Consider the following 61,082-nt stretch of genomic DNA (forward strand, 5'->3'; position numbering starts at 1 on the left):
ATTAATTGTCACACACAACGAGTCTGTGTGGAAAATGTCAGCTCGATTGGATCACGGGAAGTGGGTTAAAAAACGAGCGAAAGATTTGCACGGTCCTAAGCAAGCAAGCGAACTTAATATAAAGGATTTAAAAAGATATTCGCCTGTGGAGGACGCGGGGATCGATCCCGCGACCTTTGGCATGGGAAGCGAGGGCACTACCAACTGCGCTACTCCGCCACGGCCTGTGGAGGGGTTACGCTCTGGGCTCCTATACTGTGACGTTCAGCCAAAGCCATGAATGAGTTATATTTGAATAAATGTAAAATAAAAAATTTTTGCCTAGAAAGTGTAAAATTTTGGGAATTTTTTTTTCACGAACATTAATTGTCTGGCACAACGAGTCTGTGTGGAAAATGTCAGCTCGATTGGATCACGGGAAGTGGGTTAAAAAACGACCGAAAGATTTGCACGGTCCTAAGCAAGCAAGCAAGCACGCAAGCAAGCAAGCAAGCACGCGAACTTAATATAAAGGATTTAAAAATAGAAAACATAATACAATGAAATAATTATTTTATTATTTTATTTTATTGTTTTTTTTATTTCCATTCTACGGGACTTTACCGAAAGAACCAAGAAGAAGAAAAATTATCTTTGTCTTGCGCTGATCGGCAACACCACGCCTGGCCGCCTTTGTCTCCCTGGTGCTGACGTTTCCACACAGCACCAGGTGCTGGTTTTGAGGCCGGGCCGACCTAGGGAACGGGCCCGTATAAAACTCAACGTTTAACCTACTCACGCCGGCTTGTGCCCGCCCTCACAGTCGGGCATACTTGCGGAATACACCACGCCGCCGTTGACCCTGGCCATTGACCGAGCAACCTAACGTTCCTACCAGCTCCCTCCGCAGCAGGAATGTGTTAGTTCCAAACTTTCACAGACTCGCGGGGCAGCTTTCCGTGAGCGGACAGGCACCTCGGACGGCCCGGCCACGGCGCGCGAGGGAGTGGAGTGGCCGGCACCGCGCTCGCGGTGCCCGGCGGTGTTCATCGGGCCGGTGACTCGCGTACAGAGCCGAGCTGGGGCGTAGCGCAGCCGTCAACGAGTGGGGGGGGGGGTGGTGGTTTGTGTGGTGGTGGTGGTGGTTTGTGTGGTGGTGGTTTGTGTGGAGGTGGTGGTGGTGGTTTGTGTGGTGGTGGTGGTGGATTGTGTGGTGGTGGTGGTGGTTTGTGTGGTGGTGGTGGTGGTGGTTGTGTGGTGGTGGTTTGTGTGGAGGTGGTGGTGGTGGTGGTGGTTTGTGTGGTGGTGGTGGTGGTGGTTTGTGTGGAGGTGGTGGTGGTGGTTTGTGTGGTGGTGGTGGTGGTGGTGGTTTGTGTGGTGGTGGTGGTGGTGGTTTGTGTGGGTGGTGGTGGTGGTGGTTTGTGTGGTGGTGGTGGTAGTTTGTGTGGAGGTGGTGGTGGTGGTTTGTGTGGAGGAGGTGGTGGTGGTGGTGGTGGTTTGTGTGGTGGTGGTGGTTTGTGTGGTGGTGGTGGTGGTGGTGGTTTGTGTGGTGGTGGTGGTTTGTGTGGTGGTGGTGGTGGTGGTTTGTGTGGTGGTGGTGGTGGTGGTGGTTTGTGTGGAGGAGGTGGTGGTGGTGGTGGTGGTGGTGGTGGTTTGTGTGGAGGTGGTGGTGGTGGTGGTTTGTGTGGTGGTGGTGGTGGTGGTTTGTGTGGTGGTGGTGGTTTGTGTGGAGGTGGTGGTGGTGGTGGTGGTGGTGGTTTGTGTGGTGGTGGTGGTGGTGGTTTGTGTGGTGGTGGTGGTTTGTGTGGAGGTGGTGGTGGTGGTGGTGGTGGTGGTTTGTGTGGTGGTGGTGGTTTGTGTGGATGTGGTGGTGGTGGTGGTGGAGGTGGTGGTGGTTTGTGTGGTGGTGGTGGTGGTTTGTGTGGAGGTGGTGGTGGTGGTTTGTATGGAGGGGGGGGCGGTATCATAGTCGCGATTATCGTTGCGCTGCGAACCCGGCCACCCGAGTTCGATTCCCGCTCGCGGTGCCGACAACACGGGCGACGATTATTCTGCACCAATCCTGGGCCTCCTCTAGGTCGACTCGGACCCAAACGAGTGCCTGGGCGCGGTGTTGTTCAACATCGCCACTGGGGGAGACAAAGGCGGCCGGGCGCGATGCTGGCCACCCACCCCCTCGTGTGCCGTTCCGGCTTTCGTAGGCGCTCACGAACAGCACTTGCCCCGACAGTCTTTGAAGGCTATACGGGGGATCTTTGTCTTTGTGATGTGGAGAGGCGGGGTGAGGGGTGGGGGGCGTGAGGGGTGGGGGGCTCTTGGTTGCTGTTCTCTCGACCTGGCGGGGTCGTGATTTAGGGGTGGTGGGGGTGTGGGTGGGGGGGGGGGATGGGGGTGGGGGCTACACCTGTTAGGTGGGGGGGCCCCCACCCAGCAGTCGCATGACAGACTGAGGCGTGACGAACGAGCGAGACGGGTCCAGGAGGCACGGCCGTAACCGCAACGCGCCCCACCACCACCACCACCCCTACCACCACCAAAGATAAAGATCCCCCGTATAGCCTGAACAGACTGTTAGGGCAAGTGCAGACAGCGAGTAACGCCTATGAAGGCCGAGGTGGTGGGTGGATGGGTGGTCACAAGCACCACGGCCTAGACGCCTTTGTCTCCCTCCACCAGGTAGACATTTGAGGCTGAGTCGACCTAGTGGAGTCCCGGGACCGGTTCAGATAATCGTCACCGTCGTCGGCGGCTCCGCGTGCGAGAATCGAACTGGGGTCGTGGCCGGGCTCGTAGCGCAGTGCGCAAACCGCTGCACCACCGCTCCTCCGCCCTTACCACAAACAAACAAAGATCCCCCGTATAGCCTTCAACAGACTGTAGGGGCAAGTGCTGTTAGCGAGCACCTATGAAGGCCGGATCGGTACACGAGGGGGGTGGGTGGCCAGCACCACGCCCGACCGCTTTTGTCTCCCCAGTGGCGATGTTTTACGCACCGCACCAGGTACTCATTTGAGGCTGAGTTGACCTAGGGGAGGCCCGGGACCGGTACAGATAATCGTCACTGGTGCCCTTACCACCACCACGACCACCACCCACATGGGGAAGTGTTAACAACAGGTGAGGAGTGTTTCAGCTCGGGGCTCGTGACAGCTGACGGCGGTTTAGGAGATGGGAGTGGTGGAAGGATGGGGAGGGGAGGAGGGCCTTCATCCAGCAGTGGATTGACCATGGCTGCTGACGATGATGACGCTGTTGACGTCTTGTGGCCCCTCGACTTTCGTCGATGCGGACGATGTCAGCCTCGCTGCGTCGGCCACGCGGCACTGGTTTGACCATACTTCACCACACCCCGAGTGAAGGCGCGAGAAAGATGTATTGCGGGAGCACAGAAACACAGTACAACTGTTGATGTTGCCGCCAGGAGCCTACAGCAACCATGCACGATCCAGGCTCAACCGTGCTTAGCTTTCAACATCCCAGCAGCGGTTCAGATATCGCGTGCCACTGATGTTTGCCGGGAATCTATTGCGTAACTCTGCATGGATCTCACAGCGCACGCAGCGCGATCACCACCGTGCCACCTCGCAAGGACTGTCCCAAGGACTCTCGCTTGGATCGCCCCAAAAAAACCGGCGCGCCCGCCCTGGGAATGTGGAATTTCCACTGCATCGCCAGTGTAGAAGCGCACTGACGTCGTCACGAACGTGCGTGGGAGTTGAGCGAGCGAGCGAGCGAGGAAGCGATGATAGAAGCGAGGTGTGGTGTTGCTTTCACTTCCCCCGTAGAAGTTGGGCTTCGGTTCCTACCCTGGCTCTACCACGACGCCCCCCCCCCCCCCCCAAACAAAGACAAAGATGCCCCATACAGAGTGAACAGACTGTTGGGGCAAGTGCTGTTAGCGAGCACCGTCTGTAGGCCGGCACGGCACACGACGGAGTGGGTGGCCAACACCACGCCCGGCCGTCTTTGTCTTCCCCAGTGGCGATGTTCACACACCGCTGCGCCAGGTATTCATTTGGGGCCGAGGCGACCTAGTGGAGCCCCAGGACCGGTTCATATAACCGCTATCAATGGTGATTTAAAGCTTAGTGACTGCAGGGATTCATCTTCTTGGTTCTTTCGGTAAAGTCACGTAGAAGGGAAGTAATAAAATAATAAAAATAAAACATAATAAAGCAATTCTCACGTTTTATTTTATTATTGTATTACTTCCCTTCTACGTGACTTTACCGAAAGAACCAAGAAGACGCTATCAATGGTGTTGGCCGTGAGCGGGAATCGAACTCGGGTCACCGCTACACCCCCCCCCCCCCCCCCCCTTCATACCTCCTTAACAGAGGCGACTCCTTAAAGTTCAACTCGAACAATAAGAATAACCAGTAAAAACAAAGTTTTTCACTATAAATCCTTTATATGCGTGGCGGCTAGAGTCCTCTCGTCCTCTGGCTTGAGATGGCTGCCACCTATGGGTCAGATGATTGTCTGCCACAATAAAGCAATTGGTAATTAAATATTTATTTATGTTTCCCTAAACAGTGTAACATTTTGGAAAAAAAATTTCATGAAAATTAATTGTCAAGCACAACGAGTCTGTGTGCAAAATGTCAGCTCGATTGGATCACGGGAAGTGGGTTAACAAACGACCGAAAGATTTGCACGGTCCTAAGCAAGCAAGCAAGCACGCAAGCAAGCAAGCACGCAAGCAAGCACGCAAGCAAGCAAGCACGCAAGCACGCAAGCGAACTTAATATAAAGGATTTAAAAAAGGCCGATTAACACCACGGCCCACACCGCACGGAACGACCTTTCGTGCGCGAGCTAAAGGCGCAGCCCTGCACGAGCTCGCTCGGGCCGCTGCCGGCGGATGATGGCGGGCTTGTGCACCACCGCTGACGGCGCAGTATCACGGTGTTTTTATTAAATCCTTTATATTAAGTTCACTTGCTTGCTTGCTTAGGACCGTGCAAATCTTTCGGTCGTTTTTTAACCCACTTCCCGTGATCCAATCGAGCTGACATTTTGCACACAGACTCGTTGTGCGTGACAATTAATTTTCGTGAAAATTTTTTTCCAAAACTTTACACTTTTTAGGACAAAAATATTATATTTAATTACCAATTGCTTAATGCTGCCATGCAATCATCTGACCCATAGGTGGCAGCCATCTCAAGCCAGAGGACGAGAGGACTCTAGCCGCCACGCATATAAAGGATTTATAGTGAAAAACTTTGTTTTTACGGGTTATACTTGTTACTTGCACAAGGTATTGTGTATAAGTGGCCGCATGCGGCTCGTGCATTTCTAAATAAATAAATAAACGTCTCTTCTTGATGCTTTTGGTTGGCGGCCCGTGAGCACGGAAGTCGTCCAGTTCACCACGAAAGTCGTCCAGTTCACCATGGAAGTCCACTTCACCATGGAAGTCCACTTCATCATGGAAGTCGTGCAGTTCACCATGGGAGTCGTCCAGTTCACCATGGAAGTCCAGTTCACCATGGAAGTCGTTCAGTTCACCACGGAAGTCCAGTTCACCATGGAAGTCGTCCAGTTCACCATGGGAGTCGTCCAGTTCACCATGGGAGTCGTCCAGTTCACCATGGGAGACGTCCAGTTCACCATGGGAGACGTCCAGTTCACCATGGGAGTCGTCCAGTTCACCATGGGAGACGTCCAGTTCACCATGGGAGACGTCCAGTTCACCATGTGAGTTTTCCAGTTCACCATGGAAGTCGTTCAATTCACCATGGAAGTCGTCCAGTTCACCATGGGAGTCGTCCAGTTTACCATGGGAGTCATCCAGTTCACCATGGAAGTCCACTTTACCATGGAAGTCGTCCAGTTCACCATGGAAGTCCACTTTACCATGGAAGTCGTCCAGTTCACCATGGAAGTCGTCCATGGGCAGGGATTTGACAACTTGCGGCTTCGGGCACTTTGAGGGCCGCTGCTTCGTGACGTCATTCAGTCAGGGACCGCCATCTCGAATTCACCACACAGCGGCATTGCGGCTCTTGAAATCTTGAGGTTGTTGTTTTTTAATAATAATAATACACACAGCAGGATAGACAAGCTCACGGCTATTCGTCTATCGGCTGGTCGCGTGCGGTGGGGTACAGTGTGGGTACTCCTACCGCCTCATCAGAGACGTACTGGCCAGCGTTTGGGGGGGGGGGGGGAAGAGTAGGCCAAATGACACCGAGAGGGCTCCCTCTCGAGCTCTCTCTCTCTCGGGTGGTGGAGGAAGATGTTGCAGAACCGCGCCTCTGTCTTGTGCCATGCAATAAACACACCGGTGGCCACTGATACACATCAAAGCAGAGCTTGCCGAAGCAATATTTAGCTTCTGTTATCATCTCTTGCGCCTTGACTTGTTTTTTTTTTAAATACCCTCCACTATGGCAAATAACGCAACATGATTTGGTTGGTTTTTTTTCACACTAACACAAATGCCGTCTTGTAATGCCAGCCTATTTTCCATTTGGGATCATAATTCCTACGTTTTTTTAAATTCAGTATCGGCTGACCTGAGAGGGTTGCCACCTCTAAGACAGAAAAGCCATGACATATCATCGGAATAACAAGAATATATTTCTCTAGCAGAAGAGGGACAAAACTACGAGGTAAAAATGCATCGTCTTCGGCAATACAATGTAATAATATTTTTTTTTCTCATTTGTCATTGTCTTGAGTGCTAGATTCGTAAAATAATTATGACGTGAAGACAGATTTCCCAAGATGTCCTATGTGTGCTATGCATAAGGATCACTCCCCAAAACATCGCCGATCATATATTTGGGGCACAGTGGTCGATAAATGTTAATTGCCTCGCCTGGTATACAGGAGGTCGTGGTTTCAATCCCCACCCTGACACCTGCTGTATATTTGGAGTTTGCGTGTCTCTTTCCCCGTGGTCGCGTGGATTTTTCTCCGGGTCCTTTGGTTTTTTCCACCACATTTAGAATCAACAGCACGCGTTTAGAGTATTTGGCTGCTATGAATTTCCACGTGATAAGCCACTTCGTTGAGCTATCATTTGTTGCCAATCCTCTTCTGAAAAAGAGCTGTATAGCTTAGTGGACCTTATCTGGTAAAATACAAATATTCGTAAAAGCAGTAGTTTCCTCTTATCGGGGCACAGTCTTATTGACAAACGTGTTAACGTTTTTTTACTGTTGGTTATTTATGCTTGGGCACTGACTCTCTCAATAAAAAAAACCCCACCACGGCCCTCAACCCTCTTTTCCACACAGCAGCATGACGATGATCCGACCCGTGGAAGAAGCCCAAAAAAAAATGCCAGGGCATTCGGCAACCTTAGCCGAGCTCCGACTCGCAATGATGTCATTCCGGGGTCCTTTTAAATCGCAGAGAGTTTACAATGAGGCCTGCCTCAGCTCCACTGAGAGGTTGAGAGAGCGAGACTTGCGGTAAACACGGGAGCTACAGAACCGGCTCTACCGCCTCCTCCTCCTCCTTCTAGCCCGCAGGTGATTAATGCCCGATATGACGTTATACATGTGTGACTGTTACCTGGGCTCCCGTGGCAAACTGCTGCTCGCGTTTTGTTTTTAATTCATCACAGTCATTGTTGTTGCCATCATAATTGTCATCTTTATTATCATTATGAAAAATTATTTTCATCATCATATTATTATTATATTTTATCACAAGTTTCTGAACGATGTTTCGACGTTTCCCTCCACGTTGGGCATTAAATATCCTGAAGAAGCACCCAGAATCACGACGCGCTTGCAATGATCCGCGCATGCTTATTAAAGAATTAAAACTTTTTGCTTATTTCGGTAAATAAAACAAATCACAAATTGTTTAATTTTATTTCTACCCACGTGACTTTACCGAAAGAACCAAAGATATATGGATTCCTGCAGTCACGAAAGCTTCAAATCAATCATTAATATTCAGCTATGATGCTAATTAAGTTTGAAGTTCATTTGATCGGGTGAGAGCTCAAGAGGGCGGGCATGAGTTTCGCGTGCAAGAGTGACTCTTTGCAATTGCTGCTTTCGCGACCAATGTTACGAGGTCACCCCCCATGGCAATGTCCTCTCAGATGCATTCCGCTCCTTGGCCGCAGCTCCGTAATTATTATGTGGCCATCGTCCCATCTCGCCTGGTCGGAACCCGCTGACTTGTTTAGTGGGATGATGACGACGATGACGATGTTGTCACGAACCTCCGAGTGTCTTCTAAATCTCCTCTATCTCCCACTCTCTCCCTCTCTCTCTCTCTCTGTCGTCTCGCAATATAAAACCCATGCGTGCGTTTCTCGACACTCATCCGACATGGAACAAAGACGGTCGGCGTCTTTGTTCCATGGTCAGCGCTTCTGCGGCCGTCTGGAACGCTCTTCCCTTCCGAATCTTCGGAAGCCGCTGCAGCTGTGCACTTTGAATCATCAGCTAGCTTGACAACCTCATTGCTTTAGAACTGCTTTTCGTGTTTAGATTGTTGTCAATTCCTCGCACCTGCGACGGGCGCGGTTGGCTAACGTACCGTGTGAAAGAAGTTCAACATGCACACACTTGCATACGTACGCGCTTCGTCACACGAATGTCCCCTTGTTTTCTGAACCACGTGTGGCACGCGGCCGTTATAGGGCGACACTCTCTTTCCCTCGACCACATTTAAGGCCATACCGTTCCCTTTCATTGTCGAGTTCAACTTCGCAAATAGCAGTCCCCAAAAGCCCCCCCCCTCCATCGTTGTCTCTTCCCCTCCGTGTCTCATTCGCCCACGTCAACAACACTTTTGTGCCCCGGCCACGCGCGTTCCTTCTGCTACGAAAATCGCGCGCTGTAGCAGTGGAAAGCGTCAAGACACTGAATCAGAGGCTGATCACAGAGGGAGACAGGGGTGGGTGGGGGCGGGAGGGACACTTTTTTTCAGGGCCAGTTTGAGACTACTTTGAGTTTACCCGAGTTGTTTGCTTGTTTGACGAATAATCCGTTCCAGGAAATTGTCGCAATGCGGCAACCGGCGGTGTCTGTGTGCGGTCTGGGTGTTCGCACTTAGTTATTATAGCTTGGGCATAGTAGGGGGCACAGGCGGTGCATCGGCCAGTCATCTCGGTCAGTCGACCCATGGCACCACCTGGGTCTGTCCCGTGACCTCCTACCGGCGGGCGTTCGACACTTCACGTGGCCTCGAAGTGCACGTAGCCTGGCACAAGCGCCGTGGTGAGGTCGCCGCCACTTCGTGGCGAATGGCTGTTGTTGTTGTTAGCACGCTCCGCTACGAACCCGGTCACTCGAGTTTGATTCACGTTCACTGCCAACACCGATGGCGAGTATGTTAAAAAAAGAAACCGGTCCTGAACTTCCCCCTCGTGTTGTTGAGTTTGAGTTCATTTGATTTGTTACACGGATGATGCCGTTTGGCCAGTTTTACCGCCTGCTTGGTGCGTTAGTACAGCGACAACGACAAAACGACGAAACAATCTTTAATATTGTCGAGAACGAGTACAGGTTCCTTAAGGGATATTGCAAAATAGACTTAAATGGTGCGGTGTGCAAACGTCAGCACTGGGAGAGACAAAGGCGGCCGGGCGTGGTTCTGCCCCCCCCCCCTCCCTTCCCAACCCTCTTCGTGTGCCATCCCAACCTTCATAGGTGTTCGCTAACAGCACTTGCCCCGACAGCTTGTTAGAGGCTATACGGGCCGTGACCTTTGCCTCATGTTGTTGTTGTTGTTGTGTACTTCCCGTGGAGCTGGCTGCACCGTAGGGCACACCGGCCCAGGTCCGACACAGCCTGCAGGCACGTGGACCACCTTGCACCACTCTCACAGATACCCCCTCCACACACCTCACCTCCTGAAAGGGCCGCGAAATCACAGGGGCGTTGTGCGTGCATCGAAGGGGGTGTCGGTGGAGCGGTGGCGTAGCGGTTAGCGCGCTGCGCTACGAACCCGGCGACCCGAGTTCGATTTGCCGCTCACGTGCCACCAATAATTAACCAGTGGGTTTGATGTTGAACCTGTTTCTCGCTGTCAAGTAGCCGACCCGGGGCTAAACGGAGATGCGGGGGAAGGACAACAAACTAAACACAAAGAGCCGTTCTAAAAAAATGAGTTTTCAATCTAGAACTGCTTTTGATGATTATCTGAACTTGTTCTGGGCCTCATCTAGGTCGGCTCAGCCTCAAATGAGTATCTGGTGCGGCGTTTACGCATCGCCACTTGGCAGTCCGTTGTATAGATGTGTTAAAATCAATGCCACAATTATATTTGCTTTGTTAGAATAAATATACTAAACCGATGTATCGTGGCTTTTGGTCCACCCAGTATTATTTTTTAAACAACATTCAGTGGAAATTTTCTGACATTGCAAGATGGCAGTTACGCGAGCGAGTGAGTGAAAACAAAAATGTTAGCATATTTTTTCGTCAAAGTGGATGATTTTAAACAACGAAAAATACAATACAATAGATTATTTAAAAATATCAAACTCTCTTGCGCAAGCACGGCTTTGATGTCCACATCAGGCCGCTGTTTTCACAGCGCCACGGCGAGGTGAGGGCGCAGCCCAGCAATTGCCTAGTTGACGCCCCTGCTGCCAGATGGACCTCCCAACCGCAAGAGGCTATCGAGAGCCCCTCAAGAGGGTACTTGGCCTACTCTTCTACACCGTTGGGAGAGCTGAGAGCACCGGCCACTTTGCCCCCACCTCCCCCATCTTCGCTACTGCCCTACCGATGGGATTGTGAACACTGCTGGTTGTGACAAAGAGGTCCATTTAAGAAACTTGCACAATAATGCAACTGCCCTGCTTGGAGATGGAATCGAACCGTGGCTTGCTGCTGATAATCTTCACCACCACCACCACGACCACCAGTGCGGAAGCAGCAGCCGCCCCCCCCCCCCCTGTCTTTGTGTGTGTGTGGGATGTGAGCGAAGTTTAAATGGTGCATCTGCTGCCCCGGGGTGTCTGCGTGACACGACAGCGACGCGATGAATAACACTGCCGAGTGGTTTGTGAAACCCGGGTAATGAATAGAACCGCCATCTCCATCACTCATCCGCTCTCTCTCTCTCTCGATCTCTCTCTTTTTTTTCTATCTCTTTTCTTCTTATGTTTTCTTATTTTTTTTTATACTTTTTTATTTTTCTTCTCTCATTTTTGTTCTCTTCATTTTATATTTCGCTTTCTCTCTCGCTCTCTCGCTCGCTCTTTCTCTCGCTCGCTCTTTCTCACACATATACTCGCGGTATAAATCACAACGGAGAAAGGCAGCAATTTGGACGATGCCTCCTTTGCCTTCGAGCTTTTGTCCCCAGATGTTCTTGGCTCCCGTCCTTATTTGTGTGTTTGTTTGTTTCAAGTGCCTGTCCCACTAAACACACGATGCTGGCCCAAAGTTGCATCTTCACCGGGTTTATGACCAGCAATTTCTGTCTTTTCCCCGCCACTAAACATGTCACATCGCACCAAGGTCACGACCATTTGGTTAACCCAACGTTGTTCCGACGTTGCCTGTTCACCGGGTTAACGGTTGGCAACGGCCAATCGTGGCGCAGTTTTGAGCCCCGATACGCACGGTGCATCGACCCGACGATTAGCAAGACGTCCAACATACTTGCATACATACATACACCCATGGTCAACCAATGGAAATATAAGAACGCTAGCTTCTGTGAAGATCGCCCGGCGCGGCAAGATTATTTTCGAAGGCAAATCATCGAAAACACAAATTGAACACGGACACGTCAGCTACAACTTACTGTGTTTCTGGCGAATTGCCCGATGATGCTGGATGCAATTACCAGCGAAACGTCGTACTCAAAAATTGTAAATGTTGTGGTTTCACGCTTCAACACACCGGTGGGCTAAAGCAGTGAACTATTTGTCTTTTGTCAACGTGACACTTTTTTACTGATTGGCCGTGTCGGGTGGTGGAGGGTTACGACACATTTATAAATAACGCGATCTAAACCCAAAAACGTTCATTATGATTACTGCGTTTCATCAAACCCCTGTGTGTATTTCTTAACATTGTAAAAAACAACATTTCTCAATTGAGACCCGAAGTGGTGCAAAGGCTGCGGTGAAGGTTTTCAACCACAGACGTCGACCTTCACGACCAATGTCACAGGCGACGCGTCGCGGTGCTCGGAGGAGACATGCCGTGGGTTTTACTCTCCAACACGCAACCCACGTGCGCTGAACTAGTAACGAATCGGCGCGTCGTGGTCACGTGACGCACCGTGCCGATTGCCTGCGTCGGGTGGTGGCGAGCTTAACGACACATCGAAATTATCACACGCGATCTAACCCCGACAACAACCTCGATTCTAAATCCTCGTTAGTCTACCGTCACGATGCTGCTGGCGCGCCCGCCTCCCCCACCCACTCACCCCCCGATGTGCACGAGGTCGCGACATCCCCTTTGACCTTTTTGATACAGAAAGAGGAACCCGTGGCCGTAGAGAACGCGCCCGTGCAGGTTACCGGACATCACTCAAGCGGTTTAAGAGAAGCCAGTGGGGGGGGGCGGGGGAGAGGGGGGGGGCGGGGGAGAGGGAGGGGGAGGGGAGGGGGTGGGGGCTTGAGCGAGGAGGCGTCATGCAAAGAAGGGACATCGAAAGATGGTTAAAGAGAGTTGCCCGAGTGGCACCCAAGGAACGCGACGCGTCTGAACTATGAACTTCACCGTTTGCATTTCACCAGGTAAGGCCCCACCGCCCCCCCACCCCACCCCAGAAAGGGCATCTGGCACCCCCCAGGGGGTACGTGCACCCCAGGTTAAGAAGAAGAACCACTGATCCACGTGTTAAAGAAGCGAGGATCAGTATCCTGACTCCCTAAGACAAGGTCATGCAAGACGGTTGGTTGTTCAGTTGGACGTCCGAAATAAAAAAAAAAACTATCAACTAAAGTTTGTTTTATTTTATTTTACCAGGTAAGGCCCCACTGAGCAACGCAACTCTTTTTTCAGAGGCCTAACTGGCTATCACAAATGGTGAGCTAAACTATGTGGCTTATCATCGTGTGGACAATTCTAGCAGACAAAATACTCCGAATGCGTGACGCTGATTGTAAATGTGGAGAACAATCCTCGCGAGGGAAACACGCAAAGTCGAAATATACAGCAGCAGGCGTCGTCAGGGTCGGGATCGAACCCACGACCTCCTGTTTACCAGGCGAGGGAGTTAACAACTCACCATGGGGAGAGAGAGACACGCAAACTACAAATAAACAGCAGACGTCGTCAAGGTCGGGATCGAACTCACGACCTCCTGTATACCAGGCGAGGTAGTTAACATCTCACCACGGGGAGAGAGACACACGCAAACTCCAAATACACAGCAGACGTCGTCAGGGTCGGCATCGAACCCACGACCTCCTGTATACCAGGCGAGGTAGTTAACATCTCATAGTCCCCGTGGCGTCCATGGAACGTCACTCTAGGAGACGGAGCGATCAAATAAGCGCGTGGCGCAGATGCTGGGACGGCTTAATACAATAATCATCGCAGGGTCGCGAGTGACGGTCGCGTCTCTGGAGAGGCCTTCATCCAGCAGTGAATCCATCAGCTTGCTCATCTCTGCAAGGAGCGTCCACCATCAGATGAACTTCAGTTATCCACGCAGCTGCGTTTGGCTGCTGCCATCGAACAAAGGCGGGGGTCACCGCACCGCGCACTTTCAGATGCGCTTTTGCGGCCGTCTGGAACGCTCTTCCTTCCGATATTAGGAAGCCACTGGAGTTATGCACTTTGAAATCACCATCTAAGTTTAAAACTCAATTATCTGAAACGGATTTGTGTGTTTAGATGGTTGTCTTACCCACCCCCCCTCCCCCCCCCCCCGGGCAACTCGGAATGGCACGGTTTGGCTACGTACGGTGCGAAAGAAGTTCAACGTTCATACGGTACATACACCACGGCTGATGATGACGACGATGGCGATCACGAAACGCCTGCGGAGAACGTGGTTCTGCCATTCTGTGAATCATCCCCCCCTCGCCCGCCCCCCTCCCCCCGCTCGTCCGTTTGAGGGCGATAAATCTTCGGCTGACAATTTCACCAGGGCGTTATGTGGACCCGTCATCGTGGGCGTGGGCTCTTAGAGACACGCGTGATGAATCAAGGAGCACATCAAATACGTCCACTCCGTGCGCTGTTGTTGCTGTTAGCGTTAAAGCGGTGAAATCCCTTAAGCCGCACAGAGACGCGGGCGCGTGCGCGTCTCTGTGTCTCTCCAATCTTAGCTCTCGGTAAACGGGTTTCAGGCCCGGCTCGACAATTGTATCGTCGTCGTCGGCGTCACTCGCTATCTTACTTCATCATCGGTGGTGCGCATTGTCCGGATTATGAGGCGCACATCATTTCTGTTGTTTCTAATTATGTTCTGTCAAAATTTTGGGGAGGTAAGGAGGGGGTTGTGAGAGGGCGGGGGGGGGGGGGGTCTGAGGTGAGTCTTATAATCAATCAGCTGTAATACGCAGCTATTCCTTGTATTTTACCAATCCCCGCTGGGCTAAAAAGCTCTTTTTCAGAAGCGGCCTGGCCATCGAATGATAGCTCAACGAAGTGTATAGTGGCGGGCAAATACTCTAAACGCGTGTTCATTCTAAATGTGGAAGCAGAAAAAACACACAGAGAGAGAACATACAAACTCCAAATACATAGCTGGCGTCAGAGTCGGGATCGAACGCACGACCTCCTGTATACCAGGCGAGGTAGTTAACGTCTCTCCACCATGCAAACTCCAAATACACAGCAGGCTTCAGAGTCGAGATCGAACGCACGACCTCCTGTACACCAGGCGAGGTAGTTAACATCTCTCCACCATGCAAACTCCAAATACACAGCAGGCGTCAGAGTCTGGATCGAACCCACGACCTCCTGTATACCAGGCGAGGGAGTTAACATCTCGTCACCTGCAACTGTGGTCACAAACCAAAAGCGAGCCATGGAACCCATAACAACGACGACACAATCATCGATTCACAAATACGAAATGCAGGAGGCATCATCATCATCACAGTGCCGAGTCATCACTCCGCCACGTATCCGAATGCAGTCATCCGGCTCATGCCACCGCTTCGATGTAACACCCGCGGTCCATTGATCGCTCGACATCAACATCAACAGCCATGGGGAGAAGAAGACTCCGGGACTGGGATAGCGGCGAGGATGAGCGGTCCCAGCGTCGCGCTGCGTTTGGCAAAAAAATGAAAAACGCGCGTTCAATGTTTGGTTGCTGCGTGCCCACTGGGACCCACCATGCCCGATTCTCACAGTGTCTGGTGCGCTTTGCCCGTGTCGTATTTTACCCCTGTGTGTGTGTGTCGATATGTGGGGAGCGGTTAGTGCGCTGGGCTACAAAGCCAGCGGCCCAAGTTCGATTCCCGCTCACGACCAACACCAGTGACGATTATGTGAACCGGTCCTGGGCCTCCCCTAAGTCGACTCAGCCACTGGAGAGACAAGGGCAGCCGGGCGTGGTGCTGGTCACCCACCTCCTTGTGTGACGTTCCGGCCTTCATAGGTGCTCGCTAAATCGCACTTGTCCCAGCCGTATGTGGAGGCTATACGGGGGACCATTGTCTTTGTTCTGTTTATATGTTTCCAGAAATAATAATTAAATTGACCATTTGTTTGGGGCGAATGTCTTACTGTTCCGGTACGTAATATAATACGGAGAATGTGGAATGGATGCAGAATGATATTTATTATACAGCTGAAAGCCCCAGCTATTGTAGATCGTAAGAAAGATTTGAGTGAAAAGCTAATTTGGTTTCGCCTCCTCCTCCTCCCATTGTCCTCGATTCGTCTGTCTGTTTATCTAAAACCTGATATTTCTGTGTGTTTGTGCGAGCGCCCCACACTGTGCTTCCCTATTGTCAATTGTGAACTTAAATTGCTGGCCCCATCTCGGTTCACTCTCTCGGGACCCCTCTTCGGATTTCAGTGCCATTTATAAGCGAAACGCATCTCGCCCGTTAATATTGACTGAATGACTAAACATAAATATATACTTGAATGAATTTAAGAAATAATCATTCGGGCATGAAAGTAGAGACGGAGTGGTTTTGACAAACCTGAGTTCGATTCCCGGCCCATGGCTACAGCATCAGTGGTGGGTGATGGCTGTACTGGTACTGGACATTCTCTCCGTTTATCGGACCCCCCATGCCCAGTGTGATGAAGAATGATCAAACTAGCCACATCATCACCATTGGTTGAATTGAGAATGACTGAAGTTGTATTACCTTCTTCTTGGTTCTTTCGGTAAAGTCACGTGACTTTACCGAAAGAACCAAGAACCAAGAAGAAGAATCCCTGCAGTCACGAAAGCTTTAAATCGAAATTTGTATTACCTTATTCTCCATATTATAAGATGCACTTCCCCCCCTTCACCCCCACCCCCCCCCCCCCCCCCCCCCATGTATTTTAAAGCAAAATTTTGTAACATTTCTGAGCGTCTTATAATCCACATAACACGGTATCATTACTCCGCATATTAATAGCCGTATACTTCGTGATATTTTTTCCCGTGGTGACCGCTACTTCTGCTGAGCCGCCCGAAAGTGGCAATCGTTATCATCGTCATCATCGCCATCAGGCAGCAGCAGTGCGACTGACGCTTCTGGGAGGTGCGTCTTACTTTCCGGGAGCGTCTTGCAATCACGGCGAATGCGCAATTGCCGCAACTGCCGCAATGACCGCTATGTTATTGAGCCTCCCAAATAGCCACCACCATCATCACCATCATCATCAGCAGCAGCCGCAGTGGCAGCACCGATGTGGCTACGTTTGAACGTGGCCAACGGAGTCTTAAACCGGAGTAAAAAAAACACGCCCTTGAGTAATGACACGGGCGCGGTAATTAAGGGGACCCGCACGCCATCATTGTGTTCTGTGTGGTTTGCAGTGAGCACACAGGCTGCAGCGGTCGCCCGGTGAATAGAGCGATCTGTCAGTCCCAATACCCAGGGGGTGTGGGTGTTGGTGCCAGGGTAGCTGGGGGTGTGGGAGTGGTGGGGGGTGGAGAGAGAGTTGGGTGACTCGGGAGGAAGCGATGGTCGGGCAGCTATCATCCTGGACGGACAGTCGCCTTCCCATTCGTTCAGGACCACAAATTTACGTCCCCGTCGTCATTGCCTGAAGTCACGCGAGTTGCCGTTTGGACCCGACGAGACTCAGACAATTTTTGACTTTTAAAGAACTTGTAGCTGAGCGGAGTTCAAGAGAACTCGAAAACAAACACCGCCCAACTAAATTTCGATGTAAAGCTTTCGTGACTGCAGGGATTCATCTTCTTGGTTCTTTCGGTAAAGTCATCACGTAGAAGAGAAATAATAAAAGAATAAAAATACAACATAATAAAAAATCAAACATAAAAAATAATATATTATTTTATTATGTTTTATTTTTATTATGTTATTATTTCACTTCTACGAGTACGGATTCCTGCAGTCACGAAAGCTTCAAATCAAGATTGAACCGCCTCTACGGTGAGGGTTTCCACACAACAGTTAGATCATTTAACAGACTGCGAGACAAGAAAGCTCAGCTGATCGAGGACATTTCCTCTCGCCTCAGCAGTTCGCCTGCTGCAATGTTCCACCTGAGGACGATGGCTTGTGTTGTTATCGAAACGTCGTGATCTGTTGTTGTTGTTTTTTCTACCTACGTGACTTTACCGAAAGACCCACAGAGTATAAACACCGCCTTGTTGTGAAAGACCCAACTCAGCAAGATCCCTCTGGTTTCGATCTTCCACGTATAGCTCACGGTCCACTCCGAAAAACCGCATCCACGACACAGACCGTGGCAGCATTAGATGCTGGATACCTGATGCACAAATGGGAACTTTTGAAAATAACTCTCCAGTCGTACTCTTATTTTTTTTCGGTAAAGTCACGTAGGTAAAACAATCAATAAAATAAAATAAATGAAAACAACTCAATTAAATCACGACGTTTCGGAGGCAACACAAGCTTCCTATCTATGCGACTGAACCAAACAAAAACAAAGAGTATGAATCCTTGCATTCACGAAAGCTTCAACTCTAGAATCTCTCCGGTCGTGTGCGACTGTTGGGTCACCCAGAACGACGTGGGACGAGGGAATGCCACGATCCACAAATGCGAAAGAGACATCACAGCGATGAACTAACTCCGCTGTTCCTACTGACGCGTTTATCTGCTGGCTTCACCACCCTGAATGTGAAATTTCGATCGTTGTCTCTGCATCGACATCAACAGCCGTGGGACGGGAATAAGAGACGCTAGACGAACATTTACAGTTTCTAGATTTGAAGCTTTCGTCACTGCAAGGATTCATATTCTTAGGTTTTTTTCGGTAAAGTCACGTAGGTGAAAAAATGTAAATAAAAATTAATAAAAGTAAAATAAAAGTAAAATAAAAAATCACGACGTTTCGGAGGCAACACAAGCTTCCGTCTTCAGGTGGAACCGTCACAGCACGATTGCTGTATCAGGTACATGTTTTACCTACGTGATTTTTTACCTACGTGACTTTACCGAAAATAACTAAGAATATGAACATTTACAGGCTCGTCATCTTTAATTAGACTGCTACGAATCTCTTTTTGACAGATGTCCAGCATAGGGCGGCTCATCAAGTTACAACAATAGCAAACAATGCAAACAAAGAACCAATACTAGTGCACAGAAGAGAGAGTGGTGAGCAAGTCACGAAGAGGAAATATATTACACCAGCCCACAGGGGATTCTTGTGTCCGTCCGTCCGTCGTGCATCCAAAAATGGGAGGGGTGGGGCCGGGTGGAGAGGGGAGGGTGAGGAGGGGCTGGGTGGGGAGGGTGGGGCTGGGTGGGGGGTGGGAGAGGTGGGGCTGGGTGGGGAGGGGCTGGTCACCCCGTGGTGCCCTTATAAAACTCAACGTTTAACCTACTCACGCCGGCCATATTTGCGGAATACACCACGCCGCCGTTGACCCTGGCCATTGACCGAGCAACCCAACGTTCCTACCAGCTCCCTCCGCAGGAATGTGTAACACGTGCATTATATAAGTCCGATTTATCAAGATTGGACGAGGCAGTACCAACACCTCTGTCCAGTAACAAACAACAAAACAGTCCCAGACCACACCAATTGCGATGATGAACGCAAGTTTTGTTGTTCTCGTTGTTGTGAAATTTCAATGAGCTGCTGGAGCAAAGGGAATTTGCTGCACAGCGACAGACGAACACCGATTTCTGTGCGCTCCATTCGAGCAGCAATCCATTGATGAGTTCAAGGTCATTCAAGGTCAAGCTTCAAATCTAAAATCAAGGTCATTTTGTTTCACCAGGTGGGTGATGGGGAGGGGGGGTTGGAAACCCTGGGGACCAGGGTAGAGTCGCTTGTTTGCATTGGGATTTGCTGATGAAATGCGCTTGATAATGTGGATACATTAAAGTCTCGGTTTGAAAAAAAACATTTTCTTAAGTCAGTTTATTCTATTTAGCTTCTGCTTCTCTCTTGGACTCATCCTTATCAGTAAAAGGCGCCTTATAAAATAATTGTAAATTCTTATTCTTGTGTTTATAAAGAGTGACCCGGACCAATAACATTACACCAGCAAAACAAACCACGCGAAATAAAGTACACAAATGAAGCAAGCAAATAGAGAGAAACAAACACCTCTATCCATAATAATAATAAAAAACAATTGTTTGGAGGGGGTAAGATCGCGTCAATATAAATGTCCCTTTAAACCCGCCACCAATCCGACACAGCCAATTAAGTAAGGTTCGTCACTCTTTGGTTCTGTCGCTAAAGTCACGTAGGTATAAAATAACATAAATTACGACGTTTCGGGCGCAACACAAGCGTCCATAATCAGGAGGGAAAGCCTCAGCAGCAGACCATGCTTTCTCACCTGATGACGGACGCTTGTGTTGCGCCCGAAACGTCGTAATTTATTTTATTTTCTACCCACGTGACTTTACCGAAAGAACCAAAGAGTATGGATGCCTGCACGCCCTGCAATCACGAAAGCTTCAAATCAAGATTGAACCGGTGTGTATGTTGGAGAGTAAAATCCACAACATTTACAATCCCCCCTCGATCCTACAAGAATATGTTTCACCCTTTCTGGCAATAACACGGTTGTGTTAAGATGCTAAAACACCAAACTGAAACCTTTGGAATCATGTCTGCATTAACCGCATGTGATTGTGGTAAATATACAACAACAAAAAACATGCTCTGGTTGTATGTGATGCATTTGTCTTTGAAACTGATTGGTCCACACCAGAGACAGCTTTATTTAGAGCCTAGTCTCAAGCAAAGAGTTAAATCAGAGGACGCCAAAAGGCGGACAGCGCAAAGACAATGCCACTATCCAGGACATTGAGAATTCGGGGTGAACAGCTACATCATGGGACTTCCATTGCCAGTGTCAAAATATAACAGTAGGTGTTACCCTTTTCTGGCGACAAAACAGTTGTGTTAATCTGTTAAAACACCAAACTGAAATCTTTTGCAAAGGAATCGTGTCTGGATTGACCAAATATGCTTGTGGTGAACATGCAAACAAAAACATGCTCTGGTTGTATGTGATGCATTTGTCTTTGAAACTGATTGGTCCACACCAGAGACAGCTTTCTTTAGAGCCTCGTCTCGCTACCGGTGTTCGCCCAGAGGACGCCAAAAGGCAAAATGTTCCAGCTTGGTGTTTAAACATCTTAACACGAACCCTGTTTCATTGCCAGAAAGGGTAAAACCCATTCTTATATTTTGATACTGGCAACCCACAGCAGACATTCCTCGGAGAAATGAAATACATATTGGGCTGGCTGAACGCAGTGCAGATTACATGTTTTGTTTTTCCTCTTAATACTGCTCCATTAGGTATTCAGACTGACGGTGATGGTCACACTGGACAGTACTTTTATGATAGTTGTGATTATCTAAACTTTTGTTTCTGGGTTTTGTTTTTTAAAATATATACCGGTGTTGTTTGTAGGTTATTGGTTTCACGATGTTTGCGTTCATACCTCTTGCAGTAGCTAAAATAAATATCAAACACCAAAAATAAAAGAGAGATATCACGATGTCCCTCGATACTGTCACGTGTGAGAGAGAGAGAGGGCAGAGGTCGTAACCGGGTACCCGATGCCCGTACCCTACCCGATACCCCGCTACCCGTACCCGGCCAGGTACGGGTACGGGTAGCCGTTTGCGACCCTGGTGCGGCCGGGTACGGGTACGGGTAGGCCGTGAGTCACTGGTGAGTCACCGTTTGTCACTCATTTCGGGTAGGGTACGGGTAGCGTACGGGTACCCGTACGGGTACGGGTACCCGTTTGCGACCCTGGTGCGGCCGGGTACGGGTAAGAGTAAGGAATCAAAACCCGTTTGCGACCTCTGAGAGAGGGGGGGGGAGGACACGTGCCAAGGATCGTGCGTTACAATCACATTGATGGGTGGATGTGGCGGCGGAGGGGGGGGGGGCAGGGAGGGGAGGGGAGGGGTAGTGGGGTGTGGGGGTCACCCCCCCCCCACCTGCCACAACACTCGCACGCCTCCCTCGAGCGATGTGGCAGCAAACGAGCGGTGCCTCGCGTCGCAGATACAGTTACACGTGGGGGGGGGGGCAGGGGGGGGGTCAGCCCTTGATTGTGTGCGGGAAACAAAGCGCGGCAGGTGTGTGTGTGTGTACACGTGTGTGTACTAGTATGTGTGTACACGTGTGTGTGTGTGCCTGGTGCGGTGTGTAAACATCGCTACTGGGGGAGACAAAGGCGGCCGGGCGTGGTCTTGGCCACGCAAGCCATCGCGTGCCGTGCCGGCCTTATAAGGTGCTGCTCGCTAACTGCACTTGGCCCAACAGTATGTCACGGCAATGTGTGGGAATCTTTACCTTTGCACGTGTGTTCGCACACATGCGCACACACGCACACACACACACGCACACACACACGCGCACACACGCACACACACACGCGCACACACACACGCGCGCACACGCACACACACGCACGCACACACGCGCACACACACACGCGCGCACACGCACACACACGCGCACATACACACGCACACGCACGCGCACGCGCACACACGCGCACACACGCACACACGCGCACATACACACACGCGCACGCACGCGCACGCGCACACACGCGCACACACGCACACACACGCACGCACGCGCACGCACGCGCACGCGCACACACGCGCACACACGCACACACACGCACACACGCACACGCGCTATTGAGAATGTATCCGCCACCGGTTGTATCTCTGCTCCGGTGGGCAAGGCTTGGGGCCGTTTGCAGAGTGAGTTCGGGTCCATGGTGCACACAAACAAAACAAAGATCCCCTGTATCAGACTGTTGGCGCTGTTAGTGAGCACCTATAAAGGCCGGCACGGCACACGAAGGGGTGGGGGGCCAGGACCACGCCCGGCCGCCTTTGTCTCCCTAAGTTGCGATTTTTAAACACCGCACCAGGCACTCATTTGAGGTTGAGTCGACCTAGGGAAGGGCCCATAACCGGTTCAGACAATCGTCACCGGTGTTGGCCGTGAGCGGGAATCGAACTCGGGGCGCCGGGTTCGTAGCGCAGCGTAGCGCTAACCGCTACACCACTGCTCAGACTCGGGGATGGATCCCGATCATGATGAGCTTGATCGCGGTGTTCGAGGTCTTTTTAAATCCTTTATATTAAGTTCACTTGCTTGCTTGCGCGCTTACGACCATGCAAATCTTTCGGTCGTTTTTGAACCCACTTCCCGTGATCCAATCGAGCTGACATTTTGCACACAGACTCGTTGTGCGTGACAATTTATTTTCGTGAAACAAATTTTTTCCAAAATTTTCCACTTTTTAGGAAAATAAAGAATTTCATATTTAATTTAAAATACCAATGTGATAAAAATGAAACTCTTACTCAAGAAAAACACAAATGAATAATAAAATAAAACCGATGCCACGCATATAAAGGATTTATAGTGAAAAACTTTGTTTTTACGGGTTAATTTTTTGGGGTCCGGGCACCCCTAAACTGCTCTGGCCGTATCGCTCACGAGGTTTACACAGCAGCGGGTACAGCAGCAGTAGCAGCAGTGGGCCATGAGCCTCGGATCGTAGTCGGAGTGAATTGGGGCGTTGTTGAAGCTGCTCCGCACTTATCGGCGAGATAGGACGAGCAGCTTGACGGGGACTCTTGAAGACGAGTAAAAATTAATTTGTGCGCAATCTTGCGTTTAAACACTGGTGAACACACTTTTTTCTGGCATAAGGTATTCCAACGGTTTTAAGGTAATTTTGGGGTGCTGATTCCAAATCTGGCATCAGTTTTTTGCATTAGCATTTTTTGTTGCAAAAATGATCGATTTGAAGTTTTCGTGACTGCAAGGATCCATACTCTTTGGTTCTTTCGGTAAAGTCACGTAGATGAAAATAAAATGTAATAAAAATTTAATAAAAAATAAATAAACGTAAATTAAATCACGACGTTTCGATTGCAACACAAGCAATCATCATCAGGTGTGAAAATCACAGCTAGAATGTTTTTACTAAAGTGACTTTCATAAATAAAAATTCTAGCTGTGATTTTTAATTTACGTTTATTTCTTTTCATTCAATTTTTATTTCATTTTATTTTCATCTACGTGACTTTACCGAAAGAACTAAAGAGTATGGATTACACTGGTCAACACACTTTTTCTGGCATAAGGTATTCCAATGGGTTTAAAGTAATTTTGGGGTGCTGATTCCAAATCTGGCATCAGTTTTTGTCTATCACATCAGGTTTTTGAGATATCAAATATTGCATTTTCAATAAAAACTGCAGAAGAAAAATATTAAATAAATGTGGATATCTACATAAAATGATATTATAAACACACTATCCTAAAAATACAGCACCATATTTTAACACTAAAGCAGTCACTGACTCGCAACAACTTGCAATCATAAGTGGCAGAGTTAATTTCTGGTAAAATCAATGAAAATGGGGTATGCCGATAGCATAAAAATGAGATGTGATAGAGCAAATCTGAGATTAGATTTGGAATCAGCACCCTGAAATTAGTCTAAAACAGCTGCAAAAGTCCAGGCCAGAAATTTTTTTTTTGACCAGTGTAATTAGCCATCATAGGACCTCCTTTGTCAGTACCAAAATATGATAATAGGTTTTTCCCCTTTTATCTGGCAACAAAACAGCTGTGTTAAGTTGTTAAAACACCAAAATGAAACCTTTTACAAGGAATCACGTCTGCATTAACCACAATTTGTGGTCGAAATGCAAACAAAAACACACTGATAATACACCGTTTGAGACGAGTTTCAAAAGAAAGCGGTCTCTCGTGTGGGCCAATCAGTTTGAAGGGACAATGCAAATATTATCAGAGTGTGTTTTTTGTTGGCATTTTGACCACAAGCATTGTGGTTAATGCAGACGTGATTCCTTGTAAAAGGTTTCAGTTTGGTGTCTTAACAACGTAACACCTTTTTTGTTTCCAGATAAAAGGGGAAACGCATATTCTCATAATAGGTAGCCAGTGCAGCTCATCGTGTTTCGAACGCAAATGATGGGCGACGTTTCAGGCAATGGCCCTTCTTGACATATCCTTGAAGAGCCCTCCACTTCAATTGTCGATTGAGTTCCTTGGCTTGGGTCTTGCACGACCACCACACCACCATGCCCCATGATACCACCACACACTCACTTGTCACCCACACTCGCTTATTTCAGTTGCAGCTTTTTTGTTTTGTTTGACGTGATGTACAAACGCGCCTTAAAGCCCTCACTCGGTGGCTGTGTGTTTTACTTGGAGTAGGGATTATACGGGCGGTAAGGCACTAATTATCACTGGAGTATAAAACGGTACGCCCCGCGCGTAATAATGTTATATGGTTGTACCCACAATAGTCTCGCAATCACGCGGGGAAGAATCAACGCGTCGTGAGGTCCAAGAAAACGCTAGCTGGTGGCTCTGCTCCACAGATGAAAGTAAACCCTGCCCGGTAACTATCAAAGCCGTGGGGGTGGGGGGGGCAACGTTGAACCAACGTCGGTCCAACGGCTATAACCGCATGCCAACGTTGACCCAATGTTGTCTCAAAGTTGGCCCGTTTTACCGTGCATATTACGAATCGTAAAGCTATACATTGAAGTCGAAAGCGAACGCAATAAAAAATAGAATGTTATTCCTTCGATGTTGGCCAAGGCGATACAGAGCGGGGAATTCTCCGGCTTTTGTTTACCAAATGGGCGCGCGGCTCGATGATTTTTTTACGAGAGAGCTTCAGTCGGCGTAGGGCGTGCGGATAAACTGATTTTCTCTCCCCACTCCCCATCATCTTCGTGACGGCTGTTAGGGGACATCCATTTAGTAAGTACGCATGGAGGGGGGGGAGTGGAGGGTTAACCCAAACGTGTACGCTTGCGTATGGGGGGTCTACTGACAATGTGCATACGCATAGGAAACGGAGGGGGGGGGGTGTGAAGCCTCGATAATAATTTGTCTACATTGGGCTTCAACTGAGTTAGATAGTCCGGCGGTGGACTATCCGTTTGCTTAAACACGTTAATGTTATTCATCCTTGATCGTTGCTGCGTGGATTAAATATCGGCCGTTCTACAACATTCGGGGGGGTGGGGGGTGCGTCAAGCGTACGTACGCAGGTGACGGGGGGTGTAAAAAGTCCGCGTGAGTACAGGGATGGGGAGAGGGGTCACGTTTTGACAGATTTTCGCGTACGTGCTCAATGGATGGTCCCTTACTGCTGTTCAGCGCTTATGATCGTCTCCTCTTGTTGATTTTCGCGGCGCTTTGGGCCATTTGCTTTGGCGTGAAAGGGATGCTGCGTTCAATTACATTTGTCAATAACTCCGCGGTCTTAAAAAAATAGATATACGTATGTTATTGTTATAGGCGACGTTTCGAGCAATGGCCCTTCTTCATAGCACATGCGTAGGGAGCCCAGATGGGTAGTGCGGATCGTAAGAGTTTGAGACCGCACTTTACAACGTGGCCTTTGGAATGATGTGCTATGAAGAAGGGCAATTGTCCGAAACGTCACCTATTTATGTTTTGTTTTCTTTACAGTGTTATTTTTCGACGTATGTGTTGAGTTTTTTTGTTTGTTTGTGAATTGTGCTTGTGCATCACTGCTAATGCGACATCAACAGCACCAAATAATTCTAGATTTGAAGTTTTCATGACTGCAAGGATACATACTCTTTAATTCTTTCGGTAAAGTCACGTAGGTAGAAAAAAATAATAATAATAAAAATGTAAATAAAAATAAAAATAACTAAATTAAATCACGACGTTTCGGGCGCAACACAAGCGTCCGTCACCAAATAGTTTCTGTTGCATTAAAAACGAAACTACTGTTATTTCAACCAGGTAAGGCACCACTGAACTAAATAGCTCAATGAAGTGCCTCATCATCATCATCGTGTGTAAATGTACAGCAGGAGCCAAACACTCTAAACGCGTGACGTTGATTTCAAATGTTGCAGAGAAAAAGCCGGGCCCGAAAAAAATAATCCACGCGACCACGGCGAGAGAGAGAGAGAGACCAAATGCAAACACCTCCGATTACACACTTTTTGTGGCATAAGGTATTCCAACAGATTTAAGGTAATTTTGGGGTGCTGATTCCATCAGGTTTTTGAGATATCAAATATTGCATTTTCAATAAAAACTGCAGAAGAAAATTATTAAATAAAGGTGGATATCTACATAAAATGATATTATAAACACACTATCCTAAAAATACAGCACCATAGTTTAACTCTAAAGCAGTCACTGACTCGCAACAACTTGCAATCATAAGTGACAGAGTTAATTTCTGGTAAAATCAATGAAAATGGGGTATGCCGATAGCATAAAAATGAGATGTGATAGAGCAAATCTGAGATCAGATTTGGAATCAGCACCCTGAAATTAGTCTTAAACAGCTGCAAAAGTCCAGGCCAGAAAAAAAAAATGTTGTTGTTGACCAGTGTAATCATGGTGGGCTAACGTGACGTTCACCATACACACAGCAGGCTGAGCGCCCCCCCACCCTCCCTTCTAAATTTTCACTGTCAATTCAAAACCCGTTTGGTACAAAAACCGAGGAAGTACGATTAAGGAGCGATATGTTAGCTGTCCCAGCCCTTGTCCACACACACAGACAGAGGTGGTGAGAGAGAGAGAGACAGCCCAGAGCAGAATTCGCGATAGACACCAGCCGATCATTATCGCTCGCTGCCCATTGTTTAGTGTTCGCCATTTGTTTAGAGTTTGTTCCACATTGACCGCGTGGCAGTCCCTCCTGCCCCAGCTCTCAGCTGTTCCATGCGGCTGGCCCCTTTAAAATGGGGGTCACGCTCAAGCAGCAGCGGTGATTATTATCACTGGCGAGCCCACTTCCTTCTCCCGGTCGGTCTGTCTGTCGAGGAGAGATTTAAACGAACATAATTGTAATCATCATCAGCAGCAGCAGCCATTGTCAATCCACTGCTGGATGAAAACCTCCCCAGGCCGCAGCCTCCACACAACAAGAATGCGCACCAGCCGTCAATAGCAACACACCGTGGGTGCGTGGTCTTACAGCTGGGGAGAGGGGTAATACAGCAGATGACGTTTCGGCCGATGGCCCTTCTCCATAGGCCAGTAGAGAGACAGAGTTGACAATAAAAGTTGGAGAGTTGGAGACCGCACTGGTGTATCCCATTGGGGGCCTGATGAGGATGACATAATGACATTTTAAAAGAGTTATTTTTATTACTAGTTTTTATGTAAATCCATATATGAGCATTTACTTAGCAGTAACGCTATTGTGTAACAGACAACCTTTTGACGATTCGAACAATCACAAAGTATTTCTACTCAACAATAATAAACTCAATATGGGACCTTTCGAGATGTCACAACACCAAACAGAATCATGTTTCATTGCCAGAAAGGGTAAACCCTATTGTACTGGTAGGAACCTCCTGGTTACACCAGCCCACAGGGGATTATTGTGTCCGTTCATCGTGCAGGGAGGGGCTGGGTGGGGAGGGAGGGGCTGGGTGGGGAGGGAGGGGCTGGGTGGGGAGGGTGGGGCTGGGTGGGGAGGGGCTGGGTGGGGAGGGTTGGGCTGGGTGGGGGGTGGGACGGGTGGGGCTGGGTGGGGACTCCCCAGCCCCTCCCCACTGGGGAGGGGCTGGTCACCCCGTGGTGCCCTTATAAAACTCAACGTTCAACCTATTCACGCCGGCTTGTGCCCGCCCTCACAGTCGGCCATATTTGCAGAATACACCACGCCACCGTTGACCCTGGCCATTGACCGAGCAACCCAACTTTCCTACCAGCTCCCTCCGCAGGAATGTGTTTATATTTTAACACTTGTAAGAAAGGTCCCATGATGTAGCTGCTCACCCCAAGCTATAAATGCCCTGATAGTGGCATTGTCTTTGTGCTGTTCGCCTTTTGGCGTCCTCTGGTCTAACACCGTTTGAGACTTGCCTTAAAAGAAAGCTGTCTCTGGTGTGGACCAATCAGTTTCAAAGTCAGTGCCAATATATTATCAGAGCATACTCTTTGGTTCTTTCGGTAAAAGTCACGTAGGTAGAAAAATAAAACAAAAAAATATAATATTATCAGAGCATGTTTTTTATTTGCGTGTTCACCACACATACGTGTAGTTAATGCAGACAGGATTCCTTGAACAAAGATTCTGATTGGTGTTTTAACATCTTGACACAACTGTTTTATTGCCAGAAAGGATCAAACCTGTTGTTAAGTAATATACTCGTTTATATAAACAAATAAATTGTTGCTAGAACGTCGCATTTTAACCACTCAACATAAGCGGCATTCATCAGAATCCGAAAATATATTTGTACTGGAGGAATCCGATGAGTTAGAAAGCTCCGTTTTTCACAGAAACGTCCGAGTAGCGGCTGCTAAGAACGTTACAAACAACAAACAAAACAACAACAACAACAACCCCCACGGTGGTAGTGGTGCAACGTACGGGGGGAGGCAAACAAACGCAGAGCGCGCAACACGTGGGATGGCTCGCGCGTGCGTGCGCGTGCACGTGATTGTTTACATTTCTGCGCAACAAGCCCCGGGTGTTGTTTTCATGCCACTGCTGCCGCTGCTGCCACTGCTACTGCTGCTGGGGGAGGAGGAGGTTTGAACAACAACAAGCAATCAGCAGCCACAATCGCGAAGACTCGCTGCGATGCTCTTGAAAAGGGGTCGCAAGTAAAACAGCAACAGCCAAGCGGTCGAAGCGGAAATCATAAACGTAGATTCTCGGGATTTTTCGGATTGCCTTCAAATACCTGCATCTCAGAGAGGCAAACTAAAAGAATGTTTTTTTTTCGTTCACAAACAACAACAAAATTACGATAAGCGATGCCAGAGGCTGGCTGGCATCGCGTTCTCGACAGTTGGCTATTATTACTTTTATTAATTTTTATTTTATTTTTTACCTACGTGACTTTACCGAAAACATCTAAGAGTATGAATCCTTGCAGTCACGAAAGCTTCAAATCTATAATTAATACCCTTTACGGGGAGGAATTTACACCTGAAGACGGAAGCTTGTGTTGCCTCCAAAACGTCGTGATTCATAATTTTATTTTATTTCTATAATTACTTTTATTAATTTTTATTTTATTTTTTACCTACGTGACTTTACCGAAAACACCTAAGAGTGTGAATCCTTGCAGTCACGAAAGCTTCAAATCTATAATTGCTGTGAAGAGTTCGCGACCGACCGATCATCTGCCCACCCCTCGTCTCTCGTCCGTCTATCGTCATCTGATCTACACTCCCACTCTCACAAAGTTTAGGGCATTCACGCGCACCTGTTATAACTGCGGCGACGGCGGACGATGGCAAATTGTGAGTTCCGAGTAACAGAATGTCACGGATTCGATGAGCCGTGTCACTCCGATAATACATAAAAAGCGGGGGCGGTGGTGGTGGTGGTGGCGGTGGGGGAGTTTTACATTCCAGCTCTTCCTAAAATAGCCCGGCCTCACCTCGCGCTGCGAGGCACTCTACCTGGGGTTTTTTTTTAATAATAGCTGCAATACCTGGCCCCAACGTCAACACCAAAACCGCAGGAATTCCGTCTATATAAAGGGATGCGTCGCCACGTCCTTTTGCGCTATTTTTGGGAGGTTTTTTTCGTCGCGCAAGTAGTTTAGTTATTTATTTGCTTATTTATTCATATAATCGCGGAGGCATTCGCCGAGTTGTCTTTTAATAAATGTGTTCGTAAGCGCTGTCGTCTTCCTCTGTGACGCCCGTGTTCTGGGTTCTTGAATAAAATATTTTTTTTAAATCCGTATATTTTTTTTAGTAAAAAAAAAATGTTTTCATCCATCCTACGATTTTATTCCGATTGTGCCCTTGTACGTGGTCAGGTCAACGAGGTGACTGGTAGCCGTCAGTGCTCGGATCTCCCGGGAGAGCGGCGCACGGATGCGGATGTCTCAGAGCTACCACTGAGACTCCTCCGAGCGACGCTCAGTTGCTTTGTGTTTCGTAGCCGGCACAGCGAGCAGTGAAATCGGCCAGATTTACGTAACGCCAAACCACAACGATAACCGGCAAAATAACCAAAAAACACTGAGAGATTTTGTTAACATTGCCGCTTGGACGTGAGCAAACTCCCACACTCGGGCCGTCTTATGGAAAGACTGGCTCCTGCCGTGGGAATGTGGAATATCCACGTGAGCATCACCACACAGCTCCGTACACTCTGGCTTGAGTCTTGTACAGGAAGTGGGTGCGGCGGAGTGGTGGCAGAGTGGTTATCTCACTCGGCAAGAATGAACCCAATCACTCGATTTCAGTTCCCTGGCACGGCTAACGTCAGTGGTGAGTGACGGACGAAGCGCTGCTGGGCACCCCACCCACCACCCCTTTTAGCAAACGGCGGTGGGCAGTAGTGGTGAAGTATGGCCGTCATCCAGCAGTGGATTGGCAGCCGCTGCGAAACGAACTCGTCGCTGCCGTACAGAGCACGCGTGAATTCCAATCTGAAATTTCATTTCGGCAATCCGAACCGGGAAAACTACGGTGGGAAAAAAAATAAGTTAAAGGTGCAGACCCTGCAATTGCTTGCTCACGAGACCGCTGGCGGATGAGCCTCTGCTGGTGGAAGCTCTAGAGAGGCCCCTCGAGTGAATATTTGCCCACCTCCTCCTCCTCCTCCACAATGATGGCCAGGCGTGGTGAACGAGAGTCGCGCGGTACTGCGATTAAAACCAAAGTAACGTCTGTTCTCCTATAACACAGTGATGGTTGCGTTCCTAAAGAACACCGCGTTATGGACTTTCGTAAAAAAAAATTCTAGCTGTGATTTTCACACCTGATGATGATTGCTTGTGTTGCAATGGAAACGTCGTGATTTAATTTACGTTTATTTATTTTTTATTACATTTATATTACATTTTATTTTCATCTACGTGACTTTACCGAAAGAACCAAAGAGTATGGATTACACTGGTCATCACACTTTTTCTGGCATAAGGTATTCCAACGGTCTTAAGGTAATTTTGGCTGATTCCAAATCTGGCATCAGTTTTTGTCTATCACATCAGGTTTTTGAGATATCAAAAATTGCATTTTCAATAAAAACTGCAGAAGAAAAATATTAAATAAATGTGGATATCTACATAAAATTATATTATAAACACACTATCCTAAAAATACAGCACCATATTTTAACACTAAAGCAGTCACTGACTCGCAACAACTTGCAATCATAAGTGACAGTTAATTTCGGGTAAAATCAATGAAAATGGGGTATGCCGATAGTATAAAAATGAGATGTGATAGAGCAAATCTGAGATCAGATTTGGAATCAGCACCCTGAAATTAGTCTAAAACGGCTGCAAAGGTCCGGGCCAGAAAAAAATGTTTTTTTTTGTTGACCGAAAAACATTCCGTGCTCCACTTTCTCTTGACATGAAAATGAACGAAAGCAAAATCGATGCACGTGCCACTACGTTTGACTTCCGCTCACGGCCAACACCAGTGACGATTATCTGAAGCGGTCCTGGGCCTCCTCTAGGTCGACTCAGCCTCAAATGAGTACCTGGTGCGGTGTGTAAACATCGCCACTGGGGAGACAAAGGCGGCCGGGCGTGGTGGTTGGCCACCCACCCCCTCGTGTGCCGTGACGGTCTTCATAGGCGCTATACGGGGGATCTTTGCATTTGTCTTTGTCAGCCAGCAGTGGATCAATAAGGGACTCTACGTCATTACTCCTACGACGTTTGTTTTCCCGGTAGAGCCTCACTGAGTCGCAAGGCTCCCTTTCAGGATTGTCCCGCCGTGTGATCTACAGTAGCGGTTATTGCGATGCTGTTGTCCATTATCCCCCCCAACCCAAAAATAAACATCAGTGTGTAATTCCAAATAATTAGCCGATTTATTTTTGGTTTCACCACTGCGATATTTTGCCGAATGCCAGTTCAATTGCGTGGCTATTTCTTTGTTTTTGTATCAACTGTGCGAGGAAACCAAAGAAAACACCTGCATGACGAGATAGGGAACATTCAAGTTCAAGTTCATCTATTAGGTATAGCCCTGTGAGCCATTCGACTCTTGAATCGGGTGCAACCGCAACAAACAAAAAACAAAAACATGAACAAGAAAACATCTTAAAGTGAATATGTGACTAAGTTCAAACAGGAAATCCAAGAAAAGACAGCAAAATATTGCAGACAAATCACCGTACACCAACGCTGTGTGCAAAAATCCCAGTAGGATGCAAGTCAAACAACAACAACAACAACAACCATGAGACAACTTAGATTAAGGCCATCAGTCTAATTCTGTACTACAACAAACAAACATGGCTAAACCAATACACTTTTCGAAATCACCAAAATAAAGCCATGAAAGCAATGAAAAAGCAATCATAGGAACTGACGGAATTTTCACAATAAATGGCATAAACAACATGTACTACCAAAACCCTGCAGCCATAGCTGGCTGCATGAGCCACTCCACAACAGCAGGAGCATACAGACTCCATGCAGAAAGTTGCCCGGTTCGGGGATTGAACTTGAACCTAGGTGGCTCTTCTTGCTCCGAGGCCATCGTGCTCATGTCCCGATGCACGTCCACAACCAACAGCGAGCCCTATCATCTACCCTTCAGCAAGACGGGGCCATTGCCCTTCAACGTTATTCTGGCGAAATTACAGAGCGTGGGTGTAAAATGTTACTAGGCGTGCATCATGGGTAGGCTATCGTGGATGGTCACGTGGAGGGATTTAGCTGGGGCCTGGCGCAGAACCCGGACGTCACTCCACGGATTGGATTTGTGCAAAAATTGGATGGAGCAAGCCGGGAATGAATCTGAATGGTTTTGGACCGCACAAAAAAAATGAAAACGTTCGAATGAGAGATTTGCTGGTTTCAAATCGTGTGTAGTTTGAACGCGACCGAATATTATTCATGAGGCACCCACATCCCTCGTGCGCGGGGCAAACGAAAGTGCCTGGCACGAGGTGGCTGCAGCGAGGATGTCCTCGCGACGCATCCCTCTGCCGATTTGATTGATGAGACCCATTGTCCGAGGGGCTTTTCTCTCTCTCTCTCTGTCTCTCTCCAGTTTATCCGGATTCCTGTCGCTCCAGTCACCAAAGAATGCTCGATTGTCCGGTACAGCCGCGGAAAGAGCGAGAGAGAGAGACCTACACCTAAGTGGCGTATGTCTCTCCCGAAAAAAACTAGATAAGACACGGGCGTGCTTGAGAGTGAATGAGGGCTATGCTGGGTGGGGCGGTGGAGGAATAGGACGACTTTTTTTGTAACCACCACAAGAGGCGAGCATGGCCACACGTTTTGATAGCTGATCGAATGGGGGGGGGGTGGGTTTATATCATCATCATCATCACCACCGCACGTGGACATTTATAGTAGCGCATACTGTTAGGTTTTTTTCGGTAAAGTCACGTGGGTAGAAAATAAAATTAAAAGTTAATCAAAGTAATAATGGAAATAAAATAAAATAATAAATCACAACGTTTCGGAGGCAACACAAGTTTCCGTCATCAGGTGGGACCGTCACAACTAAAATTACTGCATCAAGCTGTGACGGTCCCACCTAATGACGGAGACTTGTGTTGCCTCCGAAACGTCGTGATTTATTATTTTATTTTATTTCCATTATTACTTTTATTAACTTTTAATTTTAATTTTTTACCTACGTGACTTTACCGAAAAAACCCTAAGAGTATTAATCCTTGCAGTCACGAAAGCTTCAAATCTAGAATTTATAGTAGCGGCCAATTGTTTTTAAATGCGGAGGGGAGAAGGGGGGGGGACAATCCACGTGACCCACCATGGGGAGAGAGAGAGGACACGCAGACTCCACCACAAATACAACAGCAGGCATCGTCAGGGTGCAGGGTCGAACCTACGAACTTCCGAGTACGCATCTTGATTTGAAGCTTTCGTGACTGCAGGAATCCCATACTCTTTGGTACTTTCGGTAAAGTCACGTAGGTAGAAATGAAATAAATTTAAACAAATCACGACGGCTTCAGCATTTTCTTGCCGTGGTTGTCTCACCTGATGAAGTTCGCTTGTGTTGCGATCGAAACGTCGCGAGTACGAGGCGAGGAATGAGTGCACAGTTCGATGAGTGCCTCGGGTAACACCGAAGACAAAGATCTCCCGTGTAGCCTTAACGGACTGTAGGAGCAAGTGCTGTTAGCGAGTCGCACCTAGGAAGGTCGGCACGGTACACGAGAGGGTGGGTGACCAGCACCACGCCCGAGCGCCTTTGTCTCCCCAGTGACGATGTTTACTACACACCGCAGCAGGTACTCACCTAATAGACAACTTTCTAAAAAATCGATTTAGAAAAAAAACGGATTGTCCTAACAAATTTTAGATTTGCAAGTTTTCGTGACTGCAAGGATTCATACTCTTTGGTTTTTTCGGGAAAGTCACGTAGGTAAAACATTTAATGAACAAACAACTGAATTAAATCACGACTTTTCTGAGACAACACAAGCTTCCGTCTTCAGGTGTAACCGTCACAGCAAAATTACTGAATCAAGTGATACAGTAATTGTCACTTGAACCGTCACTTGATACAGTAATTTTGCTGTGACGGTTCCACCTGAAGACGGAAGCTTGTGTTGCCTCCGAAACGTCGTGATTTAATTTAGTTGTTTTTTTCATTTAATTTTTTACCTACGTGACTTTACCGAAAAAACCAAAGAGTATGTCCCAACAAAATCAACGGTAAAATATTTAACAAAAAAACAGCGCTAGAAAGCAGAGGGCGCGATGTCTACAGTTTTTGTTGCTAATAAAATGAAATGCTTCCGAGGACAAAACGCGTATTTGTAAAGTTCCTACAACATTATTTTAGTTATTTGATGATAATAATACAACTCATGGTTAAATCGTAAATAATTGAAGAGGGCGGTGGGGGGGGGGGCATTTTAACACGAACACTGGGTTGACCTGTGGACAGAGCGGTTCCCGGCCATGATAATGTGGAATTTACACACTGGATGCATTACACCCAAAGACAAAAATTCCCCAGTATAGCCATAGCAGACTGTTGGGGCAAGTGCTGTTAGCGAGCACCTATGAAGGCCGGTACGGCACACGAGGGTGTGAATGGGCCAGCACCACGCCCGGTCGCCTTTGTCTCCCTAGTGTTTGATGTTTACACACCGCACCAGTTATGACTTTTAGGCTGAGTCGACCTAGGAGAGGCCCAGGACCGGTTCAGATAATCGTCACTGGTGTTGGCCGTGAGCGGAAATCGAACTTAATGGGATGTGCATCGATTTTGCTTTCGTTCATTTTCATGTCAGGAGAAAGTGGAGCACGGCATGTTTTTCGGTTCGTGGGCTCGATAATTCTTGCAACAAAAACATAAAAAAAATCAGTTTTGCTCTCCGTTGGTGTGTGCTGTTGAAAAGAGGTCAAAGAATGCAGTCCAGGCAAGACAAGTTAACACTTTTGTTTTTAGTGAAAAAAAAGTACAGGCTTCACGCTGTCTGGAAAGAATACTACACTACCGCTACCCACGCAGCATCACACCCTACACCCACACGAGATGTAGGATGCATCTAAGAGGACCACCGTGGCGGAGATGGAGCGATTGAGCATCTGGTAACGTCCAGGAAAAGGAGCGCATTTCCTGAGCCGTACAATCTCGTTCAGTAACTTGAGTCTAGCGGGGCCTTTAGTGCATCGGTCAGTCGATTTAAAATCGAATTATGTTGCTATCATTAAGCTCACGATGCACTCATTCAATCTCGCGCGCGTGTGTAGGAATCAATTGGTATGGAATGAATCCAGGTGGATGTACCGTTTGTTAAATTTCTTTCACACCGTACGCAGCCAAACGTGCCAATCAGCGATGCAGGTGACCCCTACGGCCGCTAGAGGCCGGTATATTCACCACGTTGTTCAAATAACATACACAAGGTGTTTGAAAAATATAGACCCGATTTGAAATCGCTATATCTCTGCAACCATGAACGGACCATGAATGCAACTTTTACCACTTGAAATAGCGGGGCATATAGTTCCAAATGATTACCGCAAGATGCCTCTCCCAGCGCAGAAACAGCCCCTAGCCTCAGTCATTCGCAAGGCACACTGCCTCAACGTTGGATAGGTCGCACGGGAACCCAAGACTTGGCGCTACACTCTTGGCCCCCAAGGTCCCCAGACATCACCGTTTTTGTGCCACCGTTAGCGACGAATCTGGATGACCTCAAAAACAGAATCACGGCAGCGGTGACTTCAGTGGAAGAATACACTTTGAGAGGCGCTTGGGGCGAATTCAACTATCGTCACGATGTTGTCCGTACAGCAGGTGGAGGGCACATAGAGCATTTATAAAATGGTTAGTAAAACTTGATAACTCATTAAACCGTTTGTAACTTTTTGTGTAATTGTAACATGTTGCCATCGTGAAATATACTGATTTGAAATTGGGTCCAATTTTTTCAACCATCCTGTATATAGAAAAGAGTAATATCCCGGTTCACAGATTTCACAGACAGATTTGGCTGTTACCTGATGAAGCCAGTTGTAATTACTGGCGAAACGTCGTACTCAGATTGTAAATGTCGTGGCTTGGCTCTCCAACACACCGGTGTTGCTGTACTAGTATACTACACTATACACGACACTATACACTACACTATACACTACACTATACACTACACTACACACTACACTATACACTACACTACTATACACTACACTACTATACACTACACTACTACACACTACACTACTACACACTACACTATACACTGCACTACTATACACTACACTATACACTACACTATACACTACACTACTATACACTACACTACTACAAACTACACTACTACACACTACACTATACACTGCACTACTATACACTACACTACTATACACTACACTACTATACACTACTACACTATACACTACACTACTATACACTACTACACTATACACTACACTACTATACACTACACTACTATACACTACACTAGGCACTACACTACTATACACTACACTATACACTACACTATACACTACACTATATACTACACTATACACTACACTACTATACACTAGTGCTGTACTAGTGACGAATTGGCCACATTCTGTTTACGTGACAAACCTTATAAGTTGGCTGTGTCGGGTGGTGGCGGGTTTAACGACACATTTATATTATTAACGCGATCTAACCCTAAAAAAAAAAACCCGTATCACGGATCCCGGTTAACGTCGCGATCCTGAAAGGTGCGTCGACGAATATCGAGACGACGTTCAAACGAAGCGATCGTCAGGGTCGTCGTGGCTGCTGGAGGCCAAGGCTAAGAGGCGACGGATAACGAAAATGGATTCAAGTTCAAGTTCATGTATTAGGTATAGAGCCCTGTGAGCCATTCGGCTCTTGAATCGGGTGCAACCGCAACAAACAAAAAACAAAAACATGAACAAGAAAACATCTTAAAGTGAATATGTGACTAAGTTCAAACAGGAAATCCAAGAAAAGACAGCAAAATATTGCAGACAAATCACCGTACACCAACGCTGTGTGCAAAAATCCCAGTAGGATGCAAGTCAAACAACAACAACAACAACCACAAGACAACTTAGATTAAGGCCATCAGTCTAACTCTGTACTACAACAAACAAACATGGCTAAACCAATACACTTTTCGAAATCACCAAAATAAAGCCATGAAAGCAATGAAACAGTGCAGGTCATAGTAACTGTGACGGAATTTTCACAATAAACAACGTAAACAACATGTACGCCAACGACGCTGTCAGCGACGTTAAGTGTGGGGTTGGTGGGGGGGGGTTGGTGGGGGGGTTGGTGGGGGGGTTGGTGGGGGGGTGGGGGGGGGTTGGTGGGGGGGTGGGGTTGGTGGGGGGGTTGGTGGGGGGGTGGGGGGGTTGGTGGGGGGGGGGGTTGGTGGGGGGGTTGGTGGGGGGGTTGGTGGGGAGGGTTGGTGGGGGGGTTGGTTGGGGGAGTCGAGGCGACGCAAATCAGCTGGCGGTGGTGTTCACAAAGTGACGACGTATTGGCGAAACGACGCATAAGGGGGAGACGTAAGGCCGTATGTGTGTGTGTGTGTGATAAGTGTTGGCGGAGCGGTGGCGCAGTAGTAAGCGCACTGCGCTACGAACCCCAGCAACCAAAGTTGTATTCCCGCTCACGGCTAACGTCAGTGGCGAGTGATACCCGAACGGCTCCCACTTCATTGACCCGCACTGACCATAAGTGGTGAAGTATGGTCAAACAATCCGCTTCACCGACACGGCGTGAAGATATCTAAATCAGTCCTGGTCGGCCCTCCGCTAGGTCGACTCAGCCTTTAAATTAGTATCTGGTGTAGTGTATAATATAAAAAAAAACTAATTTCTCCCCCCTAAAAAATCTGCACCGGAGTAGCTTTTGCGTGGTCTGGTTTTCTTGTTCTTCAGCACTGGGGGAGACAAAGGCGGCTTTGTGCGTGGTCTCGTTTCCATGCCCACACCACACGTGGCCTTCAATAGGTGCTCGCCAACAGCACTTCCAAGCGGTGTTGCAGGAGGCGTAACTGGTCAGAATAACCTACTGTACCGTGATGGATGAGTCCGTGCGGTGCGAACGCAGAGAGCCCTGCGGGTGTTCTGCGTCGGTGCGTGAGCGTGTGAGCAAATTAAAAGCTGTACAGGTGAGAGAGGTGGTGGTGGGGGGGGGTTAGGATGAGGTTAGAGGGAACAGGTGAGGTGAGAGTGACGGACGGTGAGAGTGAGTGCAGGGGCATGCAAGGCGTAGTGGTGAGGGGTGGAGTGAGTGAGGCAGGTGAGTTTGGGTTCGGGGAATTGGGCGGTGATGGGTCAGCGATATCGGTGCGGTGAATGAGACGGGCGCATTCGGGGCGACAGGTGAGATTGGTGTGAGAAAGGTGAGTTTGGGATTGTGTGATTAGCCAGGTGAGCGTGTGTTGAACCAGGTAAGTTGTGGTAAGCTTGCGGTGAGACAGGTGATGTTTATAGCGAGCCCAGGTGAGTTCGGCGCGGCATGAGTCTGAACCAGGTGAGTTGTGGTGAGCCAGGTGAAGTTTATAGCGAGCCCAGGTGAGTTCGGAACGGCATGAGTCTGAGCCAGGTGAGTTGTGGTGAGCCAGGCGAGTTCGGCACGACATGAGTCTGAACCAGGTGAGTTGTGGTGAGTCAGGTGACGTTCATAGCGAGCCCAGGTGAGTTCGGCACGGCGTGAGTCTGAACCAGGTGAGTAGTGGTGAGCCAGGTGACGTTCATAGCGAGCCCAGGTGAGTTCGGAACGGCGTGAGTCTGAACCAGGTGAATTGTGGTGAGCCAGACGAGTTCGGCACGACATGAATCTGAACCAGGTGAGTTGTGGTGAGGCAGGTGACGTTCATAGCGAGCCCAGGTGAGTTCGACACGGCATAAGTCTGAACCAGGTGAGTTGTGTGAGCCAGGCGAGTTCGGCACGACATAAGTCTGAACCAGGTGAGTTGTGGTGAGTCAGGTGACGTTCATAGCGAGTCCAGGTGAGTTCGGCGCGGCATGAGTCTGAGCCGCCAGGTGAGTTGTGGTGAGTCAGGTGACGTTCATAGCGAGCCCAGGTGAGTTCGGCGCGGCATGAGTCTGAGCCGCCAGGTGAGTTGTGGTGAGTCAGGTGACGTTCATAGCGAGCCCAGGTGAGTTCGGCACGGCATAAGTCTGAACCAGGTGAGTGAGTTCGGGGTGGGGACCCCACGGGAGGGTGCGGTTGCGCCCGATCAGCTGACGCGATCCGGTCGGACAGGTGTCACCGTTATCCCATCGACTGCGCGTGCGCCTGGCGCGCACAGGTGAGAGGGGTGCGCGCGCGCGCGCGTGCGTTGCAGGTATATATAGCGACACGGGTTTGAACACGAGCTCCCTAACGGAATGGTCGCGAGCAAACCAGCACAGCCAGCTCGACGATAACAGGCTGTGTGGAGCAGAGCAAGAAGACTGTTAGACCAGAGACTGTTATGAACACACCGACTGAGATACGCAGAGAGACGGCCGTTCGTACGCTCAGACACGCGTAGACAGAGAAGACGCACACACACGCACGCACGCACGCGCGCGCGTTACAATCGATTGAACGTCAGCGTGTTTTAGTTTGAGTGCAGTTCTTGTATTTTTCTTCTTCTTCTTTCAATCTACGGCGTTGGAGGTGACAGAGAGAGGTCAGTCATGCCCAGAGCTTTCCTCGTCAAGAAACGCTGCCCCAGCCAGGGCAGCCGACAAGCTTGGAGTCAGCTACGGGACGATGAGCGAGCAGATCACTACATCCCAGGTAACTCACCCGGCTCACTCGCCAGGCTCACTGTGTCTCCTGGTATAACTACACGCACAGGTACGGACCTCACCTGCCCCCCCTTACCTGTCTCACCTGCTTCACCCGCCTCAACTATTTGCGTCAAAAGTAACTCAGCTGTCTCACTCCACCTGTCTCGGCACAGGTAAAGTTACCGGCATCACTCACCTGTTGCACTGGCATACGCTACACCCCAGGTGTACTCAGCTGCCTCGCTCCAATCATCTCACCTGCCTTACCTGGCTCAGTGATTTTTTGGCAGCAATAGCAGTCACCCCTATTACATTAGTAGGGCACGTCATCTGCGTTAATGTGGGACCGTTTTAATTCGCCGCGACATTTGTGAACGTAAATCGTGTTTAAATGTTGTCGATAATTATAACTAATCAAGGGTATTTGTCGCGATGGATTTACGGAGCACTGACTGACGATTTCGAATCGGTAAATTAATGCGAGCGATCGCGTTTTACTACCAGTGGGCCACGCATCCAGACGGTCGCGGATTCGCCTGTCAATGCGCGCTTCCTCCGAGTGATCCACAACACGGAATGTGCACCGTGTGCTCTCGTGCGGGCATCTGTTCCGTGCCCGTTCATCTCACCGCATCGATGCCCAGCTGCTGCTGCTGTTGCTGTTGGTGTTGTATGACACGTACGGTGATTCTCACCATTGCTCTCGAGTATATATTCCGAGGAAGCGCAATCGGCAATGGTCTCGTGACGAAGACAAATAATCCATTCGGAAATCTCGCAACACCGCGAATGCAAGCCCTCGTGTCGAACACTACTTCCGCGTAATTCAGCGAGACATCGCCTGTATTGTCGCGAGATGTCTCTTTATTTATTCGTGTTGCAGTCATTGGTGAACTGAGCTCTCTCTCTCTCTACTCCTCAAAACTCGGTTTAATCACGGCGCGACTGAAAGCTGAATTCGAACCCAGCCGCTCAGCGGTCTCGCATCTGAGCCAACGTGGCCACTGGCACTATAAAGCTTCGAGTCATTTACTCGTCGCCTTTGCCCAGTCGACATCGGCCTCAATAATTGCTGGACAGCAGGAAAAAAACAACGCGATCGGTGTCCGCGGGGTGTCCAGGAGATGGCAGCACCGCTACGGATCCTTGAATCTATCCGTGCGGCGCTTGCAGTGTCGCTCCCCTCGTGTGCGTGGTGGGTTTTCTCCGAGGCTTCCCGGTTTTTACTTCCACACGGAGCCAACCTGGTGGTCATTCGTGGAATTGGACAAACTCCCCAATGTGGCAGGGCCCTCCTGGCAATACAAAAAATGCCTTGAGACTCGGGAATACGCTAATGGGTAAATAAAGGTCTTTTTGGTTATTTCGGTAAAGTCACGTGACTTTACCGAAAGAACCAAGAAGATGAATCCCTGCAGTCACGAAAGCTTTAAATCGAAATTTAAATAAAGGTCGTTATGAACATTACAACAGCACCAGATTATTCTGCACGGCGTGCGCTGCAGCATTGCATCGGCCAGATCAGTGCAAGGTTAAATACATCGCACAGCCTCATGAATGATTTCGAAGTCCTCTTCTTCATAGCGAAACAGCAAAAACAAAAAAACCGCTCTCCCATCTTAAACGGCAGAGGGCGGTAGATTCCGAGCCATCGCTGTCTTCGCCTCGCGAGCTCGAGGAAGTTTGTCCGCAGGGCACGGCGCCGTGACTTTGCGGGGGTCTGTCAGTGGCGTGGCGTTTTACTGAAACGAGGTAACACAAGCGCAACAAAAAACTAAACAAAAAAGAGAGAGCATTTTTTTGGTTTATCTCGATAAAGTCTCGACTCTAAAGAGATTCGTGATTTCTCCCCCCCCCCCCACCCAAAAAAAAAATGCCGCACCTCCGATTAGCACGGTTAGCTACGTACGGTGCGAAAGAAGTTCAACTTACAATAATTGTTAATGGAGGAGGGGGTTAGAGGGATATAATTATATTGTACAGTTATATTCCAGCCGTTGTCAATCTACTAAGTGATCCTAAATCCACGTCGGTCATGGGTGGGGAGGTGTGCGGAGGTGGGCGCGCGGGGGGGGGGGGGTTGACCATACTTCATCGTTTTGGTCAGCGCAGGTTGCTAAATGTGGTGGCGCGGTGTAAAGTTCGGTTCTGATGTTAGTGGCGCTAACCACTGCGCCACCGCTCCTCCACTCATTCATCCCCCCCCCCCCCCCCCCCCACAACGCCCACTCTGGAACAAATGATTCCATCACTGACCGGAGCGACGTTGGGAATTGCAATCCTCAACCGCATGCAAATCAGCTGATTTTCAAGCGCACATTCATCACGACTCTCGCCTCTTTTAACGTCACGGATTAGACGCCGCCGACACGCAACGATGAGCGTCGCCGATTACGAAACACATTCCCGGCTGGGAGAGACGGCAGGACACGTTGGTGGCGACACTTTCGTCGCTGTGACTCGCTGCGACGTGGCAGCACGCAGTTGCCACATTTGGGTGACGTCTCCCTGTCTCTCTCTCTCGCTCTCTCTAAATATAAATGCCGCGCTGTGGATGGGCACTCCGTAAACCACGCAAGACCGAAAACAGCACGACTTCTTGAACAATTCTGGCAAATCGCCCGATGAAGCTGGTGGTTGTTGTTGTTTTAATCAGCAGGACTAAAAAAAAATTCGATTTAAAGCTTTCGTGACTGCAGGGATTCATCTTCTTGGTTCTTTCGGTAAAGTCACGTAGAAGGGAAATAATAAAATAATAAAAATTAAACATAATAAAATAATTCTGACGACGTTTCGGCCACAACGCAAGCAGCCGTCCTCAGGTGGAGAATGAGGACGGCTGCTTGCGTTGTGGCCGAAACGTCGTGAGAATTATTTTATTATGTTTTATTTGTATTATTTTATTATTTCCCTTCTACGTGACTTTACCGAAAGAACCAAGAAGATAAAAAAAAATGTTGTGGGTTTTACCCTCCAACACTCCGGGTCTGCTGCAGTCTTAGCCAATTGCCACTTTTTATTTTCGTGACAAACTTTACTAATTGGCTGTGTCGGGTGGCAGTGGGTTAACAACACATTTATATCCACGCGATCTAACCCAAAATAATCTTTATTGTGGACGCAAGAGGCAGTGGAAACCCTCGTGGAATATATCCCTTAACCGTGCCACACACATACACACATTCAGAAAAGGTCAAGTAAAACATAAAAAAGCGCAGCCCTGAAATGTCCTGCCCACGCCACCGCTGGCAGAAGCGCCTTCTGCTCTTGGAAAGTTTTACCTCTCGCAGAGAGTACTTTGGCCTACTCTTCCACACTGGCCGGACGTCGTGGAGGAGATTACCCACACTGCACCCCCACCACACGTGACCTGCTGAACGACTGTTGGACAGAGGCAGGGAGTGGTGTTAGTTGCGGTGGTGGTTGTGGTGGGGCGTGGAAGTTCAGAAACGTGCACCCTTTGCTTCGGTGCGGTAATTGGGCTAAGGAGTGGAGCCAACGCTGAAGCCGCGTGCGGTTAACGTTTCTGCTGCGGGTCAAGTTCAGACACTGTGGGGAGGAGGGAGGGGGGAGGTCACCCAACCGGTAACTCACAATGACAAAGATCCCCCGTACAGCCTGTAACAGACTGTTGGGGGAAATGCTGTTAGCAAGCACCTATGAAGGCCAGCACCACGCCCGACCGCCTTTGTCTCCCCAGCGACGATGATTTTACAGCACCGCACCAGGTACTCGTTTGAGTCTGAGTCGACCTAGGGGAGGCCCAGAACCGGTTCGGGTAATCGTCGTCGCTGGTGTTGGCGGCCGTGAGCATGAAATCGAACCCGGGGCGGCCGGGGGGTTGGTATGGCAGCGCGCTAACCGCTGCACCACCGCTCCCCCGCGGCTACCTCGTTCACAACGAACACTCCCTTCGATCTTCGCGCTGTGCGGAACGACACGTGCCTCGATGGTTGTTGACACAGCGAAAGCGGGAGAGGGAGAAAGAGAAAATAGGCGAAAGAGAAAATAGGCAAAAGTGATCTCCTGCTCAGATGAGCATTTTGATCCTGATAATTGGTTCTTTACCCTTCTATCTGGCAACAAAACTGACACCTTTTTTACAAGGAGTCATTTTGCATAGACCACAATACCTGCAGACATAATACAAACAAAAACACATAACTCTGGTCATGTATGCACTGTCCTTGAAGTTGATTGGCCCACACCCGAGACAGCTTTCCTTAAAGCCTAGTCTCACATGGTGTTGGACCAGATGACGCCAAAAGGCTTGCAACAAGAACAACAACGACGGAGGAGTGTTCAAAATCAATCGAAAGATTTCGAAGGTTCATAGTTAGTGATTTGACCTTGTAGCGATACGATCGAACCGAAAAGGAAGCCGATTACGAAGCGAATTGCGATCATCTTCAGCTAATTGTATTATGTTCAGACCGATTAGTGAGTTAGTCAGTCATCCATTTCCACCCCCCCCCCCCCGCACCGTCGATGAGGTCGGTGGGCTACGTACGGTGCGAAAAAAGTTACATATATATTTATATTTAAAGCTTTCGTGACTGCAGGGATTCATCTTCTTGGTTCTTTCGGTAAAGTCACATAGAATGGAAATAATAAAATAATAAAAATAAAACATAATAAAATAATTCTCACGACGTTCCGGCCACAACGCAAGCAGCCGTCCTCAGGTGAAGAACAGGTCTGTCGAGAAGACAGAGTCTGACAGACCTGTTCTTCACCTGAGGACGGCTGCTTGCGTCTGTCCATAGTAGGACAACGGCTGTTCTAAAGTGGTACTCACTTAATCGACCTTGTGGGCGGGGAGACGATGATGGGCCCAATGTGGTGTGTCAGAGGTGAACAGCCGTCGATTTGCATATTTGGATTGAAAAGGGGAACGAAAATAAAACAAAAAGCGTTTGGAATGGGGCGGCGGAGGGGCGGGGTGAAGGGGGACGGGGTGTGGGGGCGGAGGGGGCGGGGTGGAAGGGGATGTTCTTGGTGTCCGTTTTTTGTTTATTCTAAATAAATATTTGAGATGTTTTCCGCGATCAACCTCAAACATTTTTTTTATTTCTGAGTCAAACAAAACAAAATCAACTTGCTCGAAGTGCCAGCCACCCGGGCCATTGCACACCTCCTATTAGCAAGGTTGGCAACGTACGGTGCGAAAGAAGTTCAACAAACACACACGCGTTTACAGAAAGAGTAAGCAGCATCAGTAGCAGCTGCAGCGGCAACGGCAGCTTTAACGGGCGGAGCGATACGCGGGTTTGCAACGGCAGCGAAAGGTTGAGAGGGGAGCCATGCGTAAGTGTGGCATGCGCTGGATAACGTAAACAGCCACGCACCCCAAACAATAAAGACAACGTTGCGCTGAGTTAGACAAACTTTGAACTTCACGCTGAAGGTCGGGTTGGTGGTCAACGAGTCCTGCGCCTCCGCTAGGTCGACTCAGACTCAATTGAGTACCTGGTGCGGTGTGTAAACTTCGCCACTGGGAAGACAAAGGCGGCCGGGCGTGGTGCTGGCCACCCACCAAATCCCTTGTGTGCCGTGCCGGCCTTCGCTAAACAGCACTTGCCCCAACAGTCTGTTTAAAAGCCCACCCCCCGGGGGATCTTTGCGCGTCGGTGTGCGTGTCTCTGTGTGTGCGTGTTTCTGTGTGTGCGTGTCTCTGTGTGTGTGCGTGTCTGTGTGTGTGTGTGCGTGTGTGGGGAGCGATAGTGCAGCGGTTAGCGCGCTGCGCTATGAACCCGGCGACACGAGTTCGATTCCCGCTCACGGCCAACACCAGTGACGATTATCTGAACCGGTCCCAGCCTCAAATGAGTACCTGGTGCGGTGTGTAAACATTGCTAATAGGGAGACAAAGGCAGTCGGGCATGGTGCTGGCCACCCACACCCTCGTGTACCGTTCCGGCCTTCATAGGTGCTCGCTAACAGCACTTGCCCCAACAGTATGTTAAAGGCTATACGGGGGTTCTTTGTTCTTTGTGTGCGTGTCTCTGTGTGTGTGTGTGTGCGCGCGTGTGTCACGGCACGTGGCTCGCGTGCGCGCGCCCGTCGCCACGGTGGAGCGCGCGCGTGCGTGCGTGCCGTGTCAGCGACATCCCAACCCACCCCCCTCCCTCCCAGGGCTGCCCGCCCTTTCCAGGAAACTCCTCTTTCCTTTGTCCCACACGCACACGGCGCGTGTGACGGCTGTGATGTTGAAGCACCCCCCACCACCACCACCCACTCCCCCTATGTGCGCTTCTTATATAACGCGCGCGAATCCGCCGTTCGGACCCGTATCTCGCACTCATGTTGGCAACCCAACGCTCTTTATCTGCCCACTCACTCACTCCGCTCTCCTATCTGTACCCTCATACCTGCCCGGTTTAATCTGGTGCATCGCCCGCTCCACTCCCAGGATATACACGAATAATGCTGTTGAGGCATTATCTGTCTCTCTGGGAGAGGCTTAATAGAGTTTCATACTGGTTTGGGACGGCTCTGTGCGTGCGCGCGTGGTACATAAAAAAAATTCCACGATTGTTGTCAGTTACATTTGCAACTCGATATATTTGAACAATTTCTGAACGAATTAAATTGATGGATGTTTTTGTCGTTGCTTATATTCAGAGCTGTCTTATTATTTTCCCCAGCAGTGAAAGGCGGCATTTTAATTGACAATGGGTGTTTTTTTTTCTTTCTGAAACACATTGTTGACCCACAAAGGATATCATTTGTTTTCACCCAGCAGTATGCATGGGTAACACCCAGAGGTGTGGACTCGAGTCATGTGACTTGGACTCGAGTCAGACTCGAGTCATGAATTTGATGACTTGAGACTCGACTTGGACTTGCATAACAATGACTTTGTCCCACCTCTGAGGTGTAGACTCGAGTCATGTGACTTGGACTCGAGTCAGACTCGAGTCATGAATTTGATGACTTGAGACTCGACTTGGACTTGCATAACAATGACTTTGTCCCACCTCTGGTAACACCCACGCTCAGTCGATTGGCACGCTAGCGTGCGGTGTGGTAAACTATGAGTAGTCCCACCTCTTCGGAGACGCAAATGGCCAGCGTTGACAATTAGGCCAAATACCACGAAGAAAATTTGACTTTTAAACAATTTTTATTGCCGCCAGCAACAACAGCACTGGAGGCGATTTCGATATGAAACACACAAAGTCACCAGCAACACAAATGAAAATAAACGCTACAAATCCACGCGCTGTGGCGCTAAAAGCACCGCGCACAACACGAAAGAAAAGTAACATGGTGGTGGTGGTGGTGGTTGTGGTGGTGGTCACCGCGCACGCCACGGTGACGAGCGAACACTTCAGAAGGTGAACACGAGGGTGCCGTCCACGCTGGTACAGAGGGAGAGAGAGTACTCCCTCGAGTGAAGGCCATTCCGCCAGCAGTGTCACGTGTAAAGCAAATTGCAGGGCCGCGCCTTCAGCTACCGAAAAGGAATTAAACCCCGACTGTTGGCTCAGAGTAAAAAAAAAAACCCTAAACTTTATTACCGCTAAAAGAGTTACGTTCCAACGCTGGTTATCTTCAACTAGAAACACATCATCACAGAGCGCAGATAGCATCACTTCCCGCACTGTGTGTTTTTGTTGTTTACGCAACCCCCCTCTAGGACCGTGTGTCACACCGCTAAACGCTGTCATGAAGAGCAGCCGGAGGTTGTTAACACATACCGTGGATATGATGTGGAAAACCCGAAGTGCCGTTGAAGTTATTGAACTTGGGTCGGGGGGGGGTCACTGCCTCGATGCTCATCCCAGCGGGAAATCACTTTGACTTTGATTTTCCATGCAAAAATTGGAGAGGGGTTATAATATTTCAACAAAAGTTGTATTGTTAGATTACCTTTTAAAATCAGCACGCCGTGAATGGGTTTTTAGATCGGCTGCCCACCACCTACATCGGAGTAGAGTTGCAGATGCAAGGATTCTCGGATGTTTAAAGATAACTTGGGATTGTTTTCGGATTTGACATATTATTTCCCGGTCGCGAAGATGATGCAACGTTTGTAAACGCTTCTTCTTGCCAACAAAAGTGACGTCACCGGATGCAAACTTGGTGGCCAATTTGTCGGCAAGATGCACGGACGTGGCCTCTAGATTTGAAGTTTTCGTGACTGCAAGGATCCATACTCTTTGGTTCTTTCGGTAAAGTCACGTAGGTGAAAAAAAATGGAAATAACTTAAAAAAATATATTTTTAAAAAATATTTTTTTTTCTTTTTATTTTCACCTACGTGACTTTACCGAAAGAACCAAAGAGTATACGAGTCGTGGCCTCATATCTTCCAGGATCATTCCCCAAAAATCCCACGACGACAAACATTCGGTCCGTGCCGACATTTCGAATCCGTTCAGTTGTACATGCAGTTACACAATTGTGTTTGGTGTTAATCCGAAGAACGGGGACAGTCCACACGGTTGTCCCCAACGGAGGAAAATAGTTGCGAGAATCCCAAGCGTGTTGCGTGGAAATTTAGTGGGATTTACCTCTTAAGATAAAACGTTTACAACGTCTAATTTTTTGTGTGTGATTTTTTTTGTACCTTTCCTATACTTTGCAGTCCTGTCGTGTTGTTTGAATTGTTCGTTGTTGCGACGTTCTGAACTGCCCCGACTGGACACAAAAAAAATCTTCATAGCTCATCGGATTCCTCCAGCATAAATTAATATTCAGGCGGTGACGTCACCACGACGTTTGTGCCAGGCCATGTGCACCTTGAGGCCACGTGTAGTGTTCGAACGCCCGCTGGCAGGAGCTCACGGGGCAGACCCAGCAGGTGCCACGGGTAGACCAACCGAGATGACCGAGATGACTGGCTGATGCACCACCTGTGCCAACTTACTGCGCTTTCATTTTATTGGTTCTTTCGGTAGTCACGTAGAAGAGAAGTAATACAATAATAAATATAAAACATAATAAAATGTGTTTTATTTTTATTATTTTATTAAAAATAAAACATAATAAAATATGTTTTATTTTTATAATTGTATTATTTCCCTTCTACGTGACTTTACCGAAAGAACCAAGAAGATGAATCCCTGCAGTCACGAAAGCTTTAGATCGAAATTTACTGCGCTTTATCCACACGGCGCTCCGCCCGTTCTTGTGAGCTCAACCTCGAAGTTCAACACGCTCAACGCACTCACTAACTAGGACCTTTCCTTCCCCGGCAGAGGCGATGGTGACGAGCGTGCCGACGCCCCTGGCGTGGGGCACTCCGATCGGTGGGTCTCCGTCGCACGCTGGCGAGCACGAGGCACCGCCCGTGGAGAGGCCCGTGGGCTCGCAGACGGCCGAGACGGCGCTGCCGATGCACTACAGCAGCAACAGCGGCAGCGGCGGCGGCGGCTGCGGCAGCGTGGACGTCTGCAGCGGCAGCAGCAGCAGCTGCGGAGGCAGCGGTGGCGCTGCGTCACCGATGAGCGACATCACCAAGGTGCGGTGCGAGTAACCAGCGCGCGTGGGAGCGGTGGCGCTGCGGTTAGCGCGCTGTGCGACGAACCCGGCGGGTTTGAGTTCGATTCTCGTTCACGGCCGACGCATGGTGACGATTTGTCTGAACCGGGCATGGGCCTCCCCTAGGTCGACTTGGACTCAAATAAGTACCCTGGTGCGGTGCTGTAAAATCATAGTCACTGGGAAGACAAAGGCGGTTGGGCGTGGTGCTGGCCACCTCGTGTAAAGTGGCTTGCAAACAGCGCTTGCCCCAACAGTCTGTTCAGGCAATACGGGGGAACTTTGTCTTTGTGTGTGCAATTGTAAACAAAACAAATGTATGTTGGACTTCATTCGCACCGTACGTCGCCAACCGTGCTAAGCGGAGCTGCGGTGGCGGTTGGTGATGGAGGTGGTGATTTAACCCAGGAAGTGTTGAGAACGTTAGGTTCAACGTTGGCGTGTATTGCTGCTGGGTCTTAGGCCAGCGATGCTCTCTCCCCTGTAAATATGTGAAGTAACCGTTTGACCAACGTTGGCCCGACGTTGAAACGTGGTTGAAATTTCGATTTAAAGCTTTCGTGACTGCAGGGATTCATCTTCTTGGTTTTTTCGGTAAAGTCACGTAGAATGGAAATAATAAAATAATAAAAATAAAACACAATAAAATATTATTATTTGTGTTTTATTTTTATTATTTTATTATTTCCATTCTACGTGACTTTACCGAAAGAACCAAGAAGGTGGTTGGAACCGTTGAAACAACGTTAATCCAACGTTGACAAGTGATTGGGACCGTTAGACTAACGTTAGACCAACGTTCGACCAATGTTGGCATGTGGTTGGAAACATTTGGCCAGCGTTGGTGCAACGTTACCGGGGTAATTATAAGAAGGGTACACACCAATAGTGCCTTCATGCAACTTCACATATATTCCTAAAACCTTTCATTTGGTGATGCTCCATTGACAGTGGTGCACAGGTACAATTAACAACACAACACATCGTATAAATTATATAATAGGCGACGTTTCGGGGCAGTGGCCATTCACAAGACAATGGTCATTGACCGAAACGTCGCCTATTTATCTTCTTCTGTCGTTTTTAGGGCCGCAGTAATTATTGTTGACGAATGAGTTTAGTTGTTTTTTTTTATTATATTTTGGTTGTTAATGTGAAATAGCATTCTCGGCTGTTCGAGGATCTGAAGGGTAAAGCCTCTGATTTGACAGTTGCTGCGTCATGACCTTGAGCAAACACGCGCAGGAATGGAACACGGAAACCCGCAATGTTATTTGTTTATTTATATATATATATAAGTTTTTTAAACATTTTTATATATGTCTAAAAAAATATATTTTCTTCACCTCTAAACATGTTCCTCTTTTCGTGTAGTATTTTTATTTAAATGTATGTTTCATGTTCTACGCTACATACATTTATTTTTTTCTCCACATTTTAGATTCGCACGGCTTTTAAAGTCTGTTTAAATTCTGTTTCTGTGAAATCCCAACGTACACTTATTATTGTTATTTAACAGATTTTACTTTGTAATTATTTCTGCTCATTACGCACTTTCTGCTTTCCACTATTTAAAACTCGTTTTTCAATACTTTCAAAAATGCATTCTCGTGTATAAGAGAAACTGTTTCTTACAGTTCGACTGTATAATCAGAGCGAAGTCAAAACCAGAAAGTCAACATTTTTTAAACATCCATAAATTTTGCACACGCAAACAGGTTTTTATTATACAGACAGTGCTATAAAAACGAAGTGCTATTCATAAATTGGCATGCTCAAATTATAATAATCTGGACAGCTGTTCGTAAATCCTCCTGCTGGGTGGCCCGACCACAAAACTACGGGGATTGTTTGACCATACTTCACCACGCTGGTCAATGCGGTTTGGATATCACACAAGCGTCTGATTTTAGCCTTGGCCGGGACTTGAACTCCCATTGCCGGGGTGGACGGTCAAGCAACCGTCCACGATTCAGGCGACATTGGAAGGCCTCCATCCAGCAGTGGGTTTATCAAGAAAGGGATGTTGGATAAGTTGTTTTGAATAACTCTATTATCTTACGTAAAGACGACAGAATGTGCTGTAATCTCAATGTGCAATCATTTACAGCTCGTCGGATTCCTCCAGTATAAATAAATATTCTGATTTTGATTTGTCTACATAAAGGGAATTGATTTGAAAGTCAAATTCCTCCTTGGGGCAATATGAGCAAAAAGAGTCGCGCGTAGCTCGATGAGAGATTAAAACTTCACACAAATGACGTTGCTGCTGATGCTGCTGCTGCTGCGTTGGCCGTGGTGCACAAGCACAGTTAAGAAGCGAACAAGAAGCCTCGACACATTCGTCAATAACGCTGCGGCCTTGAAAGGAAAAAAATATATATTGGAAATGGCCCTTCATATCACATCTGTGTTAAAACTAACACAAATCCCTAACCCATGGCCCACACGTCTTCTTTCTGACGGGGTTTCCACATTAGCGATTAGATGTTACATACCTCGCCTGGTATACAGGAGGTCTTCGGTTCGATCCCGACCCTGACGCTTACTGTGTATTTGGAGTTTGCATGTTCTCGCCGAGGTCACGTGTTTTTTTCTCCGGGTCCTCCGGTTTTTCCCAGAACATTTAGAAACGTGCATTGAGAGCATTTGGCTGCTATAAATTTCCACGCGATAAGCCACTTCGTTGAGCTATGGCCAGGTTGCTTCTGAAAAATAACGAAATAATTTAATCAGCCTTACCTTGTGACATAAAAAAAATAAAAATAAATCACAACACGACGATTATCGCAATGCCAGTTTCCCTTAACTTTGTTGTTCAGCATGTTTATTGTTTTACTTGTGTACTTTGCTGTAACTTTTGTACTTATTCAGGTTACTCAAAGGTTATACAGCTGCAGTTCACTCTAATTCAGGCTGCCGTGAATATTTATAATAACTACAATCTACAACACTTACAAGGCACATTCAATTACGTAATTAAATTCACTGAAAATTATCACGTCATATAACCCCCCATTATGTCAACGAGTCCGCAATGCACTGATTTAATGGTGAATAGCTACTGTCAATTTTTGTTTTATTCAGGAATGAAAATACAATTTATTGTATCTTTTAAAGACGAGCGGCGACAATCGCGGCAATATTTTTCCGCAACGGACGACACGGCAATGTAAAATTTCGATTTAAAGCTTTTGTGACTGCAGGGATTCATCTTCTCGGTTCTTTCGGTAAAGTCACGTAGAAGGGAAGTAATAAAATAATAAAAATAAAACATAATATAATAAAATATTATTCTACGTGACTTTAGCGAAAGAACCAAGAAGATGACACGGCAATGCTTGTAACCTCACGTTCCCTCCTGACTCTTACCCCCCCCCCCCCCCCGGTTTGCCACGCGCGGATTTCCACCCCGTTAGATGGAGGACGGCGGCATGGGCCACCTGTCGTGCCACCTGTGCGGCAAGGCGTTCCACCTGGTGCGCATGCTCAACCGCCACATGAAGTGCCACAGCGACATCAAGAAGCATGTGTGCAACTTCTGCGGCAAGGGCTTCAACGACACCTTCGACCTGAAGCGCCACGTGCGCACGCACACAGGTGAGGGCGGCGGAGGTGCTTGCTTGCGCGCTTACGACCGTGCAAATCTTTTGGTCGTTTTTTAACCCACTTCCCGTGAACCAATCGAGCTGACATTTTGCACACAGACTCGTTGTGCGTGACAATTTCTTTTCATGAAAAAAATTTCCAAAATTGTACACTTTTTAGGAATTTTTTTTTATATTTAATTACCAATTGCTTAATGGTGGCAGGCAATCATCTGACCCATGGGTGGCACCCATCTCAAGCCAGAGGACGAGAGGACTCTAGCCGCCACGCATATAAAGGATTTATAGTGAAAAACTTTGCTTTTACGGGTTAATTTTTTTGGCAATGCTCACTCCTCCACGAGCCACCAACACCTACCAATCTTTTTTCAACCAAATAAGACCTCTTCTTGGTTCTTTCGGTAAAGTCACGTAGAAGGGAAATAATAAAATGATAAAAATAAAACATGATAAAATACAATTGTCACGACGTTTCGGCCACAACGCAAGCAGCCGTCCTCAGGTGAAGAACAGGGCTGTCGGAAAGACAGCGTCTGTCTTTCCGACAGACCTGTTCTTCACCTGAGGCTGCTTGCATTGTCTTTCCGACAGACCTGTTCTTCACCTGAGGACGGCTGCTTGCGTTGTGGCCGAAACGTCGTGAGAATTGTATTTTATTATGTTTTATTTTTATCATTTTATTATTTACCTTCTACGTGACTTTACCGAAAGAACCAAGAAGATGAATCCCTGCAGTCACGAAAGCTTTAAATCGAAATCAAATACGACCTACTGAGCCATATAGCTCTTTTTTTCCGAAGCGACCTGGCTATCGAAAATGATAGCTCAATGTTCAAGTGGCAGTTGACTTGTGAATGTTGATTCTAAATATGGAGGGGAAAACCGGAGGGCCCAGAGATAAATAACACGTGACCACGGGGAGAGACACATGGAAACTCCAAATATGCAGGCGTCAGGGTCGGGATCGAACCCACAACCTCCTGTATACCTGGTGAGGGTGATAACATCTCACCACCACAAACCCACGCGATGAAAACCGAACTAAATTGTGAAAAATTGAATACCAATATGCCCAAGAAGGCAGTGTTTTACCCGCCATGATTTATGGTTCACAAAAGTGGACACCGACAAGGTGATTCGAACAAAGAAGCGTGGAGACGTTGCGTGCTTAAAGTTACACTGAGAGCAGAGAGATCGTACGTATACTAGAGACGTACATTTGTAAAAGTAGAAGCTAAGTGGGCTTGGGCACACACGTCGTTGGAAGGGAGAGGAATTATGCAGAGGTGGCTTTACCGTAGAGACGGAGCGATTAAATAAGCTCGTGTGCAGCAACTAGATGGTGTGTCGCATTGCAAGACCACGACAGATGCCTACAGCTTGGGGAGACTTTCAGCAAGCAGTGGGTAAATCATGGCTGATGATGATGGTGGTTTATGATTGGGAGATACGATCAAGTGAGGGTCCCTTTAAAACTGACTTTTTTGTTTACCTTTTCTCTCTGCATGCTTCGCTTCTTGATGTGTGGGTGGAGTGGGCGATAGGAAGAGACAGAGATTGGGGTGGGGGGGATTGTTTTATATATAGTTAGGTTTGTTATTGAATTAAAACTGGATATATCAGATGAGCAGGGAGTGGTGGCACAGTTCAGAGCACACACCGCCACACTGTGAACCTGGCATTTGGAGTTTGATTCCCGGCCATGGCTGACTTTGGTAGCAAGTGATATCTGAACTGGTGCTGAAAAACTTGAACTGGTCCTGAAAAATGCGCATCGTCTAATATACAGATGCGTGTATTAGTGAAAACGCCGACCGAGAATTCAATAAGATAAACGCATACACACGTATCTAATGCTACACAGTCAAAATTAACCCATGTGTGCTTTCTGATCCACGTGTTCCTCTTTTTCTCTTGCCAAATTCATACATTCCCCTTCCTTTTCAAGTTTGGCTATCCAAACGCACTCCAACCTGTTCTGGATCATATTTTTATTCCATCATTTGTATTCAAGTCTGCCTTCACTAGGCACCATCAGTACACACAATCCGCCATGTTTCCCAGATCATTTCTAACGACGGATATCTCCACGTTTCACCGTTTGTCGCAATAGAATAAAATGATAGTTTTAGAATCGTACAATGTCTGAATGCCAAACTTATCGATGACAAAATCGTTTACTGCTTTCGCTTCCTCTATCTCTCGCGTACGCACGTGCCAGGGGTGCGTCCGTACAAGTGCGAGGCATGCAGCAAGGCGTTCACCCAGCGCTGCTCGCTCGAGTCGCACCTCAAGAAGATCCACGGCGTGTCGCAGCGCTACGCCTACAAGGAGCGGCGCACCAAGCTGTACGTGTGCGAGGAGTGTGGCTTCACGGCGTCCAGCCAGGAGGTCTTCGTCGTGCACCTCCGCGAAAGCCACCCCGACAGCGCACAGCTGCGCAAAGTGACGCGTCGCCCTGCTTGCATCCAGACGGCGCTGCAGCCCAGCAACCGCTAAATTAAAATGTATACATACTTATTAATATACACAAAACCAACGACGACAACAACAAAAAACTATTTTGCAAATGGTGCAAAAAAACGACAAGAAAGGAAATCTGATTTTTATTTTGTGGAGGAGGCCATTTTGTGCGGTTGCCATTTTGTTTGGTGGCCATTTTGTGGCAGCAAGGATATTTTTATAAAGAAGCCAGCGCCCTGTCTTTCTCAGAATGTGGCTTCCATAAATAAGGAAATTGTAATAAGCGTGCTTATCCATAATGTTTTTTATTATCTTTAAAAATATATCTTATGAAAAACACAAAGCACTTATCTTAGGTGGCGGTACCGTGCCTGCTGATTTTGATACAATTGAGAAACTTGGATTCCTCTGAATGCTTTGGAAAGCTCTGCACTCAAAACTCCCAGTACAGTAATGATGTTCTCGTGCCAGGGCAGAGGAATATTTTGCATGAAGAATTGAAGCGATAAAAACCCATATACATAATAATCAAACAAAAATTATATTTCCAAGCAGCGTGTTTCACACTCCAATACTTGGGTGAATACAATAACGTGAATTCAAACAATTTAACATCTACTGGAGGAAAAAAAACTGAGCAATATATTTAATGCATTTAATTCAAAGGTATGTTTGAACATAACAGGTTTGATATTATGTTGTGTGAAGATAAATCCGCAAAAAGTGATTCTCCTTTTAAAAACACACCAGGCAAACTTCCTTGTAAAACAAAAAAACCCGACCATTCCAGAAACTCATATTTAAACAAATCCTTCACGTGGGTGGGGAATCTTTACATCCACATTAGCCTGCATTGATACCCAGTATTTCGGGCATTATGCTACTGATAATAGTGGTAACAAAAAATGCACACGCGCACACGCGCGGCTTAAAACTCATTCGGCCAAGAACAGCAACAGGCGGACGCGTGCGATTTGACCTCTTGTCTCTCGCCAGTGGGTGCAGCCACACACTTTTGACCAAACAAAATACTTCACGACTCTTTTTTTTCCATTCTTACAGAAGCGTATCGGCACGCGCAGCGGTTAGCGCACAGAGATATGAACCCAGCTGCCAGCGTGATCCCCCGCAACAGATAACAATCAGTGGCGAGTGGTGTCTTAACCGGTCCAAGGCGCAATCCCCCCCCCCCCCCGCCTTATCAACCAGCACTGACCAGCGTGGTGAAATATGGTCAAACAACCTTGGGTTGTCACCTTTGAGGTACCAAAAAACCGGACATTGTGGCAAGAAGACTATTTGACGATACAGAAAGAGGGGATAAGTAGATGTAAGTGAATAGTTTTGATTGAGTGGTGTATGAGTCTTGTTATTATTACACATTTGACAAAAACCGGGACTTTTAATGTCACCGGAAGACTTATAGATTTCCCAGACAGGAGCTACTACGAAAATAGGGATTATCCTTATTACAACCAGGACAGGAGGCAAGGCAATCGTCCAGCTTTTGATTTAAGGAAGGGCGGTAAATAATTTTATTTCTAAAGCGGACTACCAGAGTGATTGATGGATATCTCTGCAGAACATTTACGGGCTATTGCCAACATTTTACAAATGTTTGAGACCGAAGTTTTCTTCTTCTTTTTTTTAAGGGAAAGAAAAATGTGCTTGATCATCACCGCCTAGATGCCTTCGCGTTACTTTGCGGACATAAATCTATTAAACTGACAGCGTCAACTGCATCGCTAATACATCTGAAGGAATGCAGAGTTGCAGACTTTTAAAAAATTAAATCGCACCGAGTGAAGAGTTTGACAAAGCTTCAGGCCACAGCCTTCTGGGGGTGACACCACACCCACTGTAGTCATAAAAAAATATGTTGCTCAGGTTTTTTTTCCTAATTTTTTTTTTATATACGAGGTCTCCAAAGGCAACGGTAAAAAAATATTAAGAAACTGGTTTTGGTTCCAGTCAAACGGGGCTCGGGTGCGCGACTGTTGAAAGGCACTTTGAGCTGCGGTTCACGTTGTGTAACGTTCAATGTATTTGTTAACCGTTCTGATGAGTTTTCTTTTTTTACAAACACTGTAATGGGTGATTCTGCGCAAAGGTTTATCATCAGCGCACGTTGCTTGTCGATGGCACCGTGACAATAACCGCGGCCTCGGTGTCACAGGGAATGCAGTGGCACGGGGCAAGCGTGCAGCGGTGCATTTAGCGCGTCTTCGCCTATGTAGTCATCATCAGGCACGGTTTATCTCACTGGGATGCCACGATGCCATCGACTGCACGGTGGTCGCTACTTGCGGGGCACGTTCTCTCCATTTGGCTGCCTGCAGAATTGGTCAAAAGTGTTACAGTAAAAGCATGATAAAAATATATACACACACATACTCAGAGTTGATCACATCCAAGTGAGTTCCTCGTAAGATTAGTGCACTTATTCTGCTCTAAGTTGAGCACTAAAATAGAGCGTCTTAAATATTAGCCGTAACGTTAGATATTCTTAGGTTTTTTCGGTAAAGTCACGTAGGTAAAAAACATTAAAAAGTAAAATAAAATAAAAAATCACGACGTTTCGGAGGCAACACAAGCTTCCGTCTTCAGGTGGTACCGTCACAGCCACGACAGCTGTATCAAGTAAATGAGATTCACAGCTGTGTGGTATGTAGTGTTCTCAATTATCTTTGGCCACGGCTCGTGTATGTCCTTACTGGGTGGCGAGAGAAATTAGACCATTCGTCAAACATATGCGTAGGCATATACGTAACATGCACATGCATTTACATTTCATTTCGTTCATTACTGTACATGCAACGAACCCATTTTAAAAACTCACCCCATTGATGATTTTTTTCTTATAACGAAATATGTGCACGTATACCACTGTCATTGCAGTCGCTTATTTTCTTGAATAATTTGAATGTCTATACAATGTAGGCCTTACATTAATGTTTATGAGTGTGTGTGTGTGTATATATATACTTTTTCAATTCTATGCAAAACCAGGAGTACGATAGTTGAATGGAACGGTTACTGATTGGGTCAACTTTTCAAAAGGTTTCTCCATTTTCAAGCGGCTTAATTTCTTTCAATCGAATGTAGACTGTTATTGAATTGAGTTGTTTTTTTCGTGCATGAAAATAAGGACAAGCATAGCCATTTATATTTGGGGGGGGGAAACCTGTCAGGGTTTTTTGTTGTTGTATTTCTTTTTTTACATTTTTATAAAATCGCGAGCGAAGCTGTGAGTCTTCACACGAATGAATACTTCAGCACTGAGGACTTCGTTGGATTCAAACCCAGAATCTGATCCACGACAGATGTTTTTGCTCCAGATCATCCAAAGAAAATGTGCACGTTGAAAACGGATGCACTCTCGTCGTCTTCCTTTCAACGTAATTCTTTCGGAAATATGAGGGGAAATTTGAAAACAATACACCGGAACTGTGTGTGTGTGTATATGCGCTTCGAAGATCTGGATGCAGAGTAGCGGTCTGTTGCTGTGAACAGACGGCAACGGATCAGGCTTTAACTTTTTTATTACCGAACATTTTCTGGGTCGCTGGCAGACTGGTGTAGTAGGTGGCACAGCCCAAAGCGAGAGGTATGCTGGTTGTGGTGTGCCGGGTGAGGAACGAAGCCCTGCGCATGATTGTGTTGTATGGGCAGGCCCATTAAAGGCTATTGTGAGTTTTAATGTGCATGTCACCTAATATGAAAAAATTGCGGTACACGGTCTTTGTGTGTATATATATATTTTAGTCTAGAATGTTTCAATTTTTTTACAGGGTGACATTCAAACCCCCTTAATTTCTCACTCGGATAATCATTGCGGGGTCAATGGAATATTTGTTAATGGTATTTGGCAAGTGCTGTATATGTTGTATATAAATCGGTAGCTCTGTTCCCACCCATGAATGAATTCAGTTTGGGTTTTCCAGAAAACCTTCATTGGGCCCAGCCGTACGAGCCAGCAGTGATCAATGGCTACCTGTAACAGCAGCCATTCACAATTCTACCCGAATTCTGGAAAACGATGACTGTATTGATTCAGCATGGAATGGAGTTACAGTGAATTGTTGAATTCGTTCCTATTGTTTTTGTTCATGGGAAACTTGCAATGCTGTTGTTTTTTTTTAAAAATTGAGTTTGCCTGGAGAATGTAAGAATTGTGATGAAAACCATATTGGTGTCTGAGATTATTTCTGGGTATCGGTGAATATCGGTTTTTTATTGTAGAGCCAATGGCCTGTAAGGTTAGTTGTCTACCAGTTATGCCATTAATTGGTGTTGACTGGGTAATTGTGTATTTGTATTTTTTTTTATTTTATATACGATTGGGCTGGGTTCAAGGAGGGCAGGTGTCATTGTGATTACGATAGAGGGAGGCAGGTAAAGGTGTCTATATTTTTTGTTCGAGTATCACCTCAAATGGAACACTAGACTGCCACTAAAATGCACAATAGATAACGCTTAAAACTGGAAGGTGGTCCTTTGACTGAAAACAAGTATCCAGCAATGAGGTACAACCCGAAAACAAAAGTCTGAGAGCTACACAGCACAACCGCCAATACCTACATAACACATCGCTTGCGTGCTCTGCGTTGTATTACTTGGCATCAGGTGTTCCTAATTGAGATAAACAAAAAGGCTTCAACATCGGAACCTGGGCTCCGGTGTAAACAGTGTCAGACGTCAGGCGTTCCACTACATGTCTAGACGTTAGTACACAGGGGCTAGTGGCCCGTGACACGAAA

The 61,082-nt window shown here is 47.7% G+C and overlaps 1 protein-coding gene across 6 annotated transcripts; it reads left to right on the forward strand.

Moving 5' to 3' along the window:
• Positions 1 to 39,191: 39,191 nt before the first annotated feature.
• On the forward strand, positions 39,192 to 60,509 carry LOC133356327 (putative transcription factor Ovo-like 1). 6 transcript variants are annotated; one of them, XM_061573790.1, is made up of 5 exons: positions 39,192 to 39,279; positions 40,648 to 40,770; positions 49,969 to 50,231; positions 53,671 to 53,851; positions 56,081 to 60,509. In XM_061573790.1, the coding sequence occupies exons 1-5, from the start codon at positions 39,240 to 39,242 to the stop codon at positions 56,356 to 56,358; spliced, it is 885 nt and encodes a 294-aa protein (XP_061429774.1). In that variant the 5' UTR covers positions 39,192 to 39,239; the 3' UTR covers positions 56,359 to 60,509. The 6 variants fall into 6 exon arrangements, with proteins under 6 accessions (XP_061429774.1, XP_061429777.1, XP_061429775.1 ...); XM_061573793.1 differs by lacking the exon at positions 39,192 to 39,279 and adding an exon at positions 39,332 to 39,362; XM_061573791.1 differs by lacking the exon at positions 39,192 to 39,279 and having other exon boundaries at positions 40,347 to 40,770.
• Positions 60,510 to 61,082: the final 573 nt, after the last annotated feature.

Source organism: Lethenteron reissneri, chromosome 53, assembly GCF_015708825.2.
Source record: "Lethenteron reissneri isolate LAM-NWPU_2019-01 chromosome 53, ASM1570882v1, whole genome shotgun sequence".
NCBI lineage: Eukaryota > Metazoa > Chordata > Hyperoartia > Petromyzontiformes > Petromyzontidae > Lethenteron > Lethenteron reissneri.

Excerpts from the sequence above, each read along its gene's own strand:
- LOC133356327 (XM_061573790.1), top strand. The coding sequence starts at position 39,240 with ATGCAAGGCGTAGTGGTGAGGGGTGGAGTGAGTGAGGCAG. Across the intron at positions 39,280-40,647 it reads GGGTGGAGTGAGTGAGGCAG|GTGACAGAGAGAGGTCAGTC; the intron begins GTGAGTTTGGGT and ends ACGGCGTTGGAG. Across the intron at positions 53,852-56,080 it reads CCACGTGCGCACGCACACAG|GGGTGCGTCCGTACAAGTGC; the intron begins GTGAGGGCGGCG and ends CGCACGTGCCAG.